This window comes from Parasteatoda tepidariorum, chromosome 8, assembly GCF_043381705.1.
Source record: "Parasteatoda tepidariorum isolate YZ-2023 chromosome 8, CAS_Ptep_4.0, whole genome shotgun sequence".
Taxonomy (NCBI): Eukaryota; Metazoa; Arthropoda; class Arachnida; order Araneae; family Theridiidae; genus Parasteatoda; species Parasteatoda tepidariorum.
The window spans coordinates 90,218,913-90,285,744 of NC_092211.1; the positions used below are offsets into that span (position 1 = coordinate 90,218,913).

General features: G+C 29.7%; 1 protein-coding gene and 1 long non-coding RNA gene across 4 annotated transcripts; both read left to right on the forward strand.

The window, feature by feature from the left end:
• Window positions 1-14,734: 14,734 nt before the first annotated feature.
• LOC107442154 (very long chain fatty acid elongase 4) lies at window positions 14,735-60,728 on the forward strand. 2 transcript variants are annotated; one of them, XM_043045594.2, is made up of 9 exons: window positions 14,754-14,871; window positions 15,025-15,144; window positions 27,096-27,185; window positions 29,129-29,313; window positions 39,645-39,731; window positions 39,820-39,879; window positions 52,920-53,028; window positions 57,552-57,691; window positions 60,567-60,728. In XM_043045594.2, the coding sequence occupies exons 3-9, from the start codon at window positions 27,128-27,130 to the stop codon at window positions 60,720-60,722; spliced, it is 795 nt and encodes a 264-aa protein (XP_042901528.1). In that variant the 5' UTR covers window positions 14,754-14,871; window positions 15,025-15,144; window positions 27,096-27,127; the 3' UTR covers window positions 60,723-60,728. The 2 variants fall into 2 exon arrangements, with proteins under 2 accessions (XP_015911125.1, XP_042901528.1); XM_016055639.3 differs by lacking the exon at window positions 15,025-15,144 and having other exon boundaries at window positions 14,735-14,871.
• On the forward strand, window positions 32,958-36,367 carry LOC122269996 (uncharacterized). Of its 2 annotated transcripts, XR_006225528.2 has the most exons (4): window positions 32,958-33,092; window positions 33,144-33,593; window positions 34,098-34,239; window positions 36,256-36,367. It is a non-coding gene; the product is annotated as an uncharacterized lncRNA (long non-coding RNA). The 2 variants fall into 2 exon arrangements; XR_011637487.1 differs by lacking the exon at window positions 32,958-33,092 and having other exon boundaries at window positions 33,357-33,593; window positions 34,098-35,886.
• Window positions 60,729-66,832: the final 6,104 nt, after the last annotated feature.

The window sequence follows — 66,832 nt, forward strand, 5'->3', positions numbered from 1 at the left end:
CGAGAAGACATTATGGGTCACATAGTTGTAATTCGAACGACAATGAATTAAGTCATTGTTTAGAATCCTGTTATTTAAACAACTCTTCTTAAAAACTATAAGGAAGTTCTTTAGATTCAAATTTGCTATAAGATAATTTATTTCAGCATGCAAAGTAGCGTGTTAAGTTCGAAAAATAATTTCAATATTATTATTATGATTATAATTTTTTTTAAAGAGAATGTGAATTTCGTCTACTAAGATTATTTCAGATTCGCATACAATGCGTGAAAGTTCGAAAACTCATATCTTTAATTCCTCAAATTATTTTTAAAAAAAATATGCATATATATATTTCTGAGAGAATTTCTGGCAAGATTTTTGTTCTTCAAATATTAGGTAAAAACAGTTAGTTTGCAAAGATCTGCATAGAAAGTCTACAACCAGTTTAATTAAAACGTGAACATTTTTGCCAGTTTTACTACCTGGAGGGCGACAGTTGGCTTAATTTTAAAAATTTTTTAAAAGAAAATATGAATGTAGTTTTTACTATGATAGAAGATATCAAGATATTATCTATGTGTAACATTCAAAGTTAATTTCAGCAAATAGTTTTTTTAAATTTGTCTGCATAATTTTTTTTGCATCTTTATTTATTTTTTCTTTTTTACCTTATTATTTTCGGATAATAAGGTAAAAAAAATCAAATGGCTATAGTTGGAGTTAAAGAGTATGGTGGATTGAGAGACTAATTTTCTATATAGATAGAATAAATAATGTTTGAAGAACACAACCATTTGATTGTTTTACCTTATTATCCGAAAATCAGTTCATAAATCCCTTAAGTTCATTCACCTTGAAGAACCTATTGTGAATATGCCGAAGTATTTATTAAATTTTGTGTCAATGTGGTCTTGCGTATATATTTTTTTTAATAACCGTCGTTGAAAAGCCGACGTAATTTTGAGCTTACGACTATCCATGTTCAACTCCGTAGCCTAGTCATTTTGAACCCAATCCAGAGGACAAGGGAACTCCTGGATCAAATATTTGGGAGACATTTGCCTTCGTGATGGACTTTTTGATGGAAATAACTTGCATTTGCGTTACATGGGGAGGAAAACCTCCCACGGTTACTCTGACGGCAAAGGGACCATGATCCGTCTAATACAGAGACTATTTTACGTCGACACTGAGGTCTGTCTGTGGAATTCGTATCGACCGGCTGGGAGTCGAATTCATGGAAATCTGCTCTAAACAAATAATGTATATGTTTTTTTTAAGACGTTCTGCGAAGAAAAAATAAAAATAGTGGCAAACCTTTTGCGTTCCTCTTCTTTTATTCGTTATCAGTTTGTAGCGAAGTAAAGATGTAGAATAGGAGAATGTTTAGCTTATTAGTTTTCATATTTTTCTTATGTGATTGGTAAACTTGATATTGAGTTAGAAACGGAAAGCACGTAATCTGATATTTGCAATACAGCTACAATTATCTGATATTTTCGATAATTTCTTCTAAACTTTTTTATGGCCTGTCAATAGCTTATTAAATTGTGTATTAAGGAATTTTTCACCATTTTATTTCCTTCGAACAGGTTGTCTTTTTACGTAAACACAGGTTTCTCGCCCCTCTTCACCATTCTCAGTTTAGGTTAGTATATCGTTAAATCAGTGCTCCTGGAATATGTCATTAAACACGGCTGCATTTCACTGAAGATCTGATAAAGAATTACGTTTAAAACTGAAACATAGACGAAGCTTTTCAGTTTTTAAGTCAATCCAATGAAAGTGTGCCAAATCAGGCGTCAAAGCATCTCCGAATAGCTGCTTCTTCTATATTTATTCCAAGTTCATCATCAAATTACTATGTATTTCATTGCTTCTGCTATCAAATATATTTTGAAACGTCTGTTATAAATGTAATCCGAAAATGTCTGTTCTTTTTCTATTTAAAATGACATGCGAAAGAAAAATTAAAAAAAAAAAAAAGTTTTAAAATAAGTGTAGTGGACTGCCTCACCGCAAACTGTTACATATTTTTATTTGTTTACCAACACATTTCCCATTCACAGAATCATTCATTAATGGATGAATTTTCTTTCTCTTAGAAACGCAGTTGAAAAATATTCGCGTTCAATATTTTTTATGATAAGGGCAGTATTACTTACAAAAACTAGAAAAAGAAAAGAGATACCAGTGTTTAATTATAATTTTTATATTTATTCAAATGCAGTCTTAGGTATATTGTTTTACTGTTCGATTATTATAATAAAATCTATTATAGGTTTTCATATTTAGTTTTAATAAATTTAATATAAAAGTGAAAAAAAAATAAAATAAAAAATAAATCCGAATTTTTAAAAATAATTTGTGAAATTTTAATTAGCAGTAACAAATAAATAAACAAACGTATTTATTTGAAGAGTGGAGTTCACCAGCATTCAATGCATTTCTTAAGGATCTTTTAGATATGCCGCATTGTATTCTTATTTTATCACGTCTCCGTGTGGCCAAATATGGCACCCTCTTTTTTGGACTGGTTTCACGATTAGGCACTTTTTATAGGGCTATTAAATTCATCCTTCAGCATTTTGATGGCTGCCAGATAACTGGGGACAAGTACAAAAATATGATTGGGCATCTGAAGACAAAACACACCCCTCTTCCAGTTTTTTTATTTCTTATTCCTGCGTGCAGAAGATGATGATCATGCCGAAAATGATTCGCTTTTTATGCTAACCCACAAGTGAATAAAAACTAAATAAATGAAATAAAAATATATGGAAAGAATTATCTTTTTAAATGATAAGAATTGGGAAGAATGTAAACACCTAATTACTTTTCTCAGTATTATTATTCTCATTCTTTTTTTTTTTTTTGCATAATATTTTCTCTTGGATGATAATCTCGTGACGATGCATGAAANGTGAAATGTTCTATCTCAAAAAAAAAAAAAAAAAAAAAGCGTTTTGAGAACTTTAGTTCTTACTTTTCTAGCTATTTACTTATTTCCAGATAAGTAATTTCAGATAGTATGACTTGATAGCATGCTTCCTTTACATTTATTATTTTCTGATTTTAAATTTTTTGCTAGTTTTATCACTGTTTATGTTTTTAACAATTGGAAAATTTTGCTTGATGACTGGGCTAGTTAAATCAGGCTCATAATGGCTTACGTCAATATAAAGGTTAACGTAAAATAAAGGAGTCGGCATCATGGTAAAATTTTTATGATACAGAACAACAGAGGTTTCCAAACATTTCACGGAGCAATTTTGAAATCGAAAATTCAACACAAAATTTTTATTTCATAGCAATTCACTGTAGTAATCGCCTTTGGCAACCCACTGGGTCACCTTCCAAAATTTTCTTGTACTTAACTTTTGTGGTACAAAAGCACCACACAACTAACTGTATTTCAAATTTTTCTCCAACCCTTCATTCGTTTTGAACACTATTTTAACCTCACTTTTTTACTTCCGAGCTGTTTCTCATGTTTCAACATTTTAATGTTCCTCCATTTTAATTTTTAAGAGATGCCTGCGGTCGATGTATTGAATTTTAGTAATAATTTATATTCTGTCCTCAAACCTACGTCATTACGAGTTATAGGGTATATTTCATCAGAGTAGGCAGCAAAATAATTTTTATCTCTGTCATGAGATTCCATTACAATCATTCCTCAGGCATCTCTCGAGCCATAACTTGAGAGTATCATATGCTGGAGACCGATAAACACAAGTTTCGCTACCAATAGTATGCACAGCACTATTTATTTTTTAAAATTTCTACAGCCATTTCAGATTAAATCAAAGTAATAACCTCGCAACTAAGTTTCTATTTCTATAAAAATACAAAATTATTCTAAATAAATACTTAACGTAAAATTAACTATTTAACACTACGCACTACATAAATTGTTACATAAGATAACCTAACAAAATGAATCTAAAATACTTGACTCATAACTAACTTTTAAACACTCCAATTAGATTATTATTTAAAACCTCCTAACAAAATATATAATAGTTATAATGTTGCTAATAGATATCCAAGTGAATGCCCCCCCCACATGCACGCTCGCATATATATATATATATATTTATATATATATAATAACCTTACTAATTTCTCCTTTAACTTCCTGCTTTNAGAAGTTGTCGGTTCAAAACCTCGTTTGCAAAGATTTTTTGCAAAAATATTAGATTTTTTTTTTAATATTTTCTAACAATAATAATAATCATTTTTTAATAATTGAAAACGTGGTCATTATGCAAAATTGCAGCTTTATATAAAATTATTAATGAAAACATTTTATCCATATTGAGGGAATGCAATTCTTCAGATTTAACAAAGAAAAATAAATAGGTAAAAAAGTAAATAAATAAAAAGTCTTATCGAAACAGACGATCGTTTCTTCAACAAGACAAAAATGATCTCAAAGTATTATCAAATAAAAAAACATAAATAATCCTCCGAGAATCACTTTCTTTTCTTGGATTTGCACGAAATGAAGAAAGCACTTTTTCATCTTTTATTGGCGATGAGTTAGTTTCACTCCTAGTCACATCGGAAATGATCGTGTGAGCACATCGTTACTTGATAAATCGCGAAGGAAGAAACATAGGGGAAAAGATCGTCACGACAATCGATGTCGCCATCGAACATCGGACTTTCCGATGCTTCGTGAAAGACGCCAACCTTAACATCGGATCGGCGATGATCACACAACATCGATGTTTTCCGATGAATCGATGTATCGCCCAGTCCTAGTGAGGAGCACTCAAAAAAATTGGAACGAAATTAGAACACATTAAGTAAAAAATATATACGAAATATAGTATATGTATATATATATATATATAGTTTAGCATTTTATTTTATTTTATTTTATCTTATTTTATAACCGTCGTTGAACAGCCGACCCAATTTCATGGGTTTACGACTACTTACGTTCAACTCCGTAGCCTTGCAATTTTGAACCAATCCAGAAGACAAGGAAACTCCTGGATCAGTACCCCCAGAGGTATTGATTTGTTGTGGGAACATGGAGGACTTTGAGACTCGACAGATTTAACGTGCATCAGTCACCATTTACTACACGGGGAGTCTTCGGCCGGCGAGGATCGAACCCACGACCTCTTGGATATGGGCCCAGCGCCTTACCGACCAGGCTATCCCGTATCCTAGGTATCCTAGTTTAGCATTAAGTAAGTTACTTGCTTTACAAAAAAAAAGAAGAAAAAAAATAGCATAATTTAAGTCTCAAGTACACCATTGCTCTTTTGGTATCCGCCAATAGAATATTATTTGACAGATTACTAATTAGTTATTATTTGGTGGAAAAAAATCAAATCCACAAAATAACAAAGATCTTGAACATAGTTCGATGAATCTAAGAATTATTATTTTTATTTTCTCCATACGAAAAAAAAAAAAAAAATGTAAGGAAATACTTCTTGCAGTTCTTTTAGATAATTTTCATTCTATACTAGCTGAATACCCGTTCTTCGTACAGGATGAGAAAATAAAGTAAATAATGAATCGTTATTGAACAACACAATGAAAACTGAAAGACAGAGATTGAAAGGCACACATTAAGCTAAAACAATTTCAAGTTTTTATTTATTTATTATAATTTGTTTCCAGTCTCCGTGGCCTTACGCAATTGGATACAGTATAACATGTTGTTAGAAGTGCATCGCAGTTTAACTACATACAATATTTTATAACCGTCGTTGAACAACAAACCAAATTTTTTGGGTTTACGACCACTATTGCTCAACTCCGCAGTCATGTCATTTTGAACCCAATCCAGAAAACAAGGTAACTTCTGGATCAAGTATTGGGAGAAATTTACCTTCGTGGAGGACTGTTTGGAGGAACTATTTGCGTTACACGGAGAGGAAAACCTAGACAGACCACTGAGGATGCGAGTTTCGTATGGACCATCCATCGCTGGAAGACGGATTGGAAGGCGCTGAGAGTCACAATTGCTTAAGTTCCAGAATCCTGATAGTCCCTCTCATTCATTCCTTTCGATGGGCAGTCGCAAGACACTTATTTCCACCTTTTTGGTATACATTCAGTATATTGAGTACCTCTTAAGAAACACCCATTCACATAAGTACTGAGAAACACACTAACAGTACTACCTACTACCAAAAGTTAAGGATCTTTCCAAAAGTTAAGGATCTTTCATGGGGTAATTTTTAAAGGCTTTTGAATAGATGACTTTTCTCCATTTATTTACCTTTGTTGCACAAAACATTTTGTTTCAATTTGCTTTGCACCTATTCATTAAGCATTCATAGGTTCCATAAGATTTTGGCAATCTTTTTACGGTTCTTATAGACAAATAAGTACCGTTTAACCATTCATTTAGCTTTGCTAATGCAAAACTTATTTATTCATTTCAATTTGTAACAATGACCAAATCGTGCAAAGGTCAATGGGTAAGAAATTTTGTACCCTAAAAAAGTCTCCAATTAGTTTCCCCAATATAGTTATTCAAGTAAGTACGTGCGATTGTAGTGCTGATCAAATCACTCCGAATCTCTGACGAGCGTCTTGGCTATCGTCTATTGCCAACGGCTTGATCGATCCAGGACTGATAATAGCTGTCTAATTGCTAACAAATTATTTCTGTTCAAAAATGTAGCATTCATAAATTTTCTTGGTATTCCTTATAGTATTAAAAAAAAAAAAGATTTTAAAGTTAGAAAAATATCTTAATGGTTGTCGTCATCATTTTCTTATCATATTCTAATTCTAGTTTTTAACTTTTACTGTTAAATAAATGAAAAAAAAATATAAGAACACTTTTATAGTAACATATTGTCCGATAATAATATGTAACTATAAGAGTGTTCTTATATTTTATGAATTGGGATGCCTAATTCTAATATATTTTCTTATTTATAATTGTACTAGCAATCTTTTTTTTTTGTATATATTATCACTAGGAAACAAAATTTTAAATGCTAATGACTAAAAAAAAAAATTTTTTTGAGTACATAATAATGGAAATATTACACTTGCTCATAAATATTCCCTCGCAGCAAAATAATTTGGGAATTCATTGGGCCAATATTCACCCATCTTGGCACAACAAGGTTTTAAAAGGCCAATATTGGACCGATATAGAAATGTTCGATTTACTCGATATTTTATTTCCCTTATTTACCCACTATCGGCCCTATAAAGATTTGTTAAGTTCACCCGATATTTTATACTCATTATTCAGCCTATGTCGGTTCGATATAAAAGTGTCCGACTCAACCGATGTTTTATGGCCGTTAATTAGCCAATATAAATCCTACTTAAAATGGTCCGATTGACCTGATATTTTGTAGCCGTTACTCAACATATATAGAACTGTACGATTCACCTGATTTTTTAAAGACGTTATTCACCCAATGTAGACCCTACTTAAAATTGGCCGATTAACCCGATTTTTTATAGCCGTTAAATCAAACCTAAATAGTAAATAATAAACTCATTTCTCAATCTATTTTTTAACATCCTGCAATATTAGGAATAAGAATAAATTTTTGAGGCCCCTTACATCGCTTAATTTTCTACGCCAAATCGCACCGCATTACCCCAAAAGCCGTATAATGAGTAAAAGCAATTTTTTCTTTTTAAAATATGCGTGTTTAATTGCTCTATTAATTAATTAATATTCAAAATTTTCGGATCAGCTAAGAGTTTTTAGACAAAGCAGTGGTTTTCTTATTTCATAATAAATAATCCAAGCAAAAATTTTCTTTCAGTACACTTATACCCAAATTTTATATGAACTATCAGAAGTTCAATAGACAAACAAAGAAAAAATATTTATTTTCAAAAGGTGAATGTTTATAATACTGTACTTGGTTTATTGTGAAATAAACAAAAATGCCTTATGAGAAAGAATGTCAAAAAAGAAAAATCTGTTATTAGATTTTTTTGTATTGTAAATCACTTTATTAAGGAACTAGATATAGAAATTGATATTATTAAAATATTTTAAGTCTTTCCAGGTTTAATAGATGTAAATACAAAACTGGTTCTTAATTACAGGTCTGTAATGGTCTTACATATTTCTAGACAATGGTCTTAGAATGGCTTTCGATATCGGACCGAGATGTGTAAGTTTTGTTATAGTAGAATGGGTTTTATATTCTGGCCAATTAGTTATTTCTATGTAGGATCTTTATAGGTTTACAATATTTGGGGGTCTCTATATTTTTTAATATTGGTCCTCGAATGGTTTTGAACAGGACCAATTCTATATAGGACCCTTACGAGGCCTTTAGTGTAGATAGCACTACAACTTTTAAGTTCCTGTTCTCTAGTATTGATTCTATCTTAATATATGAAGGTTGTCGGTAACTTAGCCCCAGAAAGGCTTGTTTCAAAATCAACAGACACTCTTGATTTTCATAACGTGATCTGAACACGCGTATCTCGACAGAAACGACCACCTCGATAGGAACACGCGTACTTTGGTGAATGGAACACAGCGACTTGCAATTAGTGATTGCGACGTGCTGTTGCTACTCAGTCTGACACAACGGGGTCCGTTAGCCTAGCTCCACATGGGCGAAATCTGAACACGCGAGCCTCAAGCAACAATCTACATGGCAATATTAGTGCGTCTATGTTTTGTAATATTGGTTCTAGAATGGCTTTCAATAATGGACCAATGTCATTTTCTATGTAGGACTCTTATAGACTTCTAATGTTGGGTAAACATTGGGATGTCTAGATTTGTCAATATTGGTTCTAGATAGAAATGAATCTTGTTCCAATATTGAAAGTCGTTCTAGGACCAATATTGATAAATCTAGACATCCCACTATAGGTCCCTCGGTGCATGTCCTTATGGGACGGACCCATATTAGCCAATTTTGAGCCTAACTGGGGCTAATGTAAAATTGTTACTAGGGTTAAAAATTAAGGCGTTATAATTAAAGCACATAAATATTTTGAAAAATGACAATAAAAAATATCTTATTAAATTGGAAGAATTTATAAGCATTAATAACTTTTATTTTTGAAGATCACGATTTTATTTTCCTTGACCTTGTATATTTTTTTCTTCTTTTCTGTTTAAAGCTACGAGACGGTATCGATTTCAATGGCTAAATTAAAAGCTCTTAAACGTCTAAGCAAAAAGCAAGCAGGATAAATTCTTCCAGTAAATTTTTTAATTCATTTGATGTCACTTTTATATTTTCTGAAGTAAAACATGGAAAATTAAGTTTTCTCATTTTGTGTTTTATAATAATTCTTGCTGGTCGCTATCGCGCGGGCTGATATTTGACTACTACTGTTTTAAATTTTGCAATCAGAAGAGAAGAAAATCTCCTCAAAATAAATAAAAAAAATGAATGTATTGAAATAAGTTTAAAAACGATGCTAGTTATATATGTGAAACAATTTAATTTTAAAACGAAAAGTTGATGCTGTGCGTCCGTGTCGTCACTGACTGAAATCAAATCAGAAGTTCGGAGCGGCACGAGTCATCAAGAATTAGTGTAGTGCTGCCATCTTTAGATCTATTTCCTAATGAATATTAGTTTCTTTTAAATTTTCAAACCATGGCTAACTTACCGTCACTTCACAGCCATTAGTTTCTGTTTGGTTCCGTTTAAAACTCCTCTTCGCTATAGAGTTTATTACTCTTTTAAAAGAAAAAATTAAGCCTCTTTAGAACTAAACCTCTTTTCTCTGATTTACAGACAGAACATAGAAATGTCCTATAACATGTCGTACAGTATAAAATCGAACTAAAAAACTTCACGTACATAAAATAAAGAATTTTTAAGATATGCACTAATATTAACAAACCTAAACATATATTTATTACCCCCAAAACTCATAATGCACATAAAATAAAGTATTTTTAAACTATGCATAATTTAAAAAAAAAAAAAAATAGACATGCTAACCAGTTGCAATCCTCAAATAATAAAATAATTTTCAAAACCAAGAAGCCAATTAAAATAAATCAAAAAAGCATAAGGGCATAACAAATAAAAAAATTCATAAGGTATGAATTATTTCGTCAAACTATTAAAGTCAGTTATTGAAACATCTTTAAATGCAAATCAGACGTATCGAGTTTAAAAGTTGCTCTCCTATAGCGCAACTCTTTCAATTATTACTTTATTTAACTCATTATAAATACCAAACGGAGTGAATGGTGGTCAAGTATATTAAGAGTTGCGTACCTAACAGTTGACTTTCGTTGAGAAATTAGTTGATTTCGGTTCACTTTTTAAGTTTTCCAGTTGATAAACTGTTCAAATTATTGGTGTTTGTATGATAATCAATCACTATTTGCAGAAAAAAATGCACAATTTTTACACTAGAATATATTTATTAAAAAAATGTATATAATGCAATGCTGTTTGCTCTTTTAACACAATTTATAAATATTAGTAAGATTCTCATGGGCCCCCTGAGTGCTTGGGGCCTCCGGGAACTGCTCGGGTGCGCCCATGCGTAAAGACGGTACTGTGTTTTCTGTTTTTTCATAAGATAAAAAATTTTAAGAATCTTTATAATTTCAACACAAAGCTGAATATATAAATAGGTATTTCAATATAGATAACTATCGAAACATGTACTTAAAATGTTGACTTTATTTTAATAATTTCTAAAACATATATTTAAAGAATATTTCCAGTTTAAATATTCTTAAAATTATAAAAAAAAGAAAAGAAAAAGAACTATTTTACTTCTTAAAAATGCGTAGAAAGTTTTGTTAATAAAAATTCAAACAAGAAGCTTTACTTAATATGTTCAAACTAAACTAAAAAAAATTACGTACTTTGAAATTGTTAACTTTCTAAGACATTAAGAATAAAAAATTATACAATTATGTTAATCACTCCTAACAACTCACAACCACTGAATAATTATAAAAATGCATATATATTTAATGAAATTTTTAATTTAAATATTCTTAAAATAAAAAAGACTTTAATTTTTTTTATAAAAATTGAAAAGTAGAAAAAGTAGAAAAGTAGTTTATTAGGAACAGTTTGTTCCCAATAAAAGTAGTTGGTTAAACTAAAAGAAAAAAACTTTAAAATTGTCAATATCATAAAATATTTACTGGGTAAAACTAAAAACATTTCTCTCTTTTTTAAAAAAGGAAAAGCTACGAAAAAAGATTTCATTTTAACTGTAAATACATTTTAAAATCGTACGAAACATGACTGAATTCAGGAATAATAAAAATTTTATATATTTTTTAATATAATATTGTTATCAAAATATATTTTGCAAAATCAAAATCCTAAAGATAACACTAATTTCTGATGATGTCAGTGAAACGTAGTGGTGGGCGTGTCAGGTATACCGCTCAATCTCTAGTCGCTCGTGAATCTCTGTATTCACTGCACTTGAAATCTAAATTACAAAAATTATTGTAATAAGTGGTAACATCTTTGTAATTAAAAATCCATTGAGAAAAAGGTGACTTACACTTAAAAACAAATTTAACGTCGAAATATTTAAGAGGAAAACAATGTTTCAGAGAATTGTGAATTCTTGAAAAATTAATAAAAACATGAATTCTGTAAAAAAAAATGGCACAAATGATATTATTTGAAGGGACGACATTTTTATTTTAAAGGAAAGTAAATCTTTTATAAGAGATTTAAAGTGTGAATGTTTGTAAATATAAAAGAATTTGCGAAGAGATGACGTTATTGTTATTTTTTTTGTGAAGATTTTTGATCGAAAGATTTTTTTTTTTTTTTTTACGAATGAAATTAACAATAAAATGGTGAATGAAATCGACTTCTTATTCAACCAAAAAATCTTTTGAGAAAAAAGCAATTAATTTGTTTTGAAAATTTTTGATGAACCTAGTTCAAATCGGCGAAAAGATATGATACTGCAATAACTCACACACTTACTAACTTATGAGTTGATATAAGATTTAGAATTTATGTTACTGTTGAGACTATAAGGAAATATTGATTTAAATTTCACTCCATAAAAAAGATTCAAGGTTTAAACCTAAATTAGTAGAGTATCATCACAACAATCGAAATACTAAAATTGCTAAAATCATGTAACTGAAAATACTGTATTTCAAAACATTCAAAGTTGTTGCTCTATTTCTTAATTTAGTATATTCTCGATATATCGAACTTCGATGTCTCAAAAACCTTGTTATATCAAAAAAATATTTTTTTCCTTGGTATAGTATGCATCCGAGAAATTTGAATTCCCATGCCGAAGGGTTTCTTCTCAAAACCTTGTTATGTCGAATTTTTTTTCGAAATAGAAAATAAATTTTTTCGGAAAAATCACAAAGTAAGTTTATTGTAAGCCCATTCTTTTCTATTTGATGCATAATTTTTCGTCTTACTTTTAAAAATAAAATTATCATTGCTATATTTAGAGTTTTAGTCAAATATCATTATATATTTATTAGTAGTCATTCTTATGTATGATGACTCTACTTTTTCGAGAAATATATTAGAATATATTTTTTTACTTTTTAAAACATATTTAATTCTGAACTCGAAATTAGCGTCCCTTCAATTTTGAGTCATCGAGAGTAATATTGTATATGTTTTTTATTGCTAATTTGAAGATTTGAAGTAGTCGACGTTTGTCCAACATATTTTAAATGTTTTACGCATTATCATGTAAATAATATTAGATTGTTTGTCGAAATTCACACTGTTCATTATTCTTGCAAAGGCTTTCAAACAAAATAGTTGCAAAAGACATATTTAGATTAAATATTTTTAATTCTAGGAATATCTAGATATAACGAATTAAATAAACCAATGAATAGTGTGTATTTGAATTAACTTACCAGATGAACTAAACTGAAAATATAAAGTCAAAATAATGAATTATAATTATTCAACGGGAAGTTCGCAAAAACCTAATTAAATATAATGAATTAGTATTTAGAAAAATTTCGGGAACTTCGTGAAAAAAAAAAAAATTCAATTAAAGCCATTATACTCTAGTAAACACTCGCAATAGCTGATGGAGAAAATTAGAACAAATATATTATAAAATATGATAAAAATATAATATTAATAAATATAAAAATAATAAAATATATATAATATAAATAAAACAAATTCAAGTTTTGAGATGCTAGTGCCATATGAAAATTTTTTAAGAAACTAAATAAGCTTGAATAGGAAAAGAAGATAGAAATCTGTTTTCTGTGGAATGAGAATGAAAACGTATTTAAAATGAAAGCAACGAAATTAATTTATCCAGATTTTCTCAAAAACGTCATTCTTTTTACAAAAGTAATCTAAACTTACTATTAGAGTATTTACTTAAGATGGAATTCCTTAGTGCAAGTAGGTTGAATAATGTAGTAAGTGCTGCTCTCTATCTTAGTTGGAATCAACTAAACAAAGTTTTTATGAAGCGGATTTTATGAAAAATATTTAAAACTAAATGTAATTTTCAAGGAAAAAAAATTATGTATATAGGGTGTAAAAATAATAAAAGAAGCAACGAAAAATGTTTTGGTGCATGGACACTGATTTTACATTATTATGCACTTCAATATTTTGAGATCATAAGAAATCAGAATTGCGTTGGATTATTGAATGCTTTTCGATGTTTTTAAATGTGAAAAGCATAATTTTTGTCTGAAAATAAAATCTTTAGACCTGAACAAGCTTCATTCTACGTCTACAGATGTTATTCATTCACATTTAGACTGACTCCTTTTTTTTCTTTCAATATCAGACTCTTGTTATTCTCTTCGTAATTAGAGCAGGCATCTCTCAAGGTTACGTGATCTTTCCACTCTCTTTACTTTATCCCTACGAAAATATTGCTTTTTTTCTCAATCCAGTGCATACCTAGTGAAACGCATTGCACCAAACGGGAAAGTGGGAAAAATCACTCAAAACTCGAGACGTCTATTTTATTTACATAGTTTAAGAAAGGAGAGATATTTTTTTTTCGTTTGAAAGTAATGATTCTTCAAGAAGATTTTGTGTCACTTTGCGACGCGATTGTATCTTTTTCTTGCCTCTTGCTTTTGATTGTACCCTGCTTCTTACTTTTCATTAAATAGTCTAACTCATTTAAAATGGATGAAAATCGAAGGAATTAGCTAGCACTTTTTTAAAAATTTCACAAAACTGGAAAAAAATGCGATTGTTACCAAAATGCTGATCTCTTACCTGAATGAAGAGATTTGGAAATTTTCCTGGTTTTTGTTATGTTACTTTACTTCTCGTTCTTTAATGTGAGTAAGAATACATAAAACAAAATCCTTTATGAAATGTTTTATGAATTATTTTAAATGGATTTATTTGTAATTGTATAACCTGACATTATTTTCATAATTTTAAGAACTAAATCATATTTAACTTATAGGAGCGACACTCATTTTATTTCAAGCAAAATAAAAAAATAAATAAGGACAAATAATATAAAATGAAATGAAATACAATGCGATGAGATGAGATAAGATAAAATGAACTGAAATAAAAAATAAAATAAATATTAAATAAAATAAAAATAAGTAATAAGAATAAATGAATACAAAAATGAAAGTTAAAAACAAACTCAAACAAAAAAAAGAAACAAAACAAGCATTTAAATGAATAAATTTAATGAAATAAAATTAAATAAAATTAAATAATAATAATAAAAAGGAACCGTGCTCTTCAGAAGTGGCCTTAAGTTGATGTTACCCCTGCTTCAATCACCCCCCCCCCAATTTTTTCCCTGTTCCTTAGTTCATAAAGACACTAATGAGATAGAAACTCATAAAGGAAGTGCATTGGAATAATTAACAGGGAACGAACATAACAGAAGCGTGGATATCAAGAATAATACTGTGAGATTATCATTTCAAGAGTGTTTTTCGAAGAATTTTCGTCCACTCAGGTAAGCTTCATTTCTCTTTATTTCTGAAGTAGAATAATTGATACATCTCCCTACTTAATTGCATATCCCTCTCTTACGAATGAAATTGAACGGAACCAAATCAGGAAATTAATGTTACATTTCCTCGTTTAAACGGATACTTGTTGTTTTCAGTGCCCGCTTAATTGCATAAAGAAGAGGCACTGAAAAGAAAAGAAAAATAATTTTTAAGAAATGTTTCACCAGTTAGAATGGAATTAGCATTTTTCTATTATGAAGATAAGAATACGATGGGTAAGTTACTTTAATAGGAACTTCCTGTTCATTTGTTGCTCTACATGGGTATTAGGGGTATAGTGTGAAGAATAAATCTAATGGCAGTTATACATTGAAGTAAATAAACCCTTCTTTGACTGACTTCACTCACACATCATTTAGAATGTAAAAAGTGATTTGTTTTGCGGTCAAGACTTGCACTCCCCTCCTAGTGCGATATTTTAGTTTTGATAAGAAAAGGTTTCAAAAGCCTGAAACACAGAGCAATTTTCTCTTAAGTAGAATAATCGTTGCTTACTCCAGTGAACTATAATTTTTATGATGATGACAGTTTTAAAGACAATTGTTAATGGATCATAAAGTAGAGTTTATTTAATCAAAAAACTACACTATGCATTAAATACCATAAAAAGTCATATTAAATACCATATTTCTCAAAAATGTACAATTTAATAGTAAATATAGCACTCCCCTCTTAATTGAATAGAGTTGGTTGGAACCAATGTCATTCCTTTAAGCGGGGTTGAGTGTACATATATATGAAGCAATTTCTTTTATTTTATTATTCACATCCGGCATTTCGCTCTATTTTTAAATTCAAGTATGCAAAAGCTAACATTTTTATGTTTTTTCCTTTACTAAATGTAAGAATTGTATTATATTTCCTCGATCCATTTCATTGACCCATTGTAATTACTAAACGTTTCCCTTTTTGCATCATCGCATTTTTTTTTTGCAAGATTTTCCCTAGCTTTCGAGAGTGAAGCGCTTCGTTGTTGGATTATTCAGCTCCTTCATTCAATGATTACGTAATAAAATTTTTTATTTAAGTTATTCTAATAAAAATTTTCATTTTTCAGCTTTTGATTTTTTTTCTTAATTTCTCAAAAAATACTGAGAAGTTTATTTTGTAACATCAGAAGTGTTTAGTTCATGCGATTTTTCATACTTTGCAATAAAATGTAAAGCTTTCAGAGGTTTGAGAGATCGATAATAAATTAAGAAGGCAAGCAAGTATTTTTGAACACCCTATGCCAGAAAATAAAACAATAAATTTGTAACTTGTATCAATTACTTAAGTTGTTATTTGAATAACTGCTTAAAATTTCGTAAATTTAGTTTAAATATTTATAGAGATATGAACATTTTTATAAAACACTCATTTTTCTGTCGTATGATTTTTTGCCATAATTTCAAAAATAAAAATATTCAGTAAAATTAAGCGAAGTTTTTGGATCAAAAAGTTTGGATTATTATTTTAAAATTTGACAAGAAAAATTGTTACAAAATACTCAAGATATGACTATTTATAGTAGTTGAAAATATTATTTTTTCATAATTTTGTAGTGAATCGTATTTAGCATCTAATGGAAAAATTTGATTTAACTATCTTAAGAAGATTATAAAGTAATTGTCTAAGAAGTAATTTTTAAAAGAATGCTCAATATGATCAAGGGTTTTTTCATAAATTATATTAAGAAGTATTGCAAATTTCACTACCTAATAATAATCGGACAGCAAGGATGCGCAAGAAATATATGTATTTACAATGTATGTTTGCTATGTACAATATGTACATTGTGTGTTAAATTCTTTCGCCATCATGGAAATGTGTTTTCACCTACCGAGAGATACAAAACATCGTTTTTTAACATCTTATATTAACCATGAAACTAAGGTAAGGTAAATGTGGATATTTATTTTTTGTTATTACAACAACCCAAAATCATTATTCCAGCGTAATGTTATTTTATTAAGTTCTTATGCTTAATTATGTTAAAAAGAACTTTAGAACAGTTAAGCTATTTAAGCTATCGTTTTAAAATTTGTTCTAAAATCCGTAAAACTCATTCTTTTATTGTTCTGGAATGCTCTTACGATACTCTTATTCCTGAGTATAATTTCCACATTTTTATGTATGTTTTATGGAACGTTTTTTATATATATATATATAAACTAACTAACTCAGTGGCGCGACAGCCCATTAAGAGGGCCAAGGCCGACTGTGCCCATCTCAGTTTTCTTGACCTTGGGCTCTGGGGTGCAGGAGCATATGTTCCGGTCAGGTGGTCAGCCGAACGCGGAACCCCCAGTGTTAGTTCCCAAGCATGCTTGGTACTCATTTTATCGACCCACTGAAGGGATGAAAGGCTGAGNAATTTTGTAGTGAATCGTATTTAGCATCTAATGGAAAAAATTTGACTTAACTATCTTAAGAAGATTATAAAGTAATTCTCTAAGAAGTAATTTTTAAAAGAATGCTCAAAATCATCAAGGGTTTTTTCATAAATTATATTAAGAACAGGGGTCTGTCCAGACATTTTGTGAAGGGTCCGTTTTTGTAAAATTGTGAAAAAATTACTCGTAATTTGTGAATATAAAATAAACGTTGAGTTACATTCTTTTAACCAGGGTCCGCTTTTGTGAATGTGTGCAAATAGGGTCCGTTATTGCAAAAAAAACTTTTTCAAGGAGTTTTTAAATTGTAAAGACATACAAGATTATGCTCAACACTGATTATGCTTTTTTATCATCTTATATTAACCATGAAACTAAGGTAAGGTAAATGTGGATATTTATTTTTTGTTATTACAACAACCCAACATCATCATTCCAGCGTAATGTTATTTTATTAAGTTCTTATGCTTCATTATGTTAGAAAGAACTTTAGAACAGTTAAGCTATCGTTTTAAAATTTGTTCTAAAATCTGTAAAACTCATTCTTTTATTGTTCTGGAATGCTCTTACGATACTCTTATTACTGAGTATAGTTTCCACATTTTTATATATGTTTTATGAAACGTTTTTTCTGTCGTCTAAAAATTTCTATGAACTAAGCATTACGTTATAAAAATAATAAATTTGTTGTTTCAAACATTTTAGAAATTTACATGAGAATTCTTATTTATTTATTATTTATTCAAATAATTTTTAATTGATATAGAACAATTTTAAATATCGCTTGATTTTATGATTTTGTCGTTATACTTAAAAGTTGTTAAAACATTAATAATTGAGATACGTTGTATTTATTGATTTGAACATATATTTAGACATACATACATTGTACCTATGTACATAGATTCATTGGACTTAAATGAATTGTAAATATTAAATACGTTCGACAAGCATGTAAGTACAAGTGTACAAATTTGTACTAAAACTTTATGTCCAATTTTATGTATGCACATAAGTTCAATATATGTAAGTACATTTTTTCACTTCATGCATGTCGAATATACGTAAGTACATTTGTACAATATATGCGTGAATGTGCGCATGCAAAATATATGTATGTATAATGTATGTCGTACAAAAATATATTATGCAAATGTGGAAACATACATTTAACATACGTACATAACATAACATAACATAACATAACATAACATAACATAAGTACATGCACACATTGGGCATGCAAGTATTGTGCATAAGTACATTCATATATTGTATCTATGTACATATATGCATACAATGGACATACATATATTGTATATGCAGGCATGGAACATTCATAAAATGTAAAGTTAAAAAAATGGACCACCAGAAACAACTTTTAATCTAATGATAAAATCCTCATGGTCTAGGACTTAATCGCAATACTTTAAGGGATGACCTTAAATATACAAATTAATTAGTGCTAACGATATTTTAATTTACAAAATCAAACACAAAAGCGGATTTTTTCTGAATAAACATACCGTTTTTTTTGCAGTGGATTCGAATTTCTGATTCTGAAAAGAGAGACGGGTAGCCGCAATAGTTCGGTCATTAGAGAGATCCAAAGTTTGAACCACTTAATGTTAACTTTACTTTTTGTGTATTTCACCTTTTCTCGAGAACTTCCTAAGCGAATTGAAAATTTTTTGTCCACAATTATAAAATTTGTTTATTCAAAGAAAATTCCATGCAAAACATAACTTTTAGTAAATATTTATTATTTTTCATTATTTTAACCCAGCTATTAAAAATGTGATATTTTTCAAAATTCTATCTCTCATTAACTATTTCGCTCAGATTTTGCATTTTATTCAAAACAATGTAAAAATTTGTATAACTTACCCTAAAGCGTTACTTATAACAAGATTCAAATTATATCCTGCAAACCAATACTTACCACTTTTTAAAAAATTTTTTTTTTAAAGATTTTACGTTATTTAATGTTTCTGTCACAATTTGATTACTAAAAAAAATTTTTTAAGTGTTTTTTACCAAAATTTTTTACAGGGAATTTGATAAGATAATGAACTGAATTTTAAATCACTACTAGGCTCAGACACTTACGTTAGCCCGCCCAGGCAAATTACTTCGCAATCGTCTGCTCCGATCATTCCTAAGGGCAGTTCTGATAGAAATATTTGACTAATATAACTTTAACTGAAGTCTATACTGAATTAGACATTTAATTAACAATTTTGTCAATAAATGCTGGAAACCTTTAATTAGATCACCTTTAGGCACTTAATAAAACTTTTTAACGACGTTTCATGATTTCCATTCGAATTAGAGAATGGACTGTCGTTATGAACGCGACATATTTGTAATTAGGAAAAAGCACGAATTCATATTTTTGGCAGATTGCTATTTATTGAAGTGAAACTTCTAATGCAACTTCCAACAAGGTTGCTTCAAACGTTTAACACTACCATGGCAACGAGCGGCCTGTGATCCTTGCTTGCAGGAGATTTTAATGTGAATTTCTCGTTACCTGAAACATTATTAACCTTCCTTAAGGACAAATTTGGATTGGAAATAATTAATGGTAGGTATGATCCAACAACCAAAGGGGGAACTACCATTGATGCAGTTTTTGCAAGATATATTGAAAAAATGGAACTCAAACATTTCGTATCTTACTTTAGTTATCATAATCACATTGTAAATGTTATAGACTTGGATATTTCTCCACTCGAAAATGATAATTAAAAGATGCGATCAATTGTGAATTGTAAGCAATGTTAATAAAGTTTGTCTTAAAGAAACAATATGATTTCACTAAAAATCAATTTCTACCCCTTCCTATTTTCATTTCTGTATTACAAAGTTTCACTACTTCCGCGCGGAGGGACTCCACGCACTATTTTTTTTTATTTATTTTATTTGGAATTTAGTACGGAGTATGTTTTCATGATCTTGGTCGTTTTTTAAATTCAATTAAATAAGCATTATTTACGAAATGCAAAATATGAGCGAAACAAACTTCGTTAACATAATGTTACTGTTGTTTAAAAGTTCCATAACGGCAAAGAAAACTTTGCACTTCGTTTTATAGATATTAGTGTTGTTTTATTCATTAAACATAGTTTACCACAATATGTAGTAAAATATGGCATAGATACCCGAAATGCGATGATATCACAAACATATCATTTCCTGTATCAACAAGTTCTTTTCAGTTACAAAATGCTTTAAAATTGCATAGGAACCCATGCCCGAAAATGTCGTCGTGCACTGAGAGGGGCGCTTTCCTTCTTATGAACTGTTTTTTTTGTGTGTTTCTGAACAGGTCATCATAAGAAAGCTCTACTAGCCTCGTACGACGAGGTTTCCTATGCCATTTTAATCCTAATAATATGCCCGAACTACCCTAAAAGTGTGTCAACACATTTACACGACCCCTATTACGTTTTTAAACATTTTCTACAAAAAATAGAGTAAACGTATCATTTTAAAAATATCGTCTAACTTTGGGGACAATTCAGACTTGAAATCCCGAATGAAGCAAGGATCAGATATTGTATAAATGCAACAAAACATTTATTTCCCTGTCTAATCAAATAATTTTTTGCACTATTTTACACTCATTAAAAAATTCGTCCTTTTTTTAAAAAAATACTTTTTGCTTATAATGCTGGGTCCCTATTTCCCAGATTGCGTCCATTCATCATATTTTGAGGGTCAATAATACAAACCTGTTGAGGAAGTTTATTCAGAGAATTACGTTTTTGGGCCTGATGTCATCAACCGAAATCAATGAGTATATTCAGATTAATATATTAGTTTAGAACCATTACTTTAAGAAAAACCGATTACTTAATAAAAAATTATGAAATGTTTTCTTATTTTGCTTATTGTCTGCCATGGTAAACGTTTTGGTGTCTAGTTTCGTAACTTATGGTCGGCACTCATAAATTGGTTTGAAGTGTCATTTTCTGTTCCGACAAATCTATAGAAACCATATTTATTTTATTTTTTTTAAATTCCTGCTAATTGCAATATAAATATCTATTATATATAATATAAGATATATAAAATAACTATATATATATAAAATATGCTAATATATATAAAAATATCTATTTGGCACACTATCTCCCCCAAAATATCCGGACACCCCATGTTAGCCCTTCTTTTGCATCGTCTTTGGGAGACTTTTTATTCATTTTTGATAGGCTGTCATGGGAATGAACTTCTATTACAGCTGAAGTGAATGCTGTCATTGTCTTGTTACGCTCCCTACGAAACTCTCAGGGGTCTTCCAATGAGGTGAACTGGGTCCGAATTTTACACCCGACTCGCACCGACCACAGTACTAACTTAAAATATCCTCAGTGGTAGATGGATCATGGGTTAGATGCCAGGTAGCCGTTCGAGGTTTCTTTCTCCCTGTAACGCGAATGCGAGTTAGTTCCATCAAAATGTCCTCCACGAAGTCAAGATCCGGGAAGTTCCGTTGTCTTCCGTATGGGGCTCAAAATGACAAGGCAATGGAGTTGGTACCCTTAAACTCAAAGTTGTGTCGGCTGTTATAAAATGAAATATAATTTGCCTGACACGTGATCTCTCTGAGAAGAGCATCCTCAAATTATCACGTGTGTGAATTGAGGGACAATACTGCCATTATGTATCGTCAAGGATGTCCGTAAAATAAACGAAACAACCCGATAATAATCACAAGGACTCAATCTACAGGGTTTGAAGGGGTGACATTGATTAAGCTAATTAATTTGTATAGACGATATTTTAAATGACGAAATCAAGCACAAAATCGTACTTCGAATACCTTTTTTTCGATGGATTTCGATTTCTTATCCTCAAAACATAGCCACAATGGGACCCGATAGTACACATCCTTCAAATTTAATAATGATACATAATATCCTGAAAGAATTTCAAAATACAGCAAAAATGAAACAAACTTTTAATATGAATCTTCTAGTTTATTATATGCATGAAGATCTCGTATAAAAATGGATAAAATGATAATAAAAAGTATTACCAAAAAGGAATCAAAATCAGAACATTTTGCAATGATTAATGTTGATTACTGTAACGTAGCTTTTAGAAGAAACAAATTTCCGTATGGATTGGAATGACTTCTTTTATTACAGTTAGAAGTACAATATAAATAAAAAACATCACCCAATATAATGAATGATCGTCGTTAATATATCTACTGAGGATGTTTCCTATTCCTGACACCCAAAATATGTAGCTGCAATCTGGGAAATAGGGTGCCCATAGTGGGTCAGGATATCAGTTTAGACCCTCTAATTTTACTTTTTTCATATTTCGCTATGTCTCGAAATTTTTTAAATGAATTAAAAATTTTCTACAGACAATTAGAAAAATTATTTATCTAAAAATAATTTCACGTAAGAAATAAATTTTAGTAAAAATTTATTATTCTTTATTCATTTATTTAATAATGGTTGAAAAACTTTTGAATTGTAAGGCATACAATTTCTTACATCATTTTAAAGAACTTAATTTTACATAGCAAAATACATAATTTAATTAAAATCGTACGAATAGTTCCTGAGAATTCAAATTTTGAAAAAAATCGTATATTAAAAATTCGATTTCTCAGAAACTATTCAATCGATTTCGTTCAAATTTTGTATTTCTGCATATTAAATTACTTTCTTTAAAATAATGTAAAAAATTGTATACCTTACAAATCAAAATTTTTTCGACCATTATTAAATAAATTAATTAAAAAAAATAAATACTTACTAAAAGTTATTTCTTAGGTGAAATTATTTTTGAATAAACTAATTTTATAACTGTACAAAAAAAGTTTCTGATTTGCTTAAAATTTTCTCGAAATAGGGAGAAATACGCAAAAAGTAAAATTAACAGTAAGGAGTCCCAAATTAGAACCGCTCTCCTGATCAAACTATGGTGACCCTAATTTAAAATTGCCTATATTTTGGGAATCAGACATCGGAATATGTCGAAAAAATGGTATGTATATTCAGAGAAAGTATGCTTTTGTGTCTGATTTCGTAATTTAAAATATCGCCTGCATTAATTAATTAGCATATTTGAAATCACCACCTCAGACCCCTTCTGGACGGGTGATTCATAAAAGCATTCGTACAAAATCAGTATCAGGATGTAAATAAATAAAAAACTGTAGCTTAAATGTAGGCGTTGCTAATTTGACAGACTTACTTTGCTTTCACTTTATTGTTAGTTTAATCATATATATAATCAATGTTAGTTCAAGGTATAACTAAATAATTTTATTTTAAACTAAAGTAATGGAGAATTAAATGAATCAAACAATTATAACCCCACCCACAAATAAACTGCTAAAGAACTCTACTTTGGTTACCAATTTTATCTTTTTACCCTGATTGATACGGTTTTATGCTGGCACGTATTTGTGACAGTCGGCGCGAAAGGGTTAAGGTGGAGTTCCAGAATGTAAAGATCCAATCATTATATCAAAAGTTATTCGGGGTAGTCCGTTTATTTTTTTGCTCACTGTACATTTCAATTGTCTTTTTGGTAGTCATCAACTTCTTTTGTATTTAAAAATTGGCATGGAAAAATTCAGAACACAAAAAGAACTTAGTTAGATAAAAAATTAAAAAAAAGCTTAAACTAATAAAAGTCAAAATGTTTAAGGAATGGACAACTAATCAAAATTTAATCTAGTGACGTAGCTAAGCTAGTTGTTTACCGATCATAAGGCGTCCTTATTAAGTGCTCTTTTTTTCGCTTTGAATATAATTTGAGTATAAAAAAAATAATAAAATAAAATAAAAAGAAAACAGATAAGTAATAGAACCTTGCTGTGGAGATCACATTACTTATGAGGGAAACAGTTAAGTGGCTCCTCCACCTTCACGCTGGGAATTTACTGATTAAAATTTAGAGCATTACAAAATTAATTAATTAAAATTTATATTACCTTTCATCTTCTCATCTGACAAGTTTACTATAAAAATTCTTGATAGATAATTTAGTGCTGTTCTCAGTATAGAAAAAAACTAAAATAAGTAGTTTAGTAGACGACCTCCCTTTCTGGTGTTCAGCCAGTGGCGCAAATAACACCTCCGCACACAGGTTTGAGAGCGCTCGATTCAGAAATAGTACATTACATGTAGGGGTGCTCAACATTCGGCCCGCGGTAGCACCTGAGCATAATAATAATAATAATAATAATAATAATAATAATAATAAAAATTATTATAGTTTTTTTTTTCTTTTTGCAAAAAAAAAAAAGAAAAAAAGAAAAAATCAGAAAGTTTGACTTGCTCATTTAAGTTTTTGAGCGTGCGAAATCTAAATCAATGTAGTCTTTTGATCACTTTTTTCGGTGGTTATCATTACGAATTTCCAAAGTTTGGAAAATCGCAACAATTTTGACATCTCAACAATCCCGAATGTCTTTTCAAAGTGTTCTTGTCTTTTATCATCATTTTAAAAATATTGTGTAAAGTCAAAGATAGGGTACATTTGTAATTCTTGCAGGCAGGCATATCTAAGTCTATGTAAGCCACTGTGTTCAGTTTTACTGAAATGTATAATTAAAATAAGATAGGATACACTTACGAGTCAGGATTTTTTTATTTTAATTTATTTTTATTTTTTATGATTCAATTTAAAGTATGAACAGTTGGTTTAAAATGCATACATTCACTGATTCTTAAAATAAAATTAGTTTGTAAATCAAACCTGCGCACAGCATAGAGCTCAGGCTAAGAATTGGGCTTAACTAAACAGAAGCAGACGTAAAATATATAAAACAGTTGACAGCTATTTTAAAACTTGAATAAAATTATCCTTATTGCATAACTAAAAACATGTTGCATTTTTAAGCGGCAAAATTCAGTATTTAAAAAGGAATTCATAGAAGACAAAAACGGACTCATGCCATCTCTCACTCGATTGTAGACAATTTTGTCATGATATTGTAAATGTTTGCAGAGGCAAAAATACACAGTCCAGTCACATTAATGTGACCACCACCTACGTTCGACGTCAAAGTGAAATAACCAATCGCAGAGTGTAGGTGGCAGCACATTACAGTGTAGTGTATATATTGGATGTCCTAGGGCATCGAAAAGCATTTCAGTCGTTGGCGCAATGCAGAAATGTAGCGATTTATCCGACGTCCAAAAGGGCATGATTATTGGCTTTCGGGCCAAGGGTGGANATTCATAGAAATTGTTTAAATGGTAAGAAAAACGGTAAATTTTATGTGTGGAATTAATATTTAGAAATTCGAAATAAAATTATCGTTTGCTTTCTAAAAAATATGAGGTCGAGTTTCATATGCCTTAGAATGAATTTTATAACAAATTTTAATAACTTTATTCATATAAATTTTTTAATGTATGCACAATGTATGTGTATATTGTAATTACATATATTTAAATGTACGCATGTATTTGTACATTACTTGTAATTATGTACATGTATACGTTGTATGTACATGCGTACATTGTGCATATAGCGTAATCATGATTACATGTAATCATAATTACTCGTAATCGTTTTCGTTGCGATTACTTGTAATCGCAATTACTTGGAATCATGATTACAAGTAATTGATTATTGTAATCAAAATTGTAATCATGATTACAGCTGTAATCAAAATTTTTTGAAAGTTGTAATCACGATTACAAGTAATTGATTACTTGTAATCGTGATTACAAGTAATTGATTACATAGCTGTAATTATCTGTAATCAATTACAGTTGTAATCGATTACTGTAATCAACGGCCAACTCTGATTGTAAGCAATTTTGTCATGATATTGTAAATGGTTGCAGGGGCTAAAATATTTCATGAACGATGGATATGCGTTTGAGCCTGGTGTAAGTTTTTTCTGTTGGAGGTGTTCAGATTAAACTATACCCTTTAAAATGTATATGAAAGAAGCATTCCAAAAATTAAATATTTCAAAATTCTTTTTCTTCATAGTAAAAATTTCGAAAAAGAAAATATAAAAAACATCGGTATGTTTTGAGGACTCAAACACAGTTAGGGCCACACTTGAATGATGAAAACTCAGAAACAGATTGAAAGCAAGAAATTGCTTTGTTACCAGTAAAAAAATTCATAGAAATAATTGATGATAGAAAAAAACCGAATAGCCAAAAGAGACAAATCAGGCCAGATTGACTTTCTATGGGCAATTCAGGGTCGGAGAGGAATTGAGACTATAAACCAGATCATAAATTTTTTGCTTTCGTTTTTTGATAGCAACTGTTCCTTTTCCTGTTTCATCATTTAAGTAGAGGAACCTTATGTTTTAAACACTAAAAACATGTTTTTTTTTCACTTTTTCATTATGAAGTAAAATAACTTCTTATTTCTAAAATAAATTAGACTGTTCGTTTCATAAATTTATATAAATGTTACCGTTATTCTCCTCCCTTTAAGTAATGCTGTTTAATAGTTTGCTTCATATGATGCATAATTTAAATTCTTGTGAATTTAGAATTAGGCGGAAAAGAACAGAATTTTTACAAGTGGTTGGAATGAATACGATTAAATTGTGCAGAAATGCTAGTTTCCTTATTTTTCCTTTCTAATTAACAAAAAAGGTTTCGTGCAAAAGTTAATTGATGTCTTTATCATAATCCTTCAAAAGAAAAACTTCGAGGAAAATTTTCTTATGATGATTTTTCTAATGATTGGAATAATGATGCATGATAATGGTTTTATTAATTAATTTCCATTGCTATTCAACACATTAAAAATCAGTTTTTGACTTAATTTTTCAGACATGAAATTGTAAAGAAAATTGTTGAATGAAATGGCGTATATCATTGGGGAGAGCTATCGTGCCATTCGGGACATTCTTTTCAACGATGGTAAGTCATAAATATAGGTTTGTAGGATGGTGCTATTTTAACTATATGGGTTAATTGTCTTATTATCTCACCAAATAATAAGACAATAAACTGTAAACGCCTCTAATATCATACAATAAAATGATTTTTAAAGTTTGATGAAGGCCATCATTATTAGCCTTTTAGTGATGATTTTACAGTGGAATTTAACAATTGAACATGCATGTTGAGTATAAAATGTCATTTCCAAGCAAAATTAAATCCTAATTAAATTATTAAATTCAATTGAATACTTTGTTTCAAAACTGTATGTAGAGTTTTCTCTATTTAAGTTTTTACTGCACAGGGAATGATTTCCGAAATAATGTAACAAAAATGAGTCTTTCTGACACTAATTTGTATGACACACAAAAATATGTTATTTTCACGGCCACTTATTTTCATTTCCTTATTACCTACGTGTGAATCATTTATGTTTACGTGTATGATTATTAAATCGTGTTCTTGAAATTATTCTTTTAGCAGGAAGAGAGTTGCAGAGAAAAATTCATTTAAAAGAGATTTTAAGAAGAAAATAGCTTCCTGTTTTCTCTAAATGATTAAAAACGTAAACAATATTATTATCTCTGAACTGTTTTTTAGAAATAACCTTGTTCTTAATGATGCAAAGTAAAAGTGTCAGACCTAAAAGTAGAAGAACGCTAAAAAATGATAAAATGTCCTGGCTACTATTTTTCTGCGCCAGGGAATGTTTGTAAACTACATAATATCTATAAACTGCTTTGTTTCTTTGCGGTATTAATACGAGTCACTAAATAAATATTTTGTTTTACAAAAAAGTAAACTATTTTGAAGATTTTAAATTTAAAAATCATTTTCCAACTGTATTAATTTATAAGGTTGAAATTATTTTATGAAACGCATAGTATAGTTTTCACTATGTATGAAGTTTCATTGACGTAAATGTATGGTTCAATGTATTAGTTGCATATATACCCGCCCAGCAGAATTTAAGGAGTGAATCTGCTGCCCCGTCTTCAGAAATTCAAATGTGTCCGGATCTCAACGTAGTCAGAAAAAGATTTTTGCAAAAAGTTTGTTTAAAATTACATACACATAGCAAAATTTGCAATTATAAGGTTCCAAAATGATACATAAAAATTTTATGTTGTTTAAATTTATGTTGAATTTCATACAAGGATGTTAAAAACGTGGCTTAAATCCGTATTCAGTTAATTCTGCATTCAAGTAACAGAAAAAAACTTTTTGTTCTTTGCGGTTTGCTCTCAATTCAACTTTTTAATTAATTTTATTTAGAAAGAAGTAGAGATGTTTCAAGAAGGAGTCTCGGCAATTGTTCCTCATTTATTCATTTTCTTTCAAAAAATTAGAAGAAATGTGAAATGAAAAATAATCTGAAGCTCTTGATGCCGTGTTGTATCCAAGATCTGGCCGAAATTATCTGGGCACCACCATCACAGTGTGGGGGTGATTTTCATCGTTTGGTAAATTATTTCCTGTGGTTGGGAACATGAACACATCTGCTCTAATTACTTTATGACACTCTATCGAGACAGGCCCATCTTTCTTACTCCACTTAAACTTTCAGACTTTTGCCACCATTTTTTGTGTTTCTAAGTTGGAACTTAAAAACTAAACTGGCCTTCTCAGAGACCAGATCTAAATCCGAGAGAACACCTTTGGGACGAACTGGAAAGCAGATTACGTTGCCAGTTCACTGCCAACGTTCACTTCAGCTATGTTGGAAACCTGTTATTCAATTTCTATGGCCTGGTGGAAAGTCTTCATCCATCTTGAGCAGTTCGATGGTAACAATATCATATTTAATATATGCCTAAGGACTCTCCGAGTTAGTACCACAGAGGGTCCTCATATTTTAGGGGCAGATAGGGTGAACTCAAGAGCTTTTAAGTTGTCTTATGGTTTGATTTTTGTTTTTTCAGATCCAGAGAATATGGAGCGTGTGGGGAGCATACACTTTCCTCTTTCCGTCGTCCTGTTATACCTTCTATTTGTTAAATGGCTCGGACCACTCCTCATGAAACCATTCAAACCATTAAGACTCAATTCACTTTTAATCGCATTCAATATTTCCATAGTGGTTTGGAATGCTTACGTTAGTTTCAATGTAAGTTGTATTCTATTATAATATTTCTGATCATAACTGATGATAGCCTAGTGAAATTGGATTGAAAAGCCGCCGTCTTTTGAACTCAATCCCAGAAAGCTGGACACAATTTTATTTCACTTTAGGCATTCCAGACAAGAATAATACGGAAGAAAATTTTCGTCTCACACTCTTTTTCTCCTTCATTACTAATTTAAAGTGTAGAAAAAGTGAGTAAGCTATCTCGTTTCCAATACTGAGAAGAAAAGTTTAAAATACACTAATGAAAATAATTATGAGATATGATAACTTAAGATTTCGCAACGGAGAAGTTCTCTTCCAGTAATTTGTTTGCATTTTAAGATTTTGGAGTATTTTTTTGCAGCAATTGAAGCTTCATGACTTTCTCTAGGTTTGCATGAATTACTTTTTCTTTCTTTCAAATTTTAAATGAGGGAAAAAGAGAATTTGTGACGAAATTTTTTTCCTTGGTATGGCACCCTCTTCATCCGGCTCTGTGTTTCTTCATAAACGGTGCTTTTTTGTTACAGAGCACACTATTTGTTTTCCATAATGTAAGCGAACGTGCAAATGAGGATAGTTTTTTCATACGCTCCTTCAGTGGCTTTAATAGAACTTCTGCATTTTTTAGGTAAGGTAAACTAAAAATGTGTCAATTTTTCCAGAAGATCACCATCCTTCAAAGGAACGTTTTCAATGATTCTAAAACTATGCTTAGAGAGGTTTCTGATGCAGGTTTTATGTACAACGAAGCTTCTTTTAATTCGTCTCTTTCAAAAGACGAAGGTTTATTTCAAATAGGCAAGTTTGATATCAACTAAGGTACGACAGCTTCTTCTGAGGATGATTGACTAAACTTCTACAATAATAAGCTTCCTAAAACTGGAAGCTGGTTCCTCCACCACTTATTGTAATACTTACGAGGCGAAGTGTGAGAAGCAAGTTGTATTATAGGCTGGATTACCATTCATAAGAGCTATTTACAAATTCTAACTGATTGGGAGCCTAAAACAAATTTAAGACAATTAATATCAAAACATAAATAAAGAACATGTTTTGAGCGGCTACATTAGTGTAAAATACTTGATATTTTTTTGGGTTGCATGCTTGCCAAGTATTCCGCATAAATTTGTTGTTTCTTTCTTTGAAATTTAAATTGAAAGAATGCGTTATATTGTAAATACTATTAGTTTAATAAAATCGGAGGAAACGCTTTTTCAAGTTTTGGCGTAAATCAATTGGAAGTAGTAACCCTTATGTTATTAAAAATGAAACCTTTTTTCTGTAACTTTTAATATGTTTATATTGGCCTGTCAGGGGAGTAGGGCACTGTTCTCATGTCCGAAAGCTCGTAGATTCGATCTCCACCGGTCAATGATTTCCGTGTAGCAAATGGTGACTGATGCACGTTAAATCTGTCGTGTCGCAAAGTCCTCCATGTTCCCATAACAAATCATACATCTTGGGGTACTGATTCAGGAGCTTCCTTGTCTTCCGGATTGGTTCAAAATGGCAAGGCTACGGAGTTGATCACGAGTAGTCGAAACCCCAGACATTGGGTCGATTGTTCAACGACGGGTATTAAAAAAAATGTGTTTATATTGAGGATTCCAAAAGTCTAATTCGACCGGGCTATATAAATAATATTTTACATAATGAACATATTTAGTGGACGTCCAAAGATTACATAAGCATATTTTTTAGCATTCCCCCTCTTTTAAAATAAACAAACCTCCCTAATACGCTTACAATTTTTTAATATTAGAACGCCTATGTTCCAAAGCAATCTGTAATGAATATTCTTAACATAATTTTTAAATTAGAACTTCTATATTATAAAGTAATCAGAATGTCTGTAATAAAAATTTCTAATAATATAATTTTTAAGTTAGAACTCCTATATTCCAAAGTCCTGAATTCCAAAGTAATCAGAATACTTGTAATGAAAATTCTTTCCAATAAACATTACTAGACCATCTTCTGTTACTAAAAACTACTTCTTGCTTAAACTTTTAATATTTTTATATTGAAGTGGGTTTCTTGTTATTCATTGCTATTTTCGTATGAGCAATAGGTATCATCTAAAATAATAATGTGCAAATAATAAATTGAATCCAATCTATGTGAGAGCTAGAAATAAACCATTAAACTATAATATCGATGTGAAAAAAAAGTACTAATTAGGGTGGCCCTTCTTTTGCTCCACCCACGAACACCTCCTCCATTAGGAAGAAAAAAAATTCCATTCCTTTTACTATAGGCGAAAAAAAAAAAAGAACTGATATCATTATTGTTTTCTTGCTTGTTTTAAAGCGTAAAAATGAGCAAAATTTCAAAACTTGATACAGAATCTGATGATGCTCTAGAACTTTCATACCAAACACTTTTTATTTGGTTGGACATTTTTGGTTGAAGGGAGTTAGAAAGTGAGCGTAACGTTTTTCTTTTTAGACGAAGCGAAAAATTTCACTCAGTTTCGATTACTGATTTTGCCAAAACTGCTAAACCGAAACTAATGTTTAAGTATATCAATCGATGCGGAATTTATTGATGTTTAATTTTGTGAATTATTAAATAATGTGTGTTTTTAGATGCTATGTAGCAAAACAAAAAAAAAATGTTATAAATTTAGCATTTTTTTTGTTTTAAAAAGTTTAGCTCATTCCAAAAACCGTCGGAATATCATTCTTATTTGGGATGCGAAGTAAAATCATTTCTAGTTTTCTAGAAATCCAAAAGTCTCATTTGACCAGGCTATATAAATAATGTTTAGTGGATGCCAAAATATTACATTAGCTTATTTTTGGGCATTCCTCCGTCTTCTTAAATAAACAAACCTACGTTTAGACAAGAAATTTGCAATCCCTTTCGCATTAGCAATCTTATCTAAAGAGTTTCAGGACTAAATTCAAATAAAATGAGCAAAAAAGAAAATTACTTTTTAATTCATGCTGAGAAATTATAGAACTTTTTGAAGAAGTTTTTCAGAGCTTTTTCTTTACATAAATCAATTATTTTTTACTTAAATTTCTTTGCCTTTAAAAGCAATAAAAAATAAGTGAAATTTAGGATTTAACGTAAGCATTACTCATACCCTTCTCCCTCTTGCCTGTAAAACTAAGCAAATTACTAAACTCCTTTTTCTTTTAGGTTTTTTGGTAATATATAAAAGGTCCTTTAATATACATTTTTATTACTTTTCGCAAAAGTTAAAATTTTATTTACAATAGGGGTTGAATACGAATAATAATTGTTGAATTTTGTAACCATAAGTTAATATTTAATGTAGGAAAAAATTATATTGAGATGGTATGAATCATTGCTGAGGCTGGACTGAAAACATTAAAACTTGTTTGATGGGAAATAAGGAAAAGTTGAAAAATAATTATTAGTTACTACTGAAAGTTTCGAGGTCGGCCTTATACTTACCTGGAAGTTCCATAATTATATTAACCCCATAGTTAGACATTTCACACACACATTCACTCCCACTTCATTTCAATACCCTTATGAAAATTTAAGGTATATTTAAGGTTGATTTGAGGTATTTTTGAGGTATTAAGGTTGTTTTGAGGTATATTTGAGGTATATTTAAGGTTGCAGAGAAAACAGCAATAAAAATTATACCTCGTAAAGGTTGTAATTAAGGTGTACGAGGTTGATTTATATATACTTCAGCTTGTTTTGAGGTTGTTTAAAATTCACTTCAAATCAACCAGACTGATAAGGAGATTTTTAAGGTATACCAGGTTTATTTTCTTACACTTGTAACAAAAGAGGTATTTTTGAGGTATAAAAATTTTTACCTTATTTCAACTAACGATAAAAAGGTATTTATTGAGGTATATGAAGTCATTTTATTTATACCTAAGCTTATTTTGAGGTTGTTTTAAATTCACTTCAAATCATCCAGACTGATAAGATGATTTTTAAGGTATACGAGGTTGTTTCTCTTACACTTGTAACAAAAGAGGTATTTATGAGGTATAAAAAAATCAACCTTATTTCAACTAACGAGAGTGAGGTAATTACGAGGTATAAAAAATATACCTTTTTTCTACTAACGATATTGAGGTATTTATGAGGTATAAAAAAATATACCTTATTTCAACTAAAGAGAGTGAGGTATTTATTGAGGTGTTGAAGTCATTTTATTTATACCTAAGCTTGTTTTAAGGTTGCTTAAAGTACACTTCATATTAACTAACTCACTTCCCAGAGTTCCATGCGAGCCGGCAAATGGCGTGTGTGTTGACAATCGAAAGTCTATTCGAAATTCGGTAAGTGTGCTTGACATTTATTAATTTAGTTTTATCACTTTTAATCAAATATGCTTCAATTTTGAAACTTAAATTTTATTATTTTTGTTTTAACGACGCGTCCTGATCTTAAATAATTTAAGTTGGAGGATATTCTTAGAGGCTATCGTTGTAGGCTTAGCAATAAGAGAGAATAACCGAAATATTTCTCGTCACTGTTTTGGGTAACATTACTGGTGAATCGTTACAGCAGGTTATGCACAGTATATTTTATTGTTTGTAGTTCAGTCAAATAGAACTATTCTTTTTATTTTGCTTAAATGTATATGTTTTAACGTAGCAGTATGCACGCTGATTAATTGAGAAAAATGTTCACAATTTCTCTTATAAATAAATCATTGAAAATTGAAAGATTTTTAAAATAGCAATTTTGCTTTGAAATTCTACTATAGCTGTATGCTTATCGTTTGGATATTTGTTGCAAAGTTTATATTATTGTTTATATATATATATATATATTTACAGAGCTTATCCACAGTTCCCTGATATTACTGAGATGGCCTAGGCTGTAAATAGCACATGCGCGGCGGCGCAGAAGAAGAGACAAGCAAGCTACTGCTCAGCCTTCCCCTAGGATATAGTTCTGAATTTATACCTAAAAGAAAAAGTAATCTCTCCTAATAAACTACAGAATTTATGTAATTGTTGATAACAATAGTTTGCTAGATATTTGATAATTGAAAACTAGTAACTGTACTAGCTCACTTCTTCATGTTTGATCACAAAACTGCTATTTTCACTACATGTTATTTTCTCGCATTTTACCCACGTTAATTATTTACTAAGCAGATTGTTATTACTTATTAGAATATTGGGCAGAATGAAATTAAATCCGATTTCAAGTTTATATGACAATTTGTTTCAAGGTTATGAGCTTTTTCATGCAGCTGTTTATGGTTCACTACTTCAAAAATGTGCGAATTTCGGAAATCTTAAATATTTTAGAAATAAGTCAGTATAGTATGCAATTTTAATCCTGAATTGAATAAAATCAATTGCAAATAAAAACATTTATTGTTGAAAGTAATATGCATTATTTTGAGTTTCATCCTATGGGATGTGTATTTATATTTAAACAAGTGTTTGTAACAACTAACTATTAGTTTTATTCTGCTCGGTATTATAAGTTATATAGGAGATATTATACTCAACTTATTTTAAAAGTATTATTTCAAATCATTCTCTCTTAGACATTTTCCTCACATAAAATTACTCACAACTTTAAAATAAATGCTCCTTATCAGCTTGTAATTTGTTCTATTCGATTGAGTGTAAAAAAAGAATAAAAATTGGTACATAACTTTAAAATTTTAATTTATTAAACGATTGTAGATTCTTGATTACATTGATTAAAAATTATTAAAATAACTATTTTTTAAGAAACTCTGATGTGATTGACAATAACATAAGTCCTTTTCAGAATCAGCGTCAAAAATTTAAAAAAAAGCTGCTAGTTTCATGAAGTCTGACAAAAAGTTGAAAAATATAGACTAGGTTTATTGAGTTTAAAGATTTTTAAAAAAGAAAGGGAAGGAAATCTAATTATTAAACTTACAAGTACCATAATGTTACAGATGTATAGAAAAATAAAAAGTGTTAAAATTGCATAATAAGATTGGAATTATACAGGGTGTTTATAAAGTCCCGGACCCATTTTGATGTTTAATAACTCATAAAATAATAAAGATAGATTAAAATTAATAACATTAATGGTTAGATAGACTCAAAAAGTTTCATGACCCTTGTCAATGAACTTCCACGTGTGCCCCCTTCGTCGCACGGAGAATATCAAGTCGATAGTCAATTTCACGAGAGGTAGCTTTCTTTTTTACAGAAAAGACAATCTCATCAGTCGTATACTTAGACATGTTGGAAAACTTCGTATTTCCACAACTAGAAGAGCTTCAGCCACATGTCTTTTTGCAACAAGATGGTGCACCACCTCATTGGGGTATCATCGTTCGTAGTTCTTTGAATGACCATTTTACAGGAAGATGGATTGGGCGAGGAGGTCCAATTCCTTGGCCACCCAGATCACCTGATATAACGCCGCTGGACTTTTTTCTTTGGGGATTTATAAAGGACAATGTTTACAGGAGGATCGTGTCGAACATTGATGGCCTAAAAGCCAGAATTACAACCGCAATAGCCTCTGTGGATGCCGACATGCTTGCCGCTACCTGGCGTGAAATTGACTATCGACTTGATATTCTCCGTGCGACGAAGGGGGCACACGTGGAAGTTCATTGACAAGGTTCATGAAAGTTTTTGAGTCTATCTAACCATTTATGTTATTAATTTTAATCTATCTTTATTATTTTATGAGTTATTAAACATCAAAATGGGTCCGAGACTTTATAAACACCCTGTATATTTGAATTTCTGTAAATGTTGTTAATGGTAATACTGTCTTCAGTGTATTTTATTTTGTGGCTGTGATACATGTCATGCTTTTTAGCTACGAGGATTGAATAGAAATGGCAGAAGATATTTATCTGAAAAGGAAAATTAATTTCATCCAGTTAATTTAAATGATAAAAAAAATACTTTCTAATATTTTAAGACCTGCCACTATTATTGTAAATATGACTTTCTTACTAATTTATATTTTTTTTCCTTTTAGGTTCCAATAATTACAAGTTTCAACATGTAGACGGAAACAGTATTTAAAATAATTTTGTTGGTTTGTAAAAAAAGTGAAATTTTAGTTTTAAATAAAAGTACTTTGAATTTCAGCTGACTAATTATTTAAATTTGTAGTTTTATAGCTTTAAAAATTCAAGCACCTTAGACAACTATCTTCTAAAAATACGAGTATGAGTTCCCATAAATAATTTTTACTAACTGTAGAATTTGGATAAGTGTTATTTTAAGATGATTTAAATCAATCTATTAAAATTATAGAAGAATTATGCATTTGAAACTTTCTTTTATAGCTTAACAAAAGAAGCAATTACTGCCGAAGGTTTAATATTAAAAATTTCAGGTTGATAAATGATCTCTACTAGTGAAAAAAATGTAATGTACATTATTCTTCATATAATATATATAATATCTTTATATATATATTATATTTTTTATATAGTGAGTCTAAAAATTAATAAACTAGGTGGTCCGTATAACACCTCACCTTCGTAAGTGCTAAAAAAAACATCTTTGGTTGATAAATTAATACTTCTAAAAATACAAAAATATATACTTGAGGTTACGAAATAATAACTTAAGGTAGAACATGGAACACATGGCGCTAATTAAAAATAACCTTTCCAATTGTTGAAAATACACTTCAGGTTGATTTATAACAACCAGAAGTGTAAAATGGCCCACCTTAGGTTGAAAAATATATACCTCTACAAGCATAAAATTATATACCTGAGGTTGAAGAATAATTACCTGAGGTAGAACAAAATACATTTGAGGTTGATTTATAACAACCAGAAGTGTAAAACGACACACCACAGGTTGATAAATATATACCTCTACAAGCATAAAATTATATACCTGAGGTTGAAAAACAATTACCTGATGTCGAACAAAATACACCTGAGGTAGATTTATAATAAGCTGAAGTGTAAAATGACACACCATAGGTTGAAAAATATCTACCTCTACAAGCATAAAATTAGATACCTGAGGTTGAAAAATAATTACCTGAAGTCGAACAAAATACACCTGAGGTTGATTTATAATAACCTGAAGTGTAAAATGACACACCTTAGGTTGTTGAATAAATACTTCCACAAGTGTAAAAAAATATACTTCAGGCTGAAACATATATACCTCTGGAGGTATATTTAAGGTATATTTGAGGTTGATTTTGAGGTATTCATTTGCACCCTTTTCAATCTTTACGACGTATTTAAACAACAACCTCCTTTATACCTTTAAAATATACCTCGTTTATACCTCATTTATACCTCGATTTTTTCATAAGGGTATAATCTGTGTCAAGACAATTTCATATTAAGTTAGCGATATGAAGCCAAATATAGATGGAATGACATTTCATTGGAAATATCTCTCTTTTCTTTTGTTAAGATCATAATTGTCGCCATCCTAAGAAAATTCTTCTTAACAAAGTTGCTTAAAATTATCTTCTGTAAAGATTTTTAGTAAATGTGACGTTTAAGAAAGAGAAGAATAAAAAACAAAGGTTTAAAAAAATAAAGGATGATGAAAAATTAGAATATCTGTAATAGAATTTTTTAACGTAATTTTTAAATTAGAAATTCTACTATATAACATATTACATACATTCCCTATATTACAAAGTTAAATGATGTCATATTAATATTCAGAATTAATACTTTTATAAATACATTTATATTATGAACAATTATTAGCCTTGATCAAATTTATTCTTAATATAAGAAGTAAACGTAAATTTAATTTATAATGAAATATTCGATCACGATTGCATTTATTTAATAATTTTTATTTTATATTTTATATCCGTCGCTGGACAGTCTGTCCAACTTTTGGGTTTACGACTACTAATGTTCTACTCCGTAAACTTGTAATTTTGAACCAATCCAGAAGACAAGGAAACTCCTGGATCAGTACCCCCAGAGGTATTGATTTGTTATGGGAGAATGGAGAACCTTGAGACTTGACAGATTTAACTCGCATCAGTCACCATTTACGACACGGGGAGTTTTCGGCAGACGGGGATCGAACCCACGAACTCTTGGACATGGCCCAACCTTCTACCGACCAGGCTATCCCGACCATTTATTTAATAATTGTACTGATCTCTCTCTTTCTGTTACTACAGATACAATAAGCTATTAATGTTTATCAATATAGTATTTTGCCAAATTATAGCAGAAGCCAAAGTTTTTAACACACGTTAAAAAAAAATCGCATTCACAAAGATTTGTTTTTAAATTGTTAATTAAGTTACATCACAGATAAATATTTATACTTTAGGTATTCATTAGATGTAATTTATATTATATTTTATGAAAATCAACACGATTTTTACAGAAATTCAAATGATGAAGCCTTTTAAATTACAAAATTTCCTTCATTCACTGAGATTATGTAGTAAACGATTGTTGTATTCTCGCCATGCAGGGGGATTTCCAGAAAATACTGTCTTAGAATGCGATTTCTATTACGTTAGTTTAAAGCTTTCAGAGGTTTGAGGGACCGATCATAAATAACAAGCAGAAAATAATGTTTTTGAACACCCTATGCCAAAAATGTAGCAAAGCAGATTTGTAACTTGTGACAGTTAGTTTGGTTACTGTATGAAATAAATACACATAATTTCGTGAGCCTAGATTTAAATATTTATGGAGATATGGACATTCTTTCATAGTGCGCATTCGTATTAAATTTTTTTTTTCTGCTTAAGTTTTCCAGCGAATCGTATTTGGCAACTAATAAAAAAAATTCAAATTTTAATGTATTTAACGTTTAAAAAGTTTCAAGCAGTTTTCTAAGTAGTTTTCGTATCTTTTTAAAACATTCTTAAAATAATAAGTTTTTTTTCCTCATACTTCATTTAGTACTATTAAACAACATTTATTAAAAAGGACACAAAAGGCATTGTTGGGAATCATCAAAAGTAACTTTTTTTCTCCTGTTTCCTTTATTAAATCACATTTTGGTGTATAAACGTTCATTGTTATAAATTGTTATTAAATTCTGCGATATGATACAAAATAATATTTGTAGAGGTCCCCTTATAATTTAAAGCTTTGTTAAGGGAAAAAAAACGAAAACTACTTTGAGAAATGCTTGAAATTTTAAAAATTTTTAAGATATTCAAATCAAACTTTTTTTTTCTCATCAGTTGTCAAATACAATAGACTACAAAATTTTTCCCGCTCATGCGCAGTTTAAAAGACTTACTTTACAAACTTTTGTGTAATAATTGAATGTAAAAACCAAAGTAGTTTTAAATGAAAAAATACGAACATTTTTCCATTTAAAACTAATTAAATTCATAAATAAAATTAATCAGGATTCATGTTAATTATAATATTTTCTATAATTTCTTTTCAGATTGCTAATATTATATATGATAGTGCGAAAAATGGGAAGTTATGCAATCTGATGACAAATGAAGTGAACATGAAGTATTACGTAAATGTATGTATATTTAGATCAATGAGTAAGATTAATGTGTGTGTGTATATATATATATATATATATTGTTTTTTTTTGTTGTTATTTTCAGAAAGCTTATAAATTTGTATGGCTATTTTATATCAGCAAGTACGTTGATCTCCTCGACACAGTAAGCTTGTTTTAATTTCATTACGCATTCCATTTTAAAATAATTTGTTTTAATATATATATTATACTTAAATACCATTTTTAATCAAATGAAAAGAATTAAAGGAATTTATAGCAATGTTTATTCAAAGAAAAACAAATAGACGAACTATTCCAAAATTTTATAAAAAGTAATGGATATCCAACCAATGTAATTAAATTCTATTTAAAATCATTGAATTAATTGCATGTTATAATTATAAAAAAAAATATTAAAAATTTCTTTTTTATACAAATTTGAATTTTTACCATGGGCAAATGAAATTCGGACAAATCCATGGCTGAAAATCTTCTAATATTTAATAATGAATTTTTTAAAATAAAATCTTTCCTCTAAAATCATGAATATTAGCCATTAATTAAAATGAAACAAATTTTGAAGTATCCAGTATAATATTGTTACCTTCTTCCACGCACTTCATTAAGCGAGAGTCATAAAATGATCCCATTATCCTCCATTTACGCTTCTATTTACGAAAAACATTTTAAATAATTTTTGAAAGAAAGATGCCGGTAAATGGAGGAACATATGAATATATATATATATATATATATATATATATATATATATATATACACACACACATATATATATATATATATATATATATATATATATATATATATATATATATATATATATATATATATATATATATATATATATATATATATATATATATATATATATATATATATATATATATATATATATATATATATATATATATATATATATATATATATATATATATATATATATATATATATATATATATATATATATATATATATATATATATATATATATATATATATATATATATATATATATATATATATATATATATATATATATATATATATATATATATATATATATATATATATATATATATATATATATATATATATATATATATATATATATATATATATATATATATATATATATATATATATATATATATATATATATATATATATATATATATATATATATATATATATATATATATATATATATATATATATATATATATATATATATATATATATATATATATATATATATATATATATATATATATATATATATATATATATATATATATATATATATATATATATATATATATATATATATATATATATATATATATATATATATATATATATATATATATATATATATATATATATATATATATATATATATATATATATATATATATATATATATATATATATATATATATATATATATATATATATATATATATATATATATATATATATATATATATATATATATATATATATATATATATATATATATATATATATATATATATATATATATATATATATATATATATATATATATATATATATATATATATATATATATATATATATATATATATATATATATATATATATATATATATATATATATATATATATATATATATATATATATATATATATATATATATATATATATATATATATATATATATATATATATATATATATATATATATATATATATATATATATATATATATATATATATATATATATATATATATATATATATATATATATATATATATATATATATATATATATATATATATATATATATATATATATATATATATATATATATATATATATATATATATATATATATATATATATATATATATATATATATATATATATATATATATATATATATATATATATATATATATATATATATATATATATATATATATATATATATATATATATATATATATATATATATATATATATATATATATATATATATATATATATATATATATATATATATATATATATATATATATATATATATATATATATATATATATATATATATATATATATATATATATATATATATATATATATATATATATATATATATATATATATATATATATATATATATATATATATATATATATATATATATATATATATATATATATATATATATATATATATATATATATATATATATATATATATATATATATATATATATATATATATATATATATATATATATATATATATATATATATATATATATATATATATATATATATATATATATATATATATATATATATATATATATATATATATATATATATATATATATATATATATATATATATATATATATATATATATATATATATATATATATATATATATATATATATATATATATATATATATATATATATATATATATATATATATATATATATATATATATATATATATATATATATATATATATATATATATATATATATATATATATATATATATATATATATATATATATATATATATATATATATATATATATATATATATATATATATATATATATATATATATATATATATATATATATATATATATATATATATATATATATATATATATATATATATATATATATATATATATATATATATATATATATATATATATATATATATATATATATATATATATATATATATATATATATATATATATATATATATATATATATATATATATATATATATATATATATATATATATATATATATATATATATATATATATATATATATATATATATATATATATATATATATATATATATATATATATATATATATATATATATATATATATATATNTATTATTGGTTTAAGTTGTCGAAAATTAATATTTCAATTGTAAGGTTCGCATTAGCATACATTTATAAGAGTGGGGAAAAGTATATGCATTTTTTAATAGTTTTTTGAATATGGCTCTTTGAAGACGAAAAAGCAGACGAAAAGCATAGACTTACAAAATGACTGATAACTAAATAACTAATCCAAATTTTTGAAAAAGAAAAAAAATACTTCTTCATTAGGTCAAAACACAATTATGTGCCGAGTTTCGTGCCTGGGCGAGGCTTCTGGGGCGATATATTGTGATTACAGACACACACACACACAGCCGCTTTTATTATTATGTATAGATGATGCTATTATTCTCGACTAATTCAAGATAGTTAATATTTACTACTATTAAAAATGATTTTCTCAGAAGTATCGGTACAGTTTTAATAATTACCAAATATATCAATATAATATTGTATGCCTATATTAGTATATTTGGTACTTATCACATAACCTTTCAACATTTGAGTTTATACACATTTTTCAGTGGCAGCCAACTAAAGCCGAGTTTTTTTTTTAGAAAAAAAAATTAGATCTTCATATATAAGGAGTTTTGGAGTATGATCATTTCTCTATCTGATCTTTACTCACTTGTTAAAATATTTATAAGTAGTGATGGAGAAAAGTTCTTATAATTCTAATTCATTAAAATATTAATACACTATTGTACCCTGCTGTCTTTCAAAAGTTTTAGTAGTGTTAGTAAATTTAGTTTAAGGCTGGAAGATATTATATATCACTTTATCGTTAAGTGGCTTAGAAACTGAATTTTCATGCACTGGAAAATAATTTTTAGTGGTGGTTAAACAAAAATTAAAATAGTGATATTTGTTCTATTTTCTTTACCACTTTTTTTTAAAGCCCTAATCTTAACTACTGCTGAAAAAAATATTTTCCGAAACTACGAAAAACTCGTTGCAGAATTCTTATCAAAACCTATTCGACAATTACCATAATACCAGTAGTACATATTACCGTCAGTGATACATATGAATTAAGTCTCATCTGTGAATGGCGTTTTTTTTACGAAACTCCCTATTAATCTTTCCTCCATGAGCTTCACTTTTCAGCACATAGTACTTATTTTATTTTATTTAATGCACATTATTAATTGAGCATTAGTGTCAACAACAATATGTAGAATTTTTAGGGTTACCTTAAACGCGAATAAGTATCTTTTCTACTTATTTTTGCTTTTTAGTTCAGAAGTTACTATTTTTTTTTCAATTAATACATATTACCAACGTTAATTAAGCATCCTTGTCGTCAATGATAGTATAACGATTTTCTTACGGTTCTTCTAGGCAAATGAATACCATTACTCCATTTCCTTCCAGAACATAGCTTATTTCTTTTATTTCAATATGCATGTATTACCTTAATTAGTTTAGCATCGCAAGCGTAATTAAGCGTCATTGGTGACCGCTCACGCTACCACGTAATGTTCATTGAATTTATCTGACGTGGCGAATATAAAATAATTGGGTATACTATAGCCTACGTCACAGGTTGTGTTATTCCTACTAAATTTAACCCATGAACGGCATTTTCTGCGAGCCTAACTTCAAGCCACAAATAAACAAACGAAGTGTTTGATCGTTTAAATAGCTGCTCGCCAGATTTTATTGCATTATAAAGAAAAGAAATTGATATTCGATTTTTGATTAATAATTGATTTATGTGGATAGTGGCATAGAATTTAGCATTGCGTCATGGTAAATGTTATTCCTACTAAGTGGAAGTAGTTGTGTTTTTTTAATATTATACCCAATTAAATATTTAAATGCTTACAATAAACTATTTTTTGATCAAATAGAGCTATGAGATAACAATTATCTTTAAAATATGAGAAAAATTGAATCGTTAAATTTAAAATAATGGCTAACGCTTAACCAATCAGAATATTTCATTTATTTTTTCGCTCATCCCGCTCGAACGGTTTGTTGTAGAGTGTTCTAATGTAGACAGTGACCTTTCTCGTGCTTTAAACTATCTGTATGCCGAAATTCATAGCTTTCGGTTGGATGGTTCAGGACAGGGATGGGCGAATTATGTTGATCGAGGGCAAAAAATCGGAGAAAAAATGTTTGATGGGCTAAATAAAAACTTCTAAAATAAAAAACACGATATAAAAGTTTTGATTTAAATATTTAATGAGATGAATAAAATCGCGATTTCATTTTTAAAAGTTCCTTATATTGAGGTTCGAAGTGAGATATACTTATTTTAAGGAACGAGGCTAATTGCTTGTCTATTTGTCTACTTCCAAAAAGATTTTTTCTAAAGTTCATAGTTGAAAACACTTGCTATATATAAGATGAAGCAAACATAGTACTGATTTTCTGGGCATGAGATATTATATTTGGAAAACTACCTTTTGCTAATGATTTGTAATACTCAAACTTTGGCATATTCAGAAACAACTACTTCAGATGATTGTTAGATTGCAACTCAATTAAGTCAAGCTGCTAATCTTACCTCACTTCTCACTGTTTCACAATTTACGTTGAAATGCATGGTAAAATATCTAACTCTGTTTGAATGTCACTGAAATATTGAAATATGCGTTCAAACTCAAAATGGAGTTTTTTCGAGCCATCTTCATAATTCTTGAGCTTTTACTTATTTACTGAGGGTATTGAATTTATTCTCGAAAACTGAGACAAGTTGTTCTTAGCTAGCTGCCCAGCAAACAGATTACTCTTCAATTTAAGTCTTGAGCCTGATATAATAGATGAATTGAATTTTCCCTTGCATCTTATCATTCAAGTTGTTCATATGACAAAGAAGATCTGTGAAAAATGCAAAGTCTGTACCTTCTAATATTTCACACTCTGCTGAACACTGTTTCTCATGGAAGAACGACATAATGTTGTCTCTTAACTACCAAACTCACTCGAAAACATATCATGCACTAAGCCACCTTGTTTTAGAGTGATACAATACACCAGAGTATTCAGATTGCACTGACTGAAGAACATTTTGGAATTGCCTGTGCCGCGAGATCGAATAGTATTAACAAACCTTACTACTGCACCAATCACAAGTTTCATATTCAATGCAGATTTACGCACAGCATCTTGATGTATAACGCAATGTAGAAAACTAACATTATCCCCCAGATAGTTCGGATTAAAAAGTTCAAGGAATCCAGATTTTTTTCCAGTCATATTTTGTGCCCCATCGGTCATTATATTACATATTTTTGTTATGGGCACTTTCAAAGTTAAAAACCCTTCCTGAAAATCACGAAAAATATCACATCCCGTGTTAGTTCTTTTTAAAGAACGGAAGCACACCAGTTCCTCGGTAATTTCAAAGTTCACATCAACACCTTTTATAAATAACAAATTAAGCAGTATCAATTATATAAGTGCTTTCATTCATAGCTATTAAGCAAAATTTTTATTGCGAAATTTTTGACTCTAAATGGAATGACAAATTTTTATCGATGGCTTCGATTCTAGAAGTCACCGTTTTACGTAATAAGCTTACAGTCTCAAACTTATTTTTCATGTATGGACATAAAACATCACAAATTTTGATCATACATTGTTAAACAAACTCCCCATCACCGAGAGATTTATTATTTTTAGGTATATTGTATGCTACATTTTTCAAGAAGGTAAACTGTGTTCAAGAAGAAACTACGCATGCAAGTTACATTGTAGGCTACAATGTAACTTGCATGCGTAGTTGCTTCTAGAACACAGTTAACCTTCTTGACAACATTTTGTAGACCAGATAATGTTTTAGAAGATTTTATGCATTTTGTTTTCTTTCACATTCAGACATTGTTTGGTAGTTGGCATTTTTGTGCTTGGCTGTTAAATACCGGTTAATGTTGTATTCTTTAAAAACTGCTACAGCTTCATTGCAGTTGCAGATAAGACACACTGTATTATCTTTTGCAACTGTAAAAAAATATTTCCGAGTCCATCCATAATTGAACGCACGGTACTTTCACCTTTGGGTTTTTTGCGCTGCGAATCAACTTTGCGTTTTTTAATAGCCATTTTGGGGTTAAAACATTTTGCAATTAACTCAAACAAGCACTAGCTATTTTATACATTTAATAATCTCACCATTTGCAATAACTTTACGTGTGTGCAAACTTTCCATTCTATTCCATGTTACAACTCTGGCCGGCAGAAAAATCCGCTCATTGGACCCTAAAATTCGCTGTCTGCCACGCATGAAGTACAATTCACCTATATGTATTCTCTTCGAAAAAGACAAACGCTTGTTTGGGGGCAATTTACGGCTATTCTATAAAGAATATCTGCTTTCAACATTTTACCAATTGAAGCTGCCTGTACCTTAGAGGAGTAATTTAGGTAGAGAGAACCAGTCCCCCATCCCTCGTTGCAAAGAACATCGTCACGCGATTCCTGGACAACTTTTCCTCCAGTAAACCCTATCCCCAGTCTTTTACTATGGAGGTGGATTGATGAGTTGCGTTTTGAACTATAAAATTTTAAAATAATAGTAGTACACTGCTGTAGATACGGGTGTGACGAGAAATTCATTAAAGGAGGACATTTTGTATTTCACAAATAACATTTTTATTCTTTTATATTCACTTATAAACATTTATTTGCAATTTTTATGTTAGCACGTTAGGTTATGAAATGAATTTAATTGGTTTTTAACTAGCAAAATAGCTATTATTTTTTTATATTTTTATTTAAATTGATAGATTATAATGTAGTTAGCATTTATAGGCATTTTCATTACAATTAAATTTCATATTGATATAAATATTCTGATATTTTTACTCCTTTTTTGATGAGCACGCGCATCGGATTTGGCGCATTTTTTTCACGCCAATGTTTACAAACAAATCGCATTTTATTTTCGCTCTGTAACTTATAATGATTGAGTTAAAATAATTTTTTTTAAATAATTTCAAGCGAATTTAAGTGCATATTTTAGTTGTACAGACTTAAAAGATATGAAAGTACATTTCATGTAAAAAATAATTTTTTGGATAAAAAATAAAATTATTTTTTTAAATTATTATACGTAATCTAAATAAGAAAAATTATACATCGATTAAAATTAATTATAAAAGGCTTTCATTGTAAAGTATGTATAAATGTTAGGGAAATATGTTTTAAAAATTTAACTAAATATTTTTATAATAAAAATTAAGAAAAAATAAAAGATAAGTAAAGCATTAACAATTAAAGCAAAGCATTCCCACAATATCCCGTTGAGTGCCTGAAAGTCATGAAGGCTAAGCTAGCACAATTTAATGATCAACAGTCATAAGAGTGATAATGTGGTTAGCACTGCGTATCGCCCGCCTTTACTTCATGGACAAGCTGACCCATCGATCTGAACCTGAATTAATAATTCTTCGTTGTACTAATAGAAGACACACATTTTCTTTTAAATTACTTTGTTTTTTAGTAACAATTTACATAATTATTTAACTCAAATATATAAAATTGCTAATTTTTTATTCACACATATTTCTGCATTTTAAAAATCAGATACTAAATGTGTAATGTATTATGAGATTTTCTCAAATCATTTCAGTTAATAGTTTCAACTTTAATTTAATTTTAAAAAACATTTTACGTATTTTTCAGCATGTTTCTTTATTATTTTATTTGTATAATAATAATTTTAAAACCAACCAGTATTAATAGCTAACTGACGTAGATTTCCTAAAGATGAGATAAAACGAAAAGTATGGGAAGTAAATGTTCACAGAGAAGAATTCACAGCATCCAATAATAGTGTGTTATGCTCTAAGCATTTTACTGCGGATTCATTTGATGGACAAAGATTCTTATCTCTTATGAGCTTTTGACAAAAATAATTAATACATATAATCATTTGCAACTGTTTCTTTATATTTTACATACTTTCAAATGTATCTTCGATTCAAAAAATCATTATTTTTATTTCATTGTTTGGTAAAATCATGCTTAACTAATATGTTATTAGCTTTTTATGATTAAGCAATTAAAAGCAAATAATTAAATGTAGCGCGCATATTATGATGTATTTTTATTAAAAACTTATTTCTTTTAATCACAAATAAAATTGGGAAAGCATGCAAAATAAAATTTAAAAAAAGAGAAAAGTCCTTAGGTACTCTTAAAAATATTCCTGTACGATGCGACCGCCAGCTATGAATTTTTCGCCAAAAAGGTAACCCCCATCTTTGAACAAGTTTTCCGAGCCCAAACAATAGACTGGCTCTCTCTACCCTAATATCTCCTCTAAGGCCTGTACTAGCTATTTCCATCAACTTATGTCATCAGTACTTTGTTAAAAAAGAAAGAATAAAACTAGCTTTTAACAAAGTAGACAAGAAAATAGATGTATATTGTTTGTATTCGCCACGGATCGGCAGGTTAAAATTATATCCGCGGGCAGAATAAGATCTTCCGTCTGGCCACAGTTGGCCCGCGAGCCGTGATTTGCTCATCCCTGTCTTTGGAGTCTATAAAGGACACATACACAGACATTCATTTTTATATATGTAGATTTTTTGGTTGATGCTTCATTTTGCATTTCTTTTTGCATAATTTGTTCTATTTTTGTTGCGAAATATTTTTTGGTGCTCCTCACACTATTGTATTCATATATTTCGTTTTGGATATATTAATGTAATGATTAGACAGCACTCTTTTTTGCTAATATAATCGCGTGAGCTGATGACGAGTTTATATCTTTTCCTTATTTTGCTTTTGGACTTTCTAATTTTTTAAATTGTTAAGTATTCTTTTAAAAATATTTAATTTTAATTTTTTTTTCTTCTGCTCTTTAAAAAAATTTTTAAATATATTTTTTCCCTTATATGTATTATTTCATATTCTAATCTATATTTTTAGTTGTTATGTATGTACTAGGAGGGCAAGCCCCCTGTTCGCTGTCACTCTCCAACCCCGATGATTTCTTCGCAATAATTGTTATTTCTTGAAAGAAAACAGTTTTTCTACAAAAGATGAAATTATTCAAGTAACATGTATATGTGATGAAAGGAATTCTGTTTGCTTGAGCTTCCCACATCCAAATATTATTATCTATTAGTATTATAAATATGTACATCTATTGCTGAACAGAAGTAATTTTCATAAGTAATCATTTTTTGAAATAACATTCATAGTGTTATTATATTAAATTGTTCCAACAAATTTGACGAGTTCTTAACGGTAATTTAATATTTTTGCTTACCCCAACTGGCGGATATATTAAATACTCTTTTTGCTTGCATCTCATTGTGCATGAAGCTGATTGTCAAATTCTTAATCATTTAACAGATGCTTAACTGGAATTTATAATAGTATATTAATGCTATTTTCTCAAAAATAATAATTGTAAAGTGGTTAATAATATTAGACCATCTTATCTTAAAATGTAGAGCAGAATTTCAATATAATTATAATTAAAAAGTAACAACAATTCTCTTAGTTCTAAACTCTTGAATTAAAAGCGTAATAATAGCAGTACAATAAAAAGGAATACAAAATATTTCAAACAATTCGCGATCGCAACGAACTACAGGGGGCGTTGTTGTATGAGATGAATTCCTGCGATTTTCGTAAGAACAGTTATTCAGTTGCTCTGGAAATGTCTTCAGTTCCTTTGTTATTGTGACTCATTACATTTTAAAAAGAAAAAGTTTTGATGTTCTTTCTTATGCAAGCGAAAACAAAATGGTACCTATCTCTTTTTTTTTTTTAAAGAAGGAACATCCAAAACACATCGGAAAAATGCTTGTAAATAAACAGGACAAAAAATATGTATCTTCGTTTTAGAGTTAAAACCTAATGCCTGAGAAATAGTTTTACTAAATTTAATGATATAACAATTTAAACTTTGCATTCCATAGTTTTGAGAATCATATTACTTCAAACATTAAAATATGTAAAAAGTATACATAAGCTCGCAATTTTATGTAATTTAATTTTGAAAAACAAATTTTTTGACGAAAATTTTTATCAAAAAATTTTACGTTTCAGTAAAAATCATTATTCATAAACTAAAAAACGCAAAATAAAGAATGCTTACGAAACAAAATAAAACGATTCTAAAAATTCCTCACATTAAAATAAAAAGCTTCCATGTATTTTTTTGCTTTTTTTTTATTCGTAATCGGGCGTAGAAAACCATTCTACGGGTAATTATCATCAAATAAGAAAAAAAATTATTTGCAAGTAAAGTTTTTTATTATAAAAACTGCTACACTTACCTGCTTTATAAATCCAGAGAATTCCAAAATTATATGTTCTTCATTTTAAAATTTTGTTCTCAATTAATATATACATAGATTATCCCTTCATTACTTTAAGATGACATACCACACAATAAAATTTTATAATTTCAAGATTTTGATATGAATTTCAATATGTAACTTAAAAACAGAATAGCTGAATTCTAGTTGAAATTTATCATTCAAAATTAAAAAAATACTTACCAAAAAAACGATAAAAATGTATTAATAATCAACATAAATGATATTATTTCAAGTAATTCGGATGATTCTTTATTGTGATTTTCCGAATTATATAGATTCAGAAATATATACTATTCTGCAACTATTACAGTTCTGCATGTTCTGAAATTACATTTGTTTATTGGAATGAAGTAAGCAATGTTGACTTCACTTTAATTTGTAATGAATTGAAGACAAAAAAAAAATATGGATTTTACAGTAGTACACACATCTGTAAAAGTATGGAAGTTATCGGTTGCAAGTTTGTTGATAATGGAAAGGTAAAAATTATTGAGAAATTTCTTCAAATGTTCTGAAAGATTAACCAATGTACTGGGGTCGTTTTTTAAGATCCTCTGCCCTTTCCTTAGGGAAATTTTGCTTCTTACTTGCTGCTTAGAAAATGGCGTCAGACTTTGCCAATGATTATGATAGAACTAAATGCTTGATGTTTTCGAATACCAGTATGACTTTTATTAATTTTATGCTGATGACAACCAAAACAATATGGATATGAAGGAGGAAGGAGAAAGTGGATCTTCCTACCACGTGATTTTACGACCAGTAAAAGCGCACAACAGTGGAAAACTACGATACCGTCATTAGATTTATATGCATATTTGGTATAAAACTAATATCTTATATTTGGAAAGTATTATTCCAATAAAGTCATATTTAGACCTGCCAATGCGATATATTCTTAAAGAGAATTTTTAAAGAAAATGTATATTTTTTGCTATAAAATCTGAAGGGAGGTTGTGGAAACCAAATCTGGATTCCTTTTATAGATGTTTTTAACCTTTTTTTTTTATGATTAAAACCTGTTTCAAAAACGAATAAATTAAAAGGTTTTTGATAATCCTCCCTATAAAATCAATTTTTTAAAAAGAGTGTTGTTGCGAAAAATACAGATTTTGTTAGCTACAGTAAAATGGTTCGAGTAAAATAGATACCAATGATTTTGCTACTAAAAAAAAAAAAAAAAAAAAAACTGAATTGAATGAGACTAAATTGATGTTTCAAACGTATTGTCTCATTCGTCAATGGAATTTTTAGAAATAAGGATTTACTATGATTAAAAAAAAGCCAAATGTGATTGATAATAAAATCATTGTGATTAAATAATAATTTCTTTTTTACTGCAAAAAGTAATCTTTTTCGTGGTTTGCATAAGAGTAATTTCTGCAGATGTAGCTTTTGAGAATAGGTTACATTGTGCTTGTCTTGCCAAATTGGCGAATATCTTTCTTCCCGGGTAATATTTCAAAGAATAACATCAAAGAAAGTAAAATTATGAATTTATTATGAAATGATCAGAGAAAAGAGTAAAAATGGAATTCAAAAATTTTATCTTGACTTTTTAAAGATGTGTCGGAATATTAAAAAATAAGTACACAAACAAAACAAAAAAGAATCAAAAATAGGAAAGATCATTAAAATTATACTCAATTATAAAATTAATTCATCCAAAGATAATTTCAATAAAAAAATTAATATTAATAATTGTTTATTACTTTTTATTATTTTTCATATAATAGAAATTTTTTTTTAATTTGTTAGATTTACAAATTTTTACGTTATTTTAGAGAATGTAATTTTAATGGCAAAATAAAAAATTTGACCACAATTGGTTTCCAAGTCATGCAATATTAAAAAAAGGTTAGTATTTTTAAAGTACAAGAACTATTCAACCAATTCAGGAGGCTTCTTACATCGAACGTTTGATATATCTATTTTCCTTTACTAATTTTTTTTTTTTAATAAAATGTTTAGATTTTCTTTGTTCTGAGGAAAAAGCATCGACAAATCTCATTTCTTCACGTTTTTCACCACTCGACTGTAATTCTGCTTATTTGGTGGGGAATACGATATAAGTGCCGAGGTACGTATTTCATTAGTTTTTCAAACTTCTCTCTTTACAAAATGCATTATAGAAACACTGAAATTGTATGGAGTAATATAATTTACTCCTAATACGAGGGTTGCTATTTATATTTCTGGCCTAATAATAAATATGTAGGATCGAAATTGGTTTTATTGTTTTTCAAAATATTCTCTATGATGATCAATACACTTTTGCATGCGTTTGAACCAATTTTCAAAGCACTTTTTCCAGTCCGATTGAGGTAACTCCAAAACATGCGTTTTTAATTCATCAACCGCTTCTTCGGAGGTCGAAAATCGTTGTCCACGTAATTTATTTTTGATGTGTGGGAATAAGAAGAAGTCATTGGGGGCCAAATCAGGGCTGAACGGCGGATTACCTATCAGTTCGATCTTTCGCTCCGTCAGAAATGCCTTTGTTTGAGTCGATGTGTGAGAGCTCGCATTGTCGTGGTGAAGAATGATTCGCCGGTTCTTCTGCTTTTTTCGAATTTCTCCGATGACTTCTGGCAAACAAATGGTCGTGTACCATTCAGAATTGACCGTCTTGCGTTGCTCTAACGCCACTGTTGCCACATGACCGTTAATGGCAATCATTTGTTTCGATGTGCTTCTTCCTCGAACAACTTTTGTTGGTTTTGCCTTGTCTTGGAAGATCTATACAGTTGATTGCTGTTTTGTTTCCGGCTCATATGCATAGATCCATGATTCGTCATCTGTGTAGTTGTTATACACAGCTTTGATGTACCTTGAACGTATTTTTCCAACATTTCCTTGCACCAATCGACACGAGCCTTTTTTTGAGCGTTTGTCAGATTATGTGGGATCCAACGCAAATAAATTTTTTTACGCTCAAATGTTCATGCAATATTTTATTGATGCTAGTCATACTAATGTCCCAAGACGCCTCTATCTCACGGTATGTCACATGACGATCTTGCTTTATCAGTTCACGCACAGCATCGATCTTTTCTGGCACAACAACGGATTTCGGACGACCTGCACGGGATTCGTCCTGGATCGAACATCGACCACGATTAAATTCGTTATACCAATTTCTTACAGTGCTGTAGGATGGCGCTTTATCGCTGAATAAAGAATTAAGTTCATCAAAGCACTCTTGTCTTGACAATCCGCGTCGAAAGTTATGAAAAATAATGGCACGAAAATGTTTGCGATTCAATTCCATTTTTTGAAAGAGAAGAACTTTTCAATTTACTGTCAACAACACAAATGAAGCTATAATGGTAAATCGTCTGTTGAATTTATGTTTAAAAATATCAAACTTTCGATTAAAATCGTCTGCGGTCGCTTAGCAACACTTATCGTTGCCAAGGCCAGAAATATAAATAGCAACCCTCGTAATGTAAAAGGAAAGCTTCATTTTCAGAAATATATATTGGATTTGATTTAAACGATCGAATGGATATTTTAGTTTAAGGATAGTTGAAAATTTTTTAAAACTCATATACTAAAAAAAAAGAAGATACTATTACGTTACCTCATATTAAATGATTAAAAGTTGTATGACCTCACGCGGCCTCAAACTCATAAGCTTTCAGCATAAAAACTTTTCCTCAGAAAATGTACCTTTCATGCTCAGATAGTTCTTGGGTAGCAATGTAAAATGCATGTACATTACTGCCCATTAAAATTGCTACACCAGGAAGGAATGCAAATAACAGCATGATATTTATCGGGTATATACATTATAGTTGGAAGAACATCTGATTAAACTTTCAGGTTATTTGAATGTATAGATCATGAGGAATCAGTACTCAGAGCAGCCTCCCCTGGAAACAATGACAGCAGTTATTCTCCTGGGCATCTAGTCGAACACATATTGAATAGCACGGACAGGTGCAGCATTCAATGCAATTTCAACATTATGTCACAATTCATCGACTGTAGAGACTGACGAGTGTGGCTTGTCAGTCGTTCGGCAACCATTGACCAGACGTCTGCAATTGATGAGAGATCAGAAGAAGGCAGCAGGCAAACATGTTCTGCGCCAAGGAAGGTAAGGACAGTGCGGGCAACATGCGGTGGAGCATTGACCTGCTGAAACGTAGCGTTATGGAATGTCTCGAAGATAGGGCAGGACAACTGGCTCTAACACATCAAAAATGTAATGATTGCTGTTCAAAGTGCCGGCAATGCAAACACGAGGTGATCGAGACGTGTATCCAACGCGTATTCAGTATGACGATGTCGAATGCAAGCTGCCAGTGGGCGTTCTCCTCGATGTCGCCAAACACAGATGTGGCCATCATGATGCTGTATACAGAACCTCGTCCTTGATCACACCATTGGAGACGCTCTGTCTTCTCGGCTGTAAGTGATGTGGGGCCGCTGAGATCCAGCACGGCGTTTCATATGGCCGTCATGAACCCATCAATTCCATATTCTGCTAACAGTCATGGGATCTCGACCAACGTGAACGGCAATATTTCGGTATGATAAACCGCAATCCCGGAAGGCAACAATTCAACCTCGTTCAAACTCAGACACGTGCTGGTAGGCATTTCTCCTTAGTACATGAGGCTTAGCAAAAACTTTTTTACCCAACAACAACGATCTGACTCATCAACATAACATGCTTTATCCGTCCTGTCAACTTCACGATCGTGGTGAGTCGCCCTCCTGGTGTAGCAATTTTAATGACCAGTACTGTACGTAAGTACGCGACAAAACAAGTACTCTTTATACATAAAAGCAGTTGCAACCATGGAATTATTTGTTCTTCACACTCGTCCAAATGTTCTGTCGTCATTGGCCCTCTGCTATCACATATAACACGCAAAGGTGAATCGACTAGTTCAATGCGAAATAAATGATTCTGTAGACAGTCATGCCCCGTTAAGTCATGCCATCGCAAGCCTGAGTGGGAAAATTTCTAAAAGTCTTTTGATATATGAGTGATGTCAGAAGTTTAATGGAATGGAGGCTCGCTTTAGTTTTGGGCTTTTGGAGAACCGCATCTCCTATTAGCATTCATATCTGCCATCTCATTTCCATAAATACTGCAGTTTGAGGGTACCCATTGAAAAGATATCTGGTGGAAAAGTTCTTTTATGATTTCCTAGCTCTGCTTGACTAACATGCTCTTACACTCTTGATAAGAGGAGATGGCCTGCATTGCTGAAGTTGAGTCTGAAAGGATAACTGCTTTCTTGTAAGAGTTCTGTATCAATGATAGTTGCTGAAGAGTCACCTGGATGGCTTTCAGTTCTCCATCAAAATGCGTGGAGTATTCAGGTCCAACCGCACATCAAGGAAGCTATAATCCAAACAGTTTGTCAAAAACAACAGTGCCGGTTGCAGTGCTCTTATGTCATTGTATTGCTCAAGGGGAGAGAGAGAGAGAGAGTAAAAAGATGGGACGGCAGCAGCTATGCACGTTATATATTACTGTTATAGGCGAATATATATATATATATATATATATATATATATANCTGGTTTTTTATGCAGAGTTATATATATATATATATTACTGTAAAAAGAGTCGTATACGTTCGCTGATAGAACTTTCTAGTAGACTTATTTCCGATTTTGATTTGATTTTCTTGGTTTAGAATTTGAACCTATGCCGAAACTTTCTTCTTCACGATTTCCATCTTTTCGCGAATTATTTCGCTCTCTTTCTTGTCTTGACAATTGGCCTAAAGCTTGATAGTTTGATGATTCAAGAATTCTCTTCTCAGGGTACACATGTAGGGCAAATTACATTTTATTTTACAACTGGTGTTGAACAGCTTGTAAATATGGTCGATATGAATTCCTCACCCAGCTTATACAGACCTCAGTGTTGACGTGAAATAATCTTGGTATTAGATTAATCATGAGTCCCTTTGCCGTCAGGTTAACCGTGGGAGGTTTTTCTCTCCATGTAACGTAAATGCAAGTTAGTTCCATCAAAAAATCGACCGCGAAATCAAATTTCTCCCAATACTTGATCCAGGAGTTCCCTTGTCTTCTGGATTGAGTTCAAAATGACAAGGCTACAGAGTTGAGCATAAGTAGTCGTCAACTTTAAAAATTGATCGGTTGTTCAACGACGGGTATACTGAGAATTAAAAACTTGCTTAACTAATGTGAGAAAATCCAGAATGTTAAATATATCGAGAAAGTAGTTCTTGAAATATAAAATTTTAAATAATGTATTAATTTTCGAAACAATCTAAAAAATGAATGATTCTTTCACTTTATAATTCCATAAACATTTTGTTACCAGGAAATTAAATATAAGAACCATTGTTCTTTCAAGTAAATAAAGTTTTTGATTCATGCAATCAAAAAATAAATGTAACTGCTGTTATCAACTATTCTTTTGATTCTTCCACTATAAATGTTGAAGATTCCCTCTACCATTCCAGAAAGCTGAATTACTGAAATGATCTAAGTTTAGATGAAGGCGTTTCTTCGCATCTTATATAATACTTATGTACACATAACATATTGTACTACATTTACATTTTGTTCTTTTTTAATACTGAATAAGTGCATTTTTTCTCCTAGGTGGATACATCGGAGTGGGTATTTCGTTGAATTCCTTTGTACATGTCTGTACGTATACCTACTATGCTTTATCAGCGTGTGGTCCTAAAATACAGAGATATACCTATCCAAGAAAGATATATCTTACTTTTGTGCAAGTAGTAAGTATATGCAAAGAAATCACAAAACAAAATAATTGCAAGGCAGGTTTAACCTGAACTGAAATGCTCGAGTATTCATTCTTTGTTAAAAGGTTTTCTAATGGGCCCTAATCGTGGGAGATGCCGGAATTTGCGTACAACTGAATATGAGAGTCATATACACTCTGTTATATCTACGAAATGTTAGAAGAGTTTTCAAAATATTTATTTGATTCTTGCTTTGAAAAAATATTTTTGAATCGGTGATCCATGAGAAATATCCTTTTCAATAAATGATTTCTTTTTAATGAATCACACATTTAATTTTTGAGTATTTCACCAAAGTTTGGGTAAAAAAAAGCCTAAATTTTTTAAGTCAGCTTATTTTATAATAATTTTATCCAATTTATGCAAAGATAACTATCCTTTTTCACCAGGAGATTTTTTTTTTGCCATTTAAGTTTGACACCCTAAGGTATTTTAATACCTTGACCTCGAATAGCTAATTTTGAATTGAAATTTATTGATTATCCAAAGAGTATTAGTAAACCAGGTTTATATTTCATATAAAAAATATCCCGACTCAAGAAATTATTTTACTTAAGAGTCAGAAAGAAAGGGCTGTTTTTTTATGCAGAGTAACATAATTTAACTAAAATCTCGCAATACTGAACATTCACTTTGTTTTCCTACACATAAAGTTTGAAAAAGCTCATTATTTCAAAATTCATTCGCAAAAAAATAATTTACGTGTATGCATGTTACTTTAACAAAAGCTTAAATTTACCTGCTTTTGAAATTTGAAGTCGGTTAGTCAAAAAACCATGCTATTTTTTCGATTAATTTATATTATTAATTCATAAGTTACCAGCAATAAATTGTTACTTCAATTAATAGTTAACATTTTTTAAACTAGGTGGTTTAAAATTTAACTGAGGGTTTTCAGAGGTTCGGTTCGACTCAAGGGATCCAAAGGAAACCTCAAATACACGTGATGCAGATCACGGGGTTAAGGTGATGGTCTCTGCTAATAGGTGGCGCCTTACAAATAAAACCATAAGTTTTATAACCCGTCGTTGAACAGAAGATCCAGCTTTGGGTTTACGACTACTAATATTCAACTCCGTTGCCTTGTCATTTTGAACCCAATCTAAGAGACAAGGGAACTACTGGATCAAGTATTTGGAGAAATTTGACATTTGCGTTACATGGAGAGGAAAATCACGAGATCCTCCCACGGTTAGCCTGGACTCTAACCCATGATCTACTGAGGATATTTCAAGTTAGCGCGGTCAGTGCGAGCTGGATGCGAATTTTGTATCAAAAAGCTATCACTGGGATTCGAACCCGGTTCATCCCATTGGAGGGCGAACTCTCTATCCCCTGAGTCACCACGGTTCAGTATGGAGGATTAGCCGAATAAAATTCGTCCTTAGACTTATATATTTCCCTCCCCCCCCCTTGGATTCAATATTATTATACTTGTAGTGTCCACAATATTATACTTTCTTTCAATTTAACTTTCAACGAAACAGCAACTCGATTCCTTGCAATGATGCTTCCAAAAAAAATTACAACCAGCGATATTTTCCCCAATCATAGCCAAAGATTCAAAACGTGTCAAACACTTTCATTATGTTTTAGTAGTAATTTTTTAAAATTTGTTTTAGGTTCACGATCAGTTAAAATTTTTAAATTAACTCTTATGGAATGTTAAAATTACAATTAAATTTGAACAAAAATCACAACAGTCCTTAGAAGGTTATTCCCCTGTCGGGCATTGGGAATTATTTTTTTCTGGAATATTAAGCCTACTTGCACATCGTCTCGTAAGCATAACATAAGTTGCACCGAAAGTTTTTTAAATTTGTTCCCTCCTCAATTGTTTACATTCAGTTAATCATCCATCTGCACATTGAAAAGGGATTTTTTGTAATAAAAATTTTGAAATCCCTTAGTGCGGAAAAGGTTTCTATTGTAAAATAAAAATAAAAGCGGCATGCAATTTTTTTAAAAAATTGATTAATATCTTCCGTTAGTGCCTCGTACTTAATATCAATAAAAAAATTTTAAAATCGTTTAAATAGGCCAAAACATTTGAAATAAAAAGGCTTTTTTTTAATGCTTGCTGGATGATTTGAATAACTTAAATAAATTAAATTCTGATCCATAATTTATTTTTTATACTGAATATACATACAGATTTCTATATAGAAAAGTGTCATTTTTCTTTATTGGTTTAAACTGTGGTCCATCCCTTTAACAAAAAAAGTAAATAGCTGGTCATCATCCTCATCAATAGCTTGACAGCCCATGGTGGGCCTTGGCCTTCTCAAGAGGTTTTTTCCAGTCTAACCTTTTAAAAGTCGATCTACTTAAAGAAAAATAGATACAGCAATGATTTTCAAATCGTTTCCATTCTCAGTGATTTAAGCATTTCCGATAGTCATCGAGTGAGAACCTGATGGGTAAAATACATTGAGTTGTAAAAATATTCTCCCTTTCATTCGAAGACGATAGGAAGAACGTTTTAACCAGTCCATTTTTGACAATTTCTTAAAATTCTAATTTGCCTCTTCTGTTAACATCTGTTATACATTTAAAAATCAAACCACTTTTTTTCATATCCGACTCAGTTGAGATGCACATGCCATTTTCAAGTGCTTTGTTGTTTTTCACTCGTCTTTCTTCAATCCAGACATGTTTGAAAGGACACAGTTTATATCTGCAAAATTAATTAAAAAAAGAAAAACATGTTTCAAAACTGGGAGCGCATTTTCCCAAGGGACCATTCACGCTGCACTCAACCACCTTTCAAGGAAGAAAAATAATCAGAAATTTCTTGCGTTTTAATATTTATAGTTGAGAGTGACGATTTTTATTTTTTCATTTTCAGATTCAATTTTGGATTGTTTTAGGATACATCGCGTGGGGCCTTATTTCAGGATGTGAACATTTAGACAAGGGTGCCGGAACTTCTGTAATATTTTTCTCAATATTGATGATTTTATTTGCAAACTTTTATGTTAAGAATTATAAAAAGAAACAATGAAATGCATTTCTGTCTTTATTATGTTGTTCTCATTTTACAGGTAAGTTCAAATTCATTCACGCAGCAATCGATTGCCTTTAGAAATAACGCGTGAAAGAAATCCCTGGTTGGTACTTGCTTTTACAGTACGGTGATTTCATGGACGTCGCACTAGAGGCTATAGGTACAATGGGCTATAGGTGACGGTCTAGGAAACATCCCTGAGGATGATCCGAAGACAGCATGCATACGTCACATCTCATTTTACAGGGAGGACACATTCACACACCATACATTAATCCGCAGATCGTTATTTGGGCCTGAACCAGAAAATGATCAATCTCCCATGCACCAGAAATATTGATTTGTAATGGGAACTTGGAGGTCTTTGTCACGCCGACAGAGTTAGCGTGCACCATTTTGCTCACTGATACTCTTTGGGCAGCTAGGATTGAACTCATGACCTCTCAGACAAAGCCCAATGCTCTGTCAGTCAGGCTATCCCGGCTCCACTCGTGCTAGCTTAAATAACTCTTACGCGAGATCGCACACACGAACCGTATGCAGTGAGAATGCTGCTTCATAAAAAGATTTTAATAGTATGGATGGTTAATCATCTAAACAAATCCTAGAGTTTACGCCATCGTCAAAAGGCGGATAAGTTTAAATTAATATATTCTGGAGTGCTTTCTTAACAGACAATTATTTTCTAACCTCCTCAACATTTTGCATGATTTTGAGTGAAAATTCAGTAATTTATTTGGTGTTGATTGTCGCATTTCGTTTAAATTTATAAATCTTTCAAGAAACTTAGGATATCGGATAAAATCTTAATAGTAAAAATCTTCTACAATGTCGAACTAATTCGCCTTGAAGAAAATCTCGGCAGTGGGATAAGCCGGAAGTTTTCTGAGGCTCGTTACGGTTTCCGGGAACTTGAAGTCGTTTGCACTCTGTTAATTATTTACACATTGAAAACGCTTAATTAAGGACAATTATTGATAAAAGCCATCAATTATGTCGACTGCTGTTGCAATGGCAATGTCCAGTCTGGGAAATTGTCGCTTTGCTTTTCAAGCGACACATATAAGACGAAATCGTAAGATGGTTCAGTACGAGGTTGTTGTTGTTGTTTCTAATGCTACTTGCCAATATCAGCAAGCCTGCTTGGTGAAACCGAACAAATTTTAGGCAAAGGGTGCCTTTCTTGTGTTTCAGTGGAGCCATCTTTTGCCAAGAATACCACTTCAGCCACACATTCGTTACACTCCGTTTATAGGCCGGACCTATTTATACATCCATTCATTAATCCACTGACCTGAACAGAGAACGATCAATCTCCAATTAAATACCTCTAGAGGCATGATTTGTTGTGGTAACATGGTGGACTTTGCGCCCAGACAGATTTAACGTGCATCCGCCACCGTTTTGCTACACGGAGAGTCTTCGGCCGGCGAAGATCGAATTCACGACCTCTTGGACATGTTCCCAAAGTTCTACCAGCTAGGCTATCCTGGCCTGTTCGCTACGAGATAAAATGGCCATTTGAAACCACTCTTGATGTAAGATAATTCTAAACCAATCACTCGATTAGGAAAATTTACGCAGCTTTTTTGTCAGTTCGTTGTCTAATGAAACGAAACTTAATAAATAATTAAATAAATTCATATATTTGCCTTTATTATAGAATTCCAAGTATGTTAACTTTGAATTATGCCTAATAAAATATTATTTGAAACATAATGCGCACAAAAAAGAGAAAAATCGTAGAGACATAGAAACAGAACTATAAAGGCATCTAAAGTTAGCTTATTATTGTATCATGATAATCTTTTCAAGTGGGGGAAAAGGGAATTTAAAGAGCTAGCGGGCTCCACCTCCTGCTAGCTAACCATGAAGATTGCGATGCTTCGTAAGCCATGTTCGCTTCACTTATTATTAAGTTGATCCCTTTTGAAATGTATTTTGAAATGTAAAATCTTAAGAACGTGAATCAATTATTAAAATCTTCAAAACCAATTCTTTTTTTTAAAATTAAAATTTTTAATAAGTAATTGACTATTGAAATAATTTTTCTTAAAAATTGAAATGTATGAAACTTAATAGAAAAACTTTAATTAAGACAAAACAATAATTATGCTTTTAAAAAGCGACAATAATTATTAAAGATTTATTACTTTGTTAAAAACACAATCATAATTTTTAGAACTTTGAGCTATCACTACAAAGCAGCCGAATGATCTAAGTATGACAAGATTGAAATAAATGACGTGCAACGGAAAAACTTGTTGACACTAACATTAATTAGGTTTTTTTTTAAAAAAAATTTAATATTAAAGATTAAGGACTTTTTTAAAGCACAATTATAAATCTCAGTAGTTGGAGCACTGTCAGGCTGTGAAATGTCGTACTCTTGAGAGACCCACATAAAGTTGTGCATGGCTGAAAATTGGTTTAGTCAGAATTAAAAAGAATTTTTTTCTAACGACTGGCTCTGAGATTTTTTTATAGTCAATGATAAGACCAGACGTACTGAGAATTGTTTCCGCTTAAGAGAAAAGTGCATTCTAGACGTATTCTGGGAATAAAAAATGTGTCAGCTTCTTCTATTAATCGACCACTCGATTATATTTCCTTTTCATTACACAGCATTAAATTTCTAAGTAACATAATAATAGAACCTTTTTTGATGTGTGATGCTCACCAAAATCTCCTCAGGATAACTAGGTTGATTTTGTGAATCACTTATAGTATCTCCTATTTCGTATATTTTTGCGTTTCCTGGCGAAAAGTTTAATACACGATCATTGAACATCATTGAAAAATCATTTGTGACAGTTAATATTGCTCTACCTTTAAGTTGGCGTGCTGTAACTGTACTTAATGTCAGAGTACAACTGTAGGATAACAAATTTCTGGAAGCACTTTTCAATTTCTAACATCCAATAACTAGTCTGAAAAAAACATTTGAAAGAGCACATATTGTTTTGAGTATGATGAATAATAGGAAATTTAGCCTAACATGAGATGTTCCTTCAGTAGGCTGGTAGTGGGAATCTTCAGGAATCACAGATAAAACTTGCAAAAAATCACTCTCCATCAGCACAACTTTCTCCCCAAATAGCTTGGAAATATTAATTCTGTCCTGTAAGAATCTTTCTCCCTCTAAAGAAGCATACACATGGTTCATACACACAGGATCTTCGTTCCGTATAATAAAACAATGCATTCTTGTGCTGTAGGCTTAAAATTACGTGTTTAAAATTATTGAGATATAAATTGTACAGTTCTTCCTCCACTTAAAAGAGTATCTGCGTTTTCAGTCGACGCAACAGGAATGACTGCATTGCCATGGATTATGTGCAACAAAATGTTGAATATATAAATGCTTTATCAATGCTAGTAGACCTATCCAAGAAGAACAGGTCTTGAGCTTAATTTTCATAAACTTCATTCAACGCTGTATACACTACAACGAGTAGCTGTACATTTAGTTTCTCATAATTGTACTGGCGATTTTTATGCTGTTGTAATTTTCAAATCATGCTGTTAAAATCTGTCAGTGGCTCGAGAAAAAGGCTACAGCTTTATATGGTAAGCAATTTGGTAAATGAACCTTGTGAATTCCTTCAGCCGCCACAGATTCAGTGGCGATGTCATCATTTCATTTAAAGAATCATTCTTAACTTGAAGTTAAACAATATCATGACCTTTACAGACATATTTGTATAATATGTATGCATATGGATACAATATGCATAAAGATATTTGACTGAAGCATGAACCTCAGCATTTATGTGAACATTAAATTTCATAGACAACCGATGGACAATCCATTTCAAATTTCAATATTTTGACAGGTTTAGTAACACTTCTTCAGGAGACTGGATAAAATTTTTTTAGGTAGTCACTTAAAAATCTTTTGGAACGTTTTCAGTTTCCTTCTTCATGCATGGTGAATTTGGATTCAGTGTGCCACAGGTTGGGAAAGTCTAGGGTAAAGAGTTCCATCCGGAATTTGTCAATGTCATTTTTGTCCTAATTTCGGAAGTAGAATTTAATGTCAGTAATATATGTGCGTGAGGTAATCCTCAATTTTTAAATTTAATAACTTAGATGAATGATATAATAATGGCAAAAATATAACGCTTCTAAATAACATCTAGAAGTTCTGTCAATTTGATTCTGAGTACTCTAACAACACTGTCGGGTTTATGTTCAGGACTCTGGCAGCTTTGTAATGCATTTAAAATTTCAGGCCAATTCGGATTGCATGTAAAAGATATGAAAAGATCTGGCGTCTTAAGATATCTTACAATTGTCATACCATCCTGGTAATTTTGTTGCATGGAGCTGGAAGATCATTGAAAGATTGAGAGCAGAATTATAAATTTCCCCAGCATTATGTAATTTGAGAACACATCACTTTGAAGAGTCATCATTGAACTGTTAAAAAGGCTTTCCAATACTATCAAGAAGGTTTAAATCGTGTTGAGTAGTAAATCTGTCGGCATAGTATTTAAATGGAGTAACTCTGAAACGCTTGGGGCAGTGCGTCGCTACTCTACGTGCTCCATTCCAATCACTCTCTCTTGCAGAAAAAAGTAGAGGGCAAAGTGCAATAAATCATATGTGAAAATAATTTTGCATACATCGCCAACAGGATAGATGCACAAATTTCGATTAGATGGAGGTTCTCCATTTTCTGTACCACGAGAATTGTTTCTGTTATCTCTGTTTTTGAAGTTGGAGCATTTTATATCCCCAAATCAGAATTGGGATCTTTCTATGAATATAAATTTAATATCTGTCGCAAAATTTGATTAGATAAATTCATGCAATGAGGGAGATGATGCAACAAAGAGATTGCTTTGTTTTAATAAATTATCTAATTACTCCATCTCAGAGAGTAAACATCCACTGTTGTTATTGATGTGTCTGTCAGTAGATTCAATAGAATCGAAAACATACGACTGCCCATATTAAGCTTTGTTTTTATCACTCGCATATAACGTCCTTTGCATAGAATGTCCTTTGCATATAATAATGTATGATTCAATTATTTTTATTTTGATAAGTTTAATTCCCATCTGAAAGGGATCAATTAAATTACCATCAAAATTGCAAACGTGGCATTCCTCTGAAAGGTTCAATTCTGTTTTTTGTAATTTTTTAAATTTTTGTTTTATAAAGATACAACATAAAATATTCGTAAAGCATGAAAAAATGTTAGAAAAGTGTGTAAATAATAAATTATATGTAGAAATATTACAGAAAATAAATACGAAATTTTGATAAATGATTTTATTTTTTTCCTTCTGTCAGCATTACAAAATCAGCATATGGTACTTTTTGTAAATGTGTCAATACCAAGGATATTAATACAACTATTTATGGTGCTTAAAATTCGAGACTGGTGAAAAAGAATTTATAAAAAAAATCAAGAAGAAAAACATAAATTAAAAACAAAAATATAAATTAAAAATAAATTTAAATTAAAATAATTCAAGCGTATGGACGACATAATAAGTTAAGGGATGATTCCTTGAGGAAAAGTAAACTTTTCTCGTGAAATTATGTTTTGACACCATGAATACCGTTTTTCTTCTGAAAATTCAATTCCAAGAAGAATTCTTTTTCCATTAGCAGAAAAGCATAGAAGATTCCTTCGAAAGAGTTATCATTAGACTGATGACGTAAAACCGTTTCACATATTGTATTTTTTTAAATAATTCAGTAATTAACGATGACCTCATACATAAAAGTGGTTTTGATCACACAAATAATTCCATATTAATATTTTAGAGGAAAAGTTACCCGAACCTTATTGCAATTCCGTAAGAAAGTTTGAGCAAGGAGAATTTTGTTAGGAATTATTAGTAATATCTTAAAAAGTATCTTGGGCTTGGGTGAACGTGTACTTTCCGGCTATGATTCATCAACGACAGTAGTAGGTCGATCACAAATGTGATAATATCTCTGTTTATACTTGGTTGATTTGCATAAAAATTAAGTCAGTATGCCCTTATTACTGTCTACATGCAGATTAGCAATGGGTGGGGGTCGAATCAGGTCTCCAGAGTGCCAAAAGAAATGAAGTAGGCGCTCAATTTTTAAGTATATATATATAT

Bases quoted from the DNA above. Each gene is read 5' to 3' on its own strand.
- LOC107442154 (XM_016055639.3), top strand. From the start codon at position 27,128: ATGGCGTATATCATTGGGGAGAGCTATCGTGCCATTCGGGACATTCTT. The intron at 29,314-39,644 runs GTAAGTTGTATT...ATTTCTTTTCAG, and splicing joins ATGCTTACGTTAGTTTCAAT to ATTGCTAATATTATATATGA. The intron at 57,692-60,566 runs GTAAGTATATGC...TTTCATTTTCAG, and splicing joins ATCTTACTTTTGTGCAAGTA to ATTCAATTTTGGATTGTTTT.